General features: G+C 25.5%; 7 protein-coding genes and 1 long non-coding RNA gene across 61 annotated transcripts; 3 read left to right on the top strand and 5 right to left on the bottom strand.

Moving 5' to 3' along the window:
- Positions 1-15,826: 15,826 nt before the first annotated feature.
- Positions 15,827-24,239, bottom strand: LOC126906310 (GDP-mannose 4,6 dehydratase). 2 transcript variants are annotated; one of them, XM_050686847.1, is made up of 8 exons: positions 24,058-24,239; positions 23,919-23,997; positions 23,614-23,856; positions 23,214-23,406; positions 22,442-22,674; positions 22,161-22,376; positions 17,155-17,223; positions 15,827-16,827 (listed from the first exon to the last, which is right to left on the bottom strand). In XM_050686847.1, the coding sequence occupies exons 2-8, from the start codon at positions 23,979-23,981 to the stop codon at positions 16,765-16,767; spliced, it is 1,080 nt and encodes a 359-aa protein (XP_050542804.1). In that variant the 5' UTR covers positions 23,982-23,997; positions 24,058-24,239; the 3' UTR covers positions 15,827-16,764. The 2 variants fall into 2 exon arrangements, with proteins under 2 accessions (XP_050542804.1, XP_050542805.1); XM_050686848.1 differs by having other exon boundaries at positions 15,828-16,827; positions 23,919-23,983.
- Positions 24,240-24,491: 252 nt separating this feature from the next.
- LOC126906301 (uncharacterized) lies at positions 24,492-31,611 on the top strand. Of its 2 annotated transcripts, none has more exons than XM_050686829.1 (8): positions 24,492-24,717; positions 24,787-24,960; positions 26,814-27,142; positions 27,206-27,502; positions 28,257-28,830; positions 28,966-29,134; positions 29,207-29,405; positions 30,587-31,611. In XM_050686829.1, exons 2-8 carry the CDS (start codon positions 24,847-24,849, stop codon positions 30,762-30,764), a joined length of 1,860 nt encoding a protein of 619 aa, XP_050542786.1. In that variant the 5' UTR covers positions 24,492-24,717; positions 24,787-24,846; the 3' UTR covers positions 30,765-31,611. The 2 variants fall into 2 exon arrangements, with proteins under 2 accessions (XP_050542786.1, XP_050542787.1); XM_050686830.1 differs by having other exon boundaries at positions 24,808-24,960.
- A 150-nt stretch (positions 31,612-31,761) lies between these two features.
- LOC126906317 (ubiquitin-conjugating enzyme E2 G2) lies at positions 31,762-33,690 on the bottom strand. The gene is made up of 5 exons (XM_050686865.1): positions 33,491-33,690; positions 33,347-33,428; positions 33,150-33,268; positions 32,274-32,414; positions 31,762-31,981 (listed from the first exon to the last, which is right to left on the bottom strand). The coding sequence occupies exons 1-5, from the start codon at positions 33,531-33,533 to the stop codon at positions 31,857-31,859; spliced, it is 510 nt and encodes a 169-aa protein (XP_050542822.1). The 5' UTR covers positions 33,534-33,690; the 3' UTR covers positions 31,762-31,856.
- Positions 33,691-33,756: 66 nt separating this feature from the next.
- On the top strand, positions 33,757-38,812 carry LOC126906306 (coiled-coil domain-containing protein 102A). Of its 2 annotated transcripts, none has more exons than XM_050686838.1 (8): positions 33,757-33,894; positions 34,034-34,219; positions 36,225-36,399; positions 36,466-36,854; positions 37,014-37,220; positions 37,684-37,880; positions 38,078-38,156; positions 38,231-38,812. In XM_050686838.1, the coding sequence occupies exons 2-8, from the start codon at positions 34,043-34,045 to the stop codon at positions 38,267-38,269; spliced, it is 1,263 nt and encodes a 420-aa protein (XP_050542795.1). In that variant the 5' UTR covers positions 33,757-33,894; positions 34,034-34,042; the 3' UTR covers positions 38,270-38,812. The 2 variants fall into 2 exon arrangements, with proteins under 2 accessions (XP_050542795.1, XP_050542794.1); XM_050686837.1 differs by having other exon boundaries at positions 33,758-33,973; positions 38,231-38,810.
- A 174-nt stretch (positions 38,813-38,986) lies between these two features.
- On the bottom strand, positions 38,987-49,245 carry LOC126906287 (probable cyclin-dependent serine/threonine-protein kinase DDB_G0292550). Of its 50 annotated transcripts, none has more exons than XM_050686762.1 (6): positions 49,024-49,245; positions 47,728-47,862; positions 47,325-47,562; positions 42,655-44,490; positions 42,427-42,498; positions 38,987-42,198 (listed from the first exon to the last, which is right to left on the bottom strand). In XM_050686762.1, exons 1-6 carry the CDS (start codon positions 49,114-49,116, stop codon positions 39,296-39,298), a joined length of 5,277 nt encoding a protein of 1,758 aa, XP_050542719.1. In that variant the 5' UTR covers positions 49,117-49,245; the 3' UTR covers positions 38,987-39,295. The 50 variants fall into 50 exon arrangements, with proteins under 50 accessions (XP_050542719.1, XP_050542740.1, XP_050542731.1 ...); XM_050686783.1 differs by having other exon boundaries at positions 38,988-41,889; XM_050686774.1 differs by having other exon boundaries at positions 38,989-42,198; positions 42,808-44,490.
- A 2,329-nt stretch (positions 49,246-51,574) lies between these two features.
- On the top strand, positions 51,575-53,370 carry LOC126906319 (uncharacterized). Its single transcript, XM_050686867.1, has 3 exons — positions 51,575-51,860; positions 52,905-53,037; positions 53,099-53,370. Exons 1-3 carry the CDS (start codon positions 51,698-51,700, stop codon positions 53,253-53,255), a joined length of 453 nt encoding a protein of 150 aa, XP_050542824.1. The 5' UTR covers positions 51,575-51,697; the 3' UTR covers positions 53,256-53,370.
- Positions 53,256-54,590, bottom strand: LOC126906316 (metallo-beta-lactamase domain-containing protein 1). Its single transcript, XM_050686864.1, has 2 exons — positions 54,408-54,590; positions 53,256-54,346 (listed from the first exon to the last, which is right to left on the bottom strand). The coding sequence occupies exon 2, from the start codon at positions 54,322-54,324 to the stop codon at positions 53,728-53,730; it is 597 nt and encodes a 198-aa protein (XP_050542821.1). The 5' UTR covers positions 54,325-54,346; positions 54,408-54,590; the 3' UTR covers positions 53,256-53,727.
- Positions 54,591-55,507: 917 nt separating this feature from the next.
- On the bottom strand, positions 55,508-59,888 carry LOC126906323 (uncharacterized). 2 transcript variants are annotated; one of them, XR_007704216.1, is made up of 4 exons: positions 59,396-59,888; positions 58,822-59,020; positions 58,554-58,640; positions 55,508-55,918 (listed from the first exon to the last, which is right to left on the bottom strand). It is a non-coding gene; the product is annotated as an uncharacterized LOC126906323 (long non-coding RNA). The 2 variants fall into 2 exon arrangements; XR_007704217.1 differs by lacking the exon at positions 59,396-59,888 and having other exon boundaries at positions 58,822-59,140.
- Between the last annotated feature and the right edge of the window lie 3,184 nt (positions 59,889-63,072).

The following is a 63,072-nucleotide window of genomic DNA, read 5'->3' on the forward strand; positions in this document are numbered from 1 at the left end:
AATTTAATTAAAAAAAAGTAAAATCAACTAATGTAACAAGAATGTATTGCGCTATTTAATTTATTTAATGTTTAAATATATAAGCATATTGATGATTTAGCATACAAAAGAGTTTGGTGCAACTTTGAGAAATTTTCAGGAACTTCATTTCAAATGTTTTTTCGCCATTTAATTTAAAAGTTATTGTAATTGTCCAAGAAAGCACATTGTTTTATACATTTATTCAATACCTTTACTCATTTTCACCAAAAAATTTTTTGTGCTATGTCATTGATATATTTGTTATTCGGTGGTGATGGGATGTTTTTGTAGGCAAAATTAACTATACTATGAATATATAAGCAAGTTTAATACATATGTTGTTATTTAAAAAAAACAAGTTGACATCTCTGTAAAATATAAATGATGAACCTAAAAATTACTTTATAAGAGAAAAATAGAAAATCCAAAAAAAATTTTTCAAAAAACTTATTGTTTTAAAAGAAATTGAGTGACTAGCGTTAAAAGAATCACTCTGTACACTTAGTACCCTTAGTAGCTTCGATACGTATCTAAGAAGATATTGGTTTTACTATACTATATATTGTTTTATTTGATACGCCTTTACTCTCGCTTCTACTTGACCAAATCTAAAGATTTGCATCGAAGCGTTTTTTTTCGATAGTGATTATAATCACTGCCAGATATCATTATAATTGGATCAACTATGCCACGTCACCACTGTGCTGCGACCCCACTGTACTGGGTTTTTTTTATATATTTTGAATACGCAACAAAATGTTTTACAATAGTGATTTCAATCACTGTAAGATATAAATTAATACTAATCTAAAAAATATTTTAACTTCACTTTACTGGATCCTTACTATACTTTAATTTATTTGTACTTTTTTACTTGTATATTAACGAATAAAAATGAATTGTATTGATTAAGTTTTATTACCATCTAAACACAAAAGTGCATTAGAGCAATATTACAAAAAAATAAGATGTTGTATTATTAGGAAATTGTAAAGATTTATCCACTAATTTTTTTTAAAGCTGCATTTAGTAACTCTATATTTTAAATTCCTAAATGTGACATTATTGATATTTTTAAAAATCGGGAGTGAAACAAGTGGGATGCTTAGTAACAATTTTATAAATGACTGTTGATAATTAAGCGCTGTGTTAATAAGACGAGATATTTCTTTCCCTTTTAAAAAATAAATGTTTAAAAAAATTGTGATTTTTCCATTTAGAGAAATTATAGAGTGTACAGTATCCAGTTTAAAAGTATAATCAGCCTATACAATTTTAAAAATGACTTGGTAGTTGATAATAAAATTTGAAATTTAGTGACAGATCATTTACTGTATAGAAAACTGCAATATTAAAGTTAGTTTGTCTCATTAACAAAAAGATAATCTGAAGTCAATCTGTTGTGAACCACTTTTCTATAAAATTTGAATTAATTGTAATAATTTTTCAAGGTTTTTCTTTTCAATAGGAAAATAAATTTATAAAATTGAATATGTTATGTTCAAACTCGGTATCTGGTAGCATAAAAACCGCGGTTCGTTATGCATTGCGGTGCGTACGTGTTATGTTTATGTTTGTGTACGTCTACAGCTCAAATATTAAAACAAAATAACGGAGAACCGTCATCGGCGATCTAACTGAAAGGCGGCCATATTGTTTTCGTTTTTACGTGTTTATTTAGGAATTATGAATTATTCGTTTGTCTTATTTGTTTATCCTCCTTTTCAAACTCTCCTACTCTGCTACACCATAACACCCCACGCACTGCTCAACCTCTACCACTGAGCTTCATGTCCCCTGTGTGTTCTTTCTTTCTGCGCTTCCGTCCGTATGTTTATCTCAACTATACAACCACCACCACTCTTACAAATTCATCACTTCCTATGTCTTATACAAATAATTTGTCGACACATTTGTCTTGTTCCCGACAACGGAGCGTTTCAATAGCCTCATCGGTGTATCGCTCATACGGCCAATAATACTCAAAGTAGCTTTAACTTATCTTTATTGTACTCTAGGTTCGTTTATTAGACACGATGATTACAGTTTCATGAAGCATTTTAAATCTAATTAAAACATAGCATAGACATTTTCTGAAGTTTATTACAGGGATCATTGGGGCCCCTTTCTCCATTGACTTAAAAACAGTGGTAGAAGGATATAGAGGGACAAGCTTACCCATTACTCTACATTTTGAAATTTACCTCCCTTCCCATAAAAAATTCCTAAACACCCAATTGTACGTTCAAAACGAAATTTCGGAGATATTTAAAGGTATTACAATTGAAAACCAAACAAGGATAAACTAATAATAAAATAGGATTATAACTAAATCAATAAAATCAAAATTTATGTTTTGAAAACTCTAGGGCTTGTAATTGTGAGAGTAGTGACGTGATTTCTGCTAAGGATTTATACGTAGTTTTAACAGTAATTTTAATATAACACACTTTTTTTCTTCGAAATTTGTACATCTACTTTACGCTTTCTGTAGTCTAGACCTTATACAAAATTTATAACTATATGATCGCCTTTACGTAAAAAACGCTAAGGTTTTTTTTATAGTTTTGAGAATAATCAGTTTTTTGTGTTAATTTATGTGTATTTTGTATTTTATTTTTACTTGAACTTAAATTAACAAAAAAAAATCATAAAATATTTAAAATCGAGACTAATAAATCGAGAAAAGTTCTCTATTTTCTAATATTAGGTGTTAAGTAAAATGTAAGTTCTTCCTCATTATTGTTAATGTTTCGTTTACGAATTGCTATCAAATACTTCTTATGGACAATTAAATTTAATAATTTGACTAAAACTTTAAGTTTTGAACAAAAATTTATAAAAACTGTATAGAAACAATATGTTTCGCATTCATTACAACATAATATATTAACAGAGTCTAATAAAGGGGAGTGGCGGTCCTCTGAGTTAGAAAAAATGCTTTGCTATGTTTATCGGCCAAAAAATTTTTATTTTGTTTTTCAATTCAACTATTTGAAACGAATTTAATTATTTGGGTAATGGATTGTAAAAATGTAAAGTTTTAGATAAAAGTTATCTATAACTAGTTTTTGGTGGTTGAAAAAAATAATATTGCTAATGATTATTTGTATTTATCTCATATAATATAAAATATCCATAAGAAAAAAATCGCACAGAGATGATAATGGGAACAATTACCCTATTTGTATGCCATCGTGATCATGTAAAGTATTTTAAATATATTAAATCGGCAAAATTTTAAATACGCATCTGAAAATATGTTGTATTAAATTCTAATTGAAAGTCTTATATGTTCATGTTTTATTCTTAGAAAGTCTATACAATCTGTTTTATAAAATCAATATTTTCATTATAATTAATTGGAAATAATAAAATGATGGGTATTTATTATGTCTATGAAAGAAAAAAAATATTTTTTAATTTTTAAATGGTCGTGCAAAAAGTATTGTATCTTTATATAAATAAAAAAAAAAACAAACATTTTTACTTATTTATAATTAAGAGTAATGGTACCTAATAAATGTGAATGTAAGTAATAACACATTTTTATGTTGGATAAACATTTAATAGTTCAGCGACCTGAAGAAATGTTGTGAAATCATCCTACTCTTAAAATAATGAAAAATATAACATTATGACAATTTAACCTTTTAATATGTCATTTTTATCCCTCTCTACAACAAAATTTGTATGGTAACTGTAACGACATTTTCCCTTTAAAACGCGTATTCAGAATTTATATTAACATTTTATTTTAAAAACAAAATTAAATTTATAGATATTTTTTTTTTGCATAAAACAGTTGGGTAGAGGGGGCTAGGGACTTAGTTTCTCAAAAATTTAGCAAACTTGTAAAATTACAAATAAAATTATGCATTGTTATATAAAAAATATTTTTTGGAAGTAGTAGAATTCAATTTAGCCACACTTGAAATTAAGTTGATTTAATACTATTCAAAGTTAAACAGTTGGAAGGACCTATAACTTTTCAAAAAATATATAGAGTGTTCAGTAATAAAGGAATCGGGTTTCTATTGTTCTCGTTGTTCGCAACGATTGATCCGTTTCCTTACTTTTTCAACACTCTGTATATTAGTGTAAATACAACTGATGAAATAATAATCAAGTTTACTTTAAAACAAATAATTATAAATATTTTCAATTGAAAGATTTGAGTATGTATAATCCAATTTGAATATAATGCGTATTACTATTGTATTAATCATACTGTAAAATGACATTACTAATGTCTATTATTATTATTTTTTCCCTCATATTACTGACTATTATCGGATAATAAAATATGCTGTCATAGCAATAATAAACAATATTGTTTAGGTAAATTAATTTAGACAACTGTAAACACGTTAATAATATTGGTTGTTATTGTTTTTGATCATTAATGCATAGTTAGAAAACTAGTTAAATGATTATGGAAAAAAAATATTATGATTTAATTTAATTTACGAATACAAATTAAACTGAAGGTTAATCTAAAAAAATTATTATCAAATGAGTAAAGTTTGCTGGTTAAATTAGCACTTATTCGTAGTCGAATCATGTCCAGGTATTCTTTATAATAAATTTATACTTTTACTCAAATTGATGTAATTTTAGCAGTCTTAAAAACAATTCTAATTAATATTCAACTTTAAATTGTTATGATGTAATTTCGATAGGTACCTATTAAATTACTATTACAAAATCGTTTTAATATTTTAAAAATAAAATCAAACCAATATTTAATAAAAGAGAAACTATAAAATACTAACCAAAATAAAGAACGATAAAAACAATGACCAACAATTATTTTTATCCAGATAACATACTTTATAGCTAATGTTTCAGTTAATTATTTTCACAATGTTTTTCAATAAATACAATAAATTAATACATTCATGAAAAATGAATCGGATATTAATTCTTTCATGATTCAAGTTCGAATAAATATTATAATAGTAATTAAAAATTGGGAGTAGTAATGCAAAATACACTACTTGCATGAATTTTATTTTTCAGAAATATTAAATTTATTCCCTGAAAAATTTATTTAACAGTAAAACAATAACTTATAATACAGTATATTATTATCAAGTCTATAAAATTCTAATAAGTGATTATTTTATGGGAATAATAATAATATTTTTTTGATATTTTATATATTATCATGTTAAAAATATGATTTATTAACTTTAAATTAGTATTTCGAGATGCTCCTGCATAAACAGTCAATTCAAATTTATAGCTAAGAAAATTTCTTACAAAGATGGCTTTTGCTGTAATTTTTTTATTAAATTAGAAAGAACAGAAAACTATTCAAATTATACCACGCCACTGTTCACAATATTTTTAAATAAAAGTGATAAACTAAAAAAAAAACAGATTAGAGATTTTAGATTGGATGTTAACAGTATTATTCTATTGTATAATATACAATAGAATCATACTGTTAAAAAATGATAGTTATTCGCATGAAATTGTTGCTATGAGATTAACAATTTATCATTTATCTTACTATTTGGTTAATGCATTGAGTAAAATTTTTCCTGTAATAAGATAATTGTACTGTAAAAATAACAATTTTTATTACACAACCTAGGTCATTAATGAAATTTAATCAGCAATTATCACCAAAACAAAACTTAATCGGTAAAATTAGTTGTATGTTGTTTAAAATATGATACAGTGCGTTTGTGCACTTTATTTAATAGAACCGATTGCAGCGTACATGTAAAGTTTTATCATTTTTCATGATTAAACTATATTAAAGCGATTTCGTAGATGTTTGACAAAAAATAAGTAATAATTATAGTTGTTATTGGTTACAATATTTTACACAAGGATCATCACTTCGTGCTATGTTACTCAATGTACAACTATGTTGTACATAATAATTGATAATTTCTTAAAAAGCTTTGGGTTCATTGGACTCCAGTGTTTGGTTTAGGTAAAGAACCGAGTGTTTCAGTGAGTAAATGTTTAGCTTGCAAGAAGAATTGTGTACGTGTATGAGTGTATATACGGTTGTTAGCAGCGCAATCGAAGGGTTTGGATACGAGGGAAGCGGCACGGTGGTGGCAGAGAGTACTAGAACCGAAGCCGACCAGTACCAGTAATTATTTGTCGCTCGAAAAGTAAATAAAAATGTTTGTTTATAAAACAAATATTAAACAGAATGTAAACATAACAGACGGAGTCGCGCCTACGTTAGCTGATGGATGGGGCCATAGACCCTAAACAAACAAAAAAGTATTTCTAACATTATATTCATGCAGCAGAAACGCTCAGAACGTATAGAAATCCTCGGGCTTTCTAATAAAAACTCCCGAAAACTTATCTGATGTTATTGTTATTATTATTATTATTATTAATATCGTTAAGCATTTGTATTGAAGGCTTATGCATTGTTTTTCTTAAAGTGTTTTTTTAATGGACCACGCTTCAATCTAACTACTAAATATTGATTTAAAATCTATTTTAAACAATTTTTTATTCAGTTTGAATTGTTTCGCTATTAAAGAAAATATATATTGTTTTAATTATGTATTAAATGGCGTTGATATATTAAATCAATAATAATTAAAAATATTTTTTATTAAAATATGTATATATGACAAAAAATTTTAGATACTATTTTTGAAACTAAGAACACAAAACTATTATTACATTACTGTTTATATAATGAAAAAAATAAAAATATACTTATAAAAGGGGGATTTATGGGGTCATAAAAGTAAGATTGTTTCATTAAGGCAATATATAAAAAATACTTATATAACACCTATAATATAGTAAACTCATTATTATTAGCAATTATATTATGAAATGACACCTCTGCGGTATTCTTCATGATAAAAATCCCACAAATGGCAAGTGGTTAGTGGTGGCAGGGCGGATTTGTACCAAATTGAATTTATTCTAGCTCAAAACCACCTCTACTAAAATATAACTAATTTTTTTACTAAGTATTGAAAAAATATGTATTTACATTGAAATATATCCGTTATCATTTCTAGTGGGCATTATAATAATTATTCTGACTGTATTTAATTTTTTATTTTTAAAAATATAAATATATAAATGTTGGATCCTCGACAGAAGTTTTTTTTTACGTGTCTGTTCCACAATCATATGTATCTAAATTTCTAAAAATTATTATTTTTTAATGTCTCAATGTTCTTGGTAACATTTATAAATAAAAATATCTTAAAACATGAATATACCAATTTCAAATAATGAAATATAAAATTATAAACATATCGTTTATATCGAAAAACTGATTTGTCACAAAAATGAGTTTTTATATTTTCTTTAGAGAAAGGAGTTATCTGTGGTTTACTAAAACAAAATCAATGATATCAATTAGGTAAAATTAAAACTATATTAAAAATATTATTAATTTAAAAAAACTAAAAAATATTAAACTCAAAAGCCACAAAAAAATTAATGAAATACATTTTTAGTTTTTTTAAATTAATAATATTTTTAATATAGTTTTAATTTTACTTAATTAACTAGCCACAAGTGATCAATTTTTATTATAGATATCAATTAGGTTCATTTTTGTACTTCAAAAATATTGATGTCCATAAGATATTATTGAAAATTTTAATTTGTATTTTTTCTCCTGAAAAAGTACTAATATATTACCTTTTGAAAAAAATGTCATATAAATATATTGATATTCTATAGTTATATTTATTCCATCCAAAAAATAAATTTAGCATGGCCTATAAGATTATAAAAAGGACAAGCTCGATATACTTATTTAGTACCTATCTCACAAAAAAATACGTATAAATTTAATGAATAAAATATTACATATTTATTAAGTAAAACGTTGATTTTAATGTATTAAACGAATAAAAACATTAAAATTAAATCATAAAACATGTGTCAACATATCAAAATGGAATGGTTTTGGTGTACAATAAATTGACGTTATCTTGATCATACATTTTGTTGTAATAACTAAACAACAGTCTGTAAAGCAATATTATTATTTATTTAAGTTATTTTGCTGTCCCATCTAGTGTACATAAAAACTTAACTGACAAGTACATTAAAAGTTAAAATTTATTTACAATGAGTTGTTATACATTTTTGTAAAACAATAACCAGTTTAATAATATGTATGTAAATATTAAATTTCTTAAAAGTTGTAATGTTCTATTGTTCTAATTTGATATAAAAAAACTTTTAAAATATATTCTTATAAGTATACTTCATTGTGAAAGATTCATTTTTTTAATATTAATATTTTTTTGGCGCCTTTTCTATGTTTTTCTTATGAAAATGACCTATATTTTTCAAATTACATTTTTAATGTATCGATTTCCAATTATACTATTAAACAGGTCATTTTAGACATAGTGAGAAACCATATTTTATAAATTAAGCACACGAATTTGCCGAGCAGGATGCTGTGCAGGGCCAAATTAAGACGTGACAAGTCATAGGGCCGAAAATTTCAAGAGGGATTCTTTAATAAAAATCATTGCACAAATAATAAAATGGTGATTGAAAAAAATATCATTATTTGCTTAATTTTCTCTAAAATAGCTCATGAAATTTGAAATATGATCCTTACATTTATGATTACTGAATCGCCCTCCCCCTAGTGCCCTTAACAAGGGTCTAGTAATTCGAACATTACTGTTATATCCTTATTAAATTTGACGTTGAAATATGCTAGATTCTTTTTCTTATCACATATAATTTATTTTTAATAAAGCTTCACGCAGGTTTGACTTTCAAAGACGTAGTTGTAATGAATATTATGATATTAATTATTTAAAAACTTAATATATTGTGTATGTTGTACCATCGCGTGAATCTGACAACTTGACAGATTGTCAAGGCCTCGCACTTCTTTACACTTAATAATTTTATAAAAAATAAAAAACATAAAACATTGAAAAACATAAAAAACAAATCGACAAACACATTTTTTAAAAAATGTCAGGATTTTCAGAACGTTGTCTTAAAGGAAAAATCTTTTGGCATTACTGTGCAGGAATTATGGAACAAAAGAGGAAGATTAATTTTACATTATGTTTGAATGTGACATCACATTAAAGTCTAAACATTTTTGAAAATCTTATCCTGAAAAAGAAGTTATCAAAAATCTAAAACCCAAATAGATATTTAATTTCGTCAGAGTGATAGAAATGTTTGAATATATAGGAGCGGCAGGAGGACGTCCTGTATATAGTCTTAGGTATTCAACAATAGCAATAACACTTTGGTGAAAAAACTTATGTGAAGAAACCGAATTAATATAATTCGGTCGGTATGCACAATGGACTTATAGGTCTGAGTGAATGGACAGTTCTTGCCCACCTTTACAACAACTAAAATTAACCAAAACCGAAATTTCAGAATGAATGTTAATTATTGATATTGTACGGTTTTGCTAATTTTTTATTGTTAATTTTCATAAATAATCAAATAAAATAAATGAACATTTAAATAGATTAAATTTTAGACAATGATCTAATTAAGAAAATGATAGATCGATACCAATTTTGGAATCAATATTTTAGAATCAGTATTTTAGAAATTATAAACATTCTTATACCTGGATAAAAGGTGAAGCACGAAAGAGTGATACATAATGATAAAAGTAACATCATCCTCACATACCTTTAATCTACATTTAAATATATCAATACATACCTTCCGAAATTAAAATAAAAAAAATTACTTAATTTCGATGCTGTAAAGATACAGTTTTAAGTAATACTAAAGGTACTTATTTATTAGGAATGTTAAATAGTTGAACTAGTTACTCTACAATTTATCTTATTTATCTTATATTTACTCTTGATTTATTCCGTGGTAGCTACATTATAGTTTATATTAATCAAATCAATTAATAACAAATTAAAATTAATTTTGAGAATTCTTGTTTGGCCTTTTTACTTTTGATTATTTTATAACCATTCAGTGTGTCAATTTTTTTTATTGGAAACATACATATTTCAATATACGAAATGTTATCTAAGAAAATCACTGGTTGATAAAAATTTGCTGTTGAGTTGTTTCATTTCAGGAATTGTTAACATGGTATGAATAATTCCATCTTCATTCAAAATAATTTGTAGTTTAATTTTAGAGTCGAGATGCCGACTTAAATATTTAGTTGTTAAAGACATTTCAACTCAAAGAAATATTTTGTCCTGTTAAATATTTCCTTTTAGTCGGGATTGTAAAAGTTAAATTACTTGGAGGCTTCAGTCGCAGGTTCTGTTATAGTTAGTAAAAACTATCGATATATATTTCTAATAAAAAGAGATAATAATTATCTCACTTTATAATTATTACATTAAAATGTTTTTAAAAGTTGAAAAAGAATTAAAATATCGAATGAAATGTTTTTTTTAATTTTTGTTGGTGATTTCACATTAATTTTTATATATAAAAAAAAATAAATAACTTGCAAATAACCATTTTAATTTTCTAGAGACTAAAGTTAAATTATGATTGATAAGAATTTTAATGCATTATCATACATGTTATTAACGGATCAAATGCAGCAATAATATTTAAAAATTTAACAAGTATTTTAATTTGTAATTTTCATCTATTAATTTCATACATTTTATATCTATATCAGTATATTAAAGATAAAATGGATCCAAGGTTAGACGAGCTCAAAAACGTTTAAGCGTATCTGAAATTTTTTCAACATTTTTCATCAGAAATTTTTTGTCATTACCTTTGTCATATAAGTATTTCCTCTATCGTAACTCACTGATATTAATATCAGTTATTATAAATTATAATTGTAATTAGTGATTGAAACAGATACAATTTTTTTAATTGACTTCAATTCATCAATTATTATATTTCATTTTTTATGATATTAATGTTACTATTAACATTAATGGTCCTTCCATTTTACTATAACCAATAATAAATGTATACAATTTTATAACTATTTATAGCTAACAGTTTTAGTTAGTTATAAACTAGTTATAGCTTTAAAATTAGAAGTTCAACTTAAAATTGATTTTAATTTAGATTTTTCTTACAATTTTTTTTCGATAAATACTTATAAATATAGATTTATAATAATTGTTGAAATAATGATAAAACATTTTATAGGTTTTTTATAAAACATATTTTTTTAAGAAAAATTCTAATTTTCCTACTTTTTTCTGAAGACTTTTAAGATCTTTTACTGACACTATTAACAAAAATAATATTTTTTGGAATTATATAATTAGTAATATTTACCAAAAAAATAAAAAAAAAACCCAGCACAGGGGGGTCGCGGCACAGTGGTGACGTGGCATAGATGGATTAAGTATAATGATATCTGACAGTGATTAAAATCACTATCATAAAAAACGCTTCCATGCAAATCTTTAGGTAGTGTTTAATATTAAAAAATTAGTGGATTATTCCAAAAGCTACATGATCTGCTAGTTCATTATTAATATCCTAATTAAGATAAAGTATGTCGAATGAAAAAGGGATTATTAAAAAATATTATTTCTCATAAAAAAATAATGTTGATCCATACATTTTTCAATATGTCATAGCATTATAAAGTTAAAAATGTAAAAAATAAAATCGAAAATTTTCACATAAAAATAGCATTCGGTAGCCATTTTCATCGTGAAGATAAAATAAAGTCCCAAATTTTTTTTTTGCATAATAAAATAAATTACATTAGCCTTAATTTAAAATATATATAAAAGTGTCAGACTTTCCGGAACACTTTCAAAATTTAAGTTGAAAAAGTAAATTTTTTGTGAAAAAGTTGTCATTTTAAATCCCCCCCTGTAAGCAGGTAAAAAGTCAGATTTATAAAAAAAATATACCAAATGATAGGTAAAGACATCATGCATCTATAAAAAAAAGAATTATATTGATCCATACATCTTTCGAGAAGTTATAGCATTATAAAGTTAAAAATATAAAAAAGAATTTTTTTACAAAAATCGTATTTTTTTTATTAAGTTTAATGTCTGTTTTCACCATGAAGATAAAATGAAGTCCGAATTTTTTTTTTACCATTATAAAGTATATTTTATTAACTTTAATTTAAGATATATATAAAAGTGTCAGACCTTCCGGAACACTTTCAAAAGTTAAGTTGAAAAAGTTCTACTTTCTATATGCATTTTTATGTTTTGAATCCCCCCTGTATTAAGGGAAATGATCCGATTTAAAAAAAAAGTATGTCGAATGAAAGATCTATATAAATAATACTTCCCATAAAAAAATTGTAATGATCCATACATTTTTCAAAAAGTTATAGCATAATAAAGTTAAAAATGTAAAATACAAAATCGAAAATTTTCACACAAANAAAAAAAAAAAAGTAAATACATCTTAGTAAAACCAATACCTTCTCAGCTTCGCATCGAAGCTAAAAAGTCAAATAGCAAAAAAAAAGTTGAGATAAGGTTAGAGTAACATTTTGTTCCGTAAATACGCTACAGTTATAAACCGTTACAGAATTTTGTCATTGCATTATAAAGATTAATATAATTAATTTATATAATCTAAATATTATATTTTACTGAATAATTTTTCAATATACTGTTTAGTAGTGACACTATAAAATTAAACTTGATTTTTTTTACCAAATTTATCAAAATAGACGTGCATCTTACTCAAAATATTGCAGGTCTTGATTTTCTGGTAATTTATCAGACTCACGTTTTGTTATTATTTATAAAACAAATTATCATTTTTGATTTTTTATAAATAAATGTATTTTAAGAAATGCATTATGTACATTTTGATCACCAGTTTATTGATAACAATATAAATAAATAGTTATTGATCAAAATATTGCATATTTATACGCCAGGACGTATAAAGATATTTGAAAAAGTTAATAGATCTATCTATATGATATTGTAGATACTTTATAGAACAACTTTATTTAATACAAAGTCATTTCAACTTTTAAAAATAAGTAAAATTAAAACTATATTTTTTTATTATATATTTTAAAAATAGTTTAAAATAATGTTAAAAATAAACTCGGTTACCTATATAATAGAAAAATTGTATTTATTAATCTATTAGGAACATAAAAGTTATAATCTGTTTATAACATCTTTATTTTATCGTAATTTGTAATATAATATATACCTACACTTATTTAAGAATAAAAACCAGCACATTAAGGTCGTGACACAGTGGACATGTTACATAATTAGCACAAGTATATATCTAACAGGGATAATAATCACTGTCATATAAAACACTTCGATGCAAATCTGTAGATATTGTTTAATTTTTAGAAGTTATTGGAGTATCCCAAAAGCAACATAAATTACTATTTCTTTGATTATATACTGATTACTAGTATTTCATCCATGTTTAAAAGAGTTACGATAGTTTTAAATTAAAAAACCCAGCGCAGAGGGGTCGCAGCATAGTGGTGACGTGGCATCGTTGGTACAAGTATAATGATATCTGACAGTGATTAAAATCACTATCATAAAAAACGCTTCCATGCAAATCTTTAGATAGTGTTTAATTTTAAAAATTGATGGATTATTCCAAAAGCTACACGATCTGCTATTTTCTTATTTATATCTTGATTAAGATAAAGTATGTCGAATAAAAAAGGGATATAAATATTATTTCTCACAAAAAAATTGTGTTGATCCATACACTTTTCAAAAATTTATAGCATTATAAAGTAAAAAGATAAAAAAGATTTTTTTTACAAAAATCGTATTTTTTTTTTAAGCTTTGATGTCTGTTTTCACCGTGAAGACAAAAGAAAGTCCGAACTTTTTTTTTCTATGATAAAGTATATTACATTATCTTTAATTTAAGATATATATAAAAGTGTCAGATTTTCCGGAACACTTTCAAAAGTTAAGTTGAAAAGGTTATTTTTTTGTGAAAACGTTTTGAATCCTCCCTTGTGGGTAGGTAAAGGGTCAGATTTATAAAAAAAATACACCAAATGATAAGTAAATCATAATGCGTCTATTAAAAATAATATATTGATTTGGTTATTTTTATAAAAGTTATGGCAGTTTTAAGTAAAAAAAATTTAAAAAAAATTCGAAAATGAGCAATTTTTAAATTTATAAGTTTTTTGGAGATTTCCCCCATTTACGGGGTACGCCAGAATCTTTGAGGGTAATGTCTTCGACTGGATACGATTTGTGATCTTTTGACTTATTGTTGAAAGAAATCGGTTCAGTGAAAGCTGAGAAAAAGTGGTAACAGACACAAAAAAAACACATCTTAGTAAAACCAATACCTTCTCAGTTCTCTCATCAAAGCTAAAAAAATAGTCAAAATCTACCGATTTTAAAAATTGTTATTTTTTGGAGATTTTTTCTTTTTACGTAGAACGATGAATTAAAAAAAAATTTTAGGGTAATGTCTTTAATTAAATATAATTTGTAATATTTTGATGATTTGGTAAGTAAAAGTTCAGTGAAAACTGAGACAACAGAATAAAAATAAAAATAATAATAATGATGATAATAAATAACAACATTTTGATTTATATTGTGTATTTAAATATTAATATTTTAGATTCGCATCAAAGCTCAGAAAGTATTAATTTTACTCAGATTTTGAATGGACTTTATTTTGTCTTCACGGTGAAAATGGCTACCAAATGCTATTTTTGTGTGGAAATTCTCGATTTTATATTTTACATTTTTAACTTTATTATGCTATAACTTTTTGCTATAACAAAAAGTTATACCAAAATAAAGGGGGGTCCAAATCTGAACAATGCATATAGAAAGTAGAACTTCTTTAACTTCATAATTTTTTTATTATGGATGCTTCATGTCTTTACCTATCATTTAGTATATATTTTTATAAATTTAACCCTTTACCTACCCACAGGGGAGGATTCAAAATAACAACTTTTTCACAAAAAATTAACTTTTTCAACTTAAGTTTTGAAAGTGTTCCGGGAACTCTGACACTTTTATATATATCTTAAATTAAAGATAATGTTGTAACGTACTATATTATGGAAAAACAATTTTTCGGACATTACTTTGTCTACACGGTGAAAATAGTTACCAAATGCTATTTTTGTGTGAAAATTCTCCATTTTATTTTTTACATTTTTAAATATATAATGCTATAACTTATTGAAAAGTGTATGGATCATCACAATTTTTTTGAGAGAAATAATATTTATATCCCTTTTTTATTCGACGTACTTTATCTTAATCAGGATATAAATAAGAAAATAGCAGATCATGTAGCTTTTGGAATAATCCATCAATTTTTAAAATTAAACACTATCTAAAGATTTGCATGGAAACGTTTTTTATGATAGTGATTTTAATCACTGCAGATATCATTATACTTGTACTAACTATGCCACGTCACCACTGTGCCGCGACCCCTTTGAGCTGGTTTTTTAATGACTAACTTCTTATTCATGGTGCACCGCCCAAATTAGTAGTTTCAATTTATTTTTTTTATTGTTTCTTGCCTTAGTTTTATTTTATTTTAATAAATTAAGTATTTTCAAATTTTAAAAGTATAATTTTTTTTTATTTATTACTACCAATTATTAAAAAGGGTTTGTTTATCAATATATAAAGAAATATTCAATTATAAATTATAATGATTAACAAAATATTTATTTAAAACATATAAAAAGGTATCTAGGTACATAATTATTTTAATCATAAAATAGTAGTAAATACTTAAAAATAATCGTCCAACAAAAAATTATCATCAATATATTTATTAATTCATCTAATATAAATATACTAGTACATAATGTATTATTTTATAGTATTATGTTACAAAATTCATATTTTATTTTTGTTATAAGAATTTTATAATATAAATAGTTGTATTTAATATTGTTAATTACTGTGTCTGAAACAAGAAAAACTGAACTTGTAAAAAGTAAAAATAAATATAGTTACTGTATGTTTAGAAAGTTTTGAGTTTAACTCAAAATATATAAAGATTTATAATAAGTTAATTTATAAAATTAAAGACTATATTAAAAAAAAATTAATATGCATAAAATTTAATCATTGTATACCTATTTCTTTATAAAAATTAGCATAACCAATATTGTGAATTTTTATCCTTTACAATATTCTAGTTATTGAAGAAAGCTTCCTATGATATTTATTCCCTTAAATATGTATGGAGATAATTTCAAACAGAATGAATGTTTATTGTATTTGGTAATTTGGTTGGATTGTCAAAAATAATATCACTGTTATTTTCTTACAAAATTACATATGAAGCTTCTTAGCTTCTTCTACATAGTAACATATTTTAGAAATAATATAATAGAAAATATTGTAAAATATGACTAGAAGAACAGTGAAACAGGAGTCAAACATAAAAAAAAATGAATTTAGATTACTTTTTATTTTGATAAAAAGTATATTATTTTAATCTAAAACACTGGAAAGTTTGTAATTACTTTACATTTATAAAAATAGTTTAGCTTAAAATTATACAATAATAATATGAGTGATAAAAATATCTTTAATAATACTTATAATCCGTATAAATAAAAAATGTTTGAAAGCCATATTTATAGTTGATTCTTTAAATAAGTTTTGCTTTAGCTATTCCAAAATATAGTTTATTCGTATGAATTAATTATAATTATGGCTAATAGTAAGTTATTTTAAATAAATAAAATTGGTAAAATGTTAAATGAGTTTCAATACAGCCAAGCAAAAAAATTAATAGTTTGATATATAATTGAACAAAAATATAAATTAAATTAAAACTATGGAAAGACTAGGCAGATGGATTTTGTTTCATGAGCTCTAAATCAGCTTCCATCATATCGTAAACAAGTTGCTATTCAAAAAATGAAAATTAATTAGATTTAGATTATAGTATTTTAATAATCTAAAATAATTGTTCATAATTGATTGGAAAGTTAAGGACAATAATTAAAAGATACAAAGAATAGTTTTTAAAAACAAAAATACATATAGTGTTCAATAAGTAAGGAAACGGGTCTTCATTGTTCTCATTGTTTATAACAATTAACCTGTTTCCTTATTTACTGAACACTATGTATAATAAATAATTGATGCACGATAATTTTATTTCATTTGAAATAAATTTACAATAAATTTTGTATAAACCTTTTAGTGTTACTAACCAAAAAAGTACACTTACATCAAAATTCACTTTTGGCTCCCATCCGAGAATGTTCTTGGCTTTAGACGCGTCGCCTAATAAAAGTTCCTACAATTAAAAAACATAAAAGTTTATCAATAATAAATCTCATTAAGTATTTTATATTTTTTTAAATCAATACACGTAAAACATCATTATAGTACTTGTTTCTATAATGATCACATTTGTTATTTTACGCCCACCGGATGTCTTTTTTTTTTATATAGTTTTTATAATAACAACCAGGAGCTCCCATTGCAGAATTTGTAAACAATAGTAATGCTCTTTTATATATCGGCGAATAATAAACATGTATACATTACACTCATTTGTTATGCTGTTGAAAACCGAACGATTATGTTATTTGAATAAACACAAATATCCTATACCATACGCTATTAAATAGACAATAAATGAGATAATCACCTTTGCAAACAATTAATTTTTTTTCGTTTAATTATATATATTGAATAATATGTATCCAAGAAATAAAACTGTGAACACTGCACAATGAAAACAAAAACATAAAGTAGACAGAAGATTAAAATCAATTATAATTGATTTTAATCTTCTTAATAATTACTAGGCTCCGCCCCAGACCAGGGGCCCTTCGAGCCTTACGCGCCGAAGGCGCGTAAGTCTCTTCGGGCCGTCATCATAAGTAGGCCACTGATTCCGGTAGAAGTACCCGGCTACGCCGGGCACGATAAGTGTTTTTCAGAAAAAATATTACTTCAGAATCAGTGAAAACTATAGAAAACTATATCTAAAAATGTTATTATTAAAATCAGGAAAATTCAAAAAGAGAATATAGTAAAATGTATTGGGTATAAGGTTGAAGCCTCTTAATGAGGTATTCCCTTTAGGCCTATTCAAAAATTATTTTAGGAGGAAATTTAATATTTTTTACTTTGTTAAACATGTTATAGAAATTTTTTTGCTAAAATTAAAGTACTGATGAAAAAAAAGGACATTAAGTCCTTATATATTAGAAGTTGCCTAAAAAAATATTGATAGCGCTTGTTCAAGGAGGGGACAATCTCTCTTAAATACACCCCTGTTATACACAAAAATTATTAATAATCTAATTACAATAATTGTTTTTATATTATAGAATAATTAAAAAAAAATTTAGCAGGTTATTATAAGTGGCACACTGTAAATTTAAATTAAAATTAATATTAAAAATAAAAATAAAAATTTAATTTTGATAAATATATTAGTAACTGCGATTTAACGATGAACATTATAGTTATCATAGATGAACCCCAATTCAAAAGATAAACTCATAGTCTCATACATCATATATGAGAAAAAAGAAAATTATTCCTTGATAAAAATAGGGCAAATGCAAAATAGTGTCTTAATAATAATACATAATACACCATATAATTAAGGTTCATAATACGTATCAGCAGAAATGAATCACTGCGCATAATACAACCATGCGCGTGGACTTAAAAAAAAAAAAAAAAGCTCGTAAAACGGTGAAAAATGAACGGATTGAATTGATTTTTTTATCATATCTCAGGAATGTCATTGAGCGGGTCTGATGAAAATTTCAAACCTCGCGGGCGAGCGGCAAAAATTTTCCGACCTTCGCCAATAATTTTCCCGGAGTCTGGTGACCGAGTACTTTCGTTGAAAAATTTTTTTTTGAAAATCCGAGCACGCTAAGTAATTTTCCCAGAAAAGCGTTTTTTTCCTTGTTCTATTATATAATAAGATTAAGGATAATTTATTTATTTACTTATTAATAAATTTACGCCCCAAAGGGCAAGAGTACAGATAATATAACAACCAACACATTAAGCAAGCAAGAAGTAAAACCAATAAAAATGATCATTGGGTATATAATTAGTATTAAATACAAAAAAAAAAAAGAAATATAAGTATTATATATAATGAGAAAATTTTCTAACTCATTGGTTTTTATTACATTAATTCATTTTGGAGATAAATATTGTGGGTATGATGGCAGGGGCGAATTTGTAGAAGGGTGTGTGTGATTTCTCCCAAACGTTTACTAAAGTCAGATTTTGTAGATAAAGAGGAATGTTATTCATTTTTATTTTTATTGTTAATATGGTGGAGTTAAAGAGGAGGAAAATATGGTTGTTGGTCATGTTTTAAAAAAAAGTAGTACTTTTTAGGCACCCTAAAAAAAATTGTGAATATATGTTAAATATACGTTAAATTAATTTAATGATGAGTGCTTAATTTATACAATCGTTTTAATAGGAGGTTTTTATTTTTTAAGTTAGTACTTTTCTAGCGTTAAAAAATGTTGGTTTTTTATAAGTTCTGTTAACATAGTTGCTATTGAAATAACTTTTTTTAGCAATTTTGCGTTTTTACAGGGATTATATTTTTTAAGAAATCCAATCCCTTTTACTGGTAAAAATGATCATAAAAATCAAGCATATTAGAAATGTTAATATGTCTGTTTTTATCATACATTCATTCTTTCATATTTTAATTCTTAAAACCCATTCAAGACTAGTTATAAATTAATCCAGGGTAGATTTAAATCCAACATTGAATTAAATGTGTAAAATAAAATTGTTTGATACCAATGTAGATGTAGGTAGGAAGTCGGACTGGCCTAAAGGGTAAAAATGTATGTTTTAACACACGTGGTCTCGGGTTCATCCCCAGGGTGCCAACGAAATTTTTCTTTTGATTTTTCATTGAAGTTGTCTGGTCACTGGTGCAAGTTGGCCATAATACCCATCCCGTCCATCATTGGACAAGCCAAGAACCATCTCTGACTTCCTAACACGTGAAAGAGGGTTACCACCTTCTGTAGCATATTAAGTTCGGGAAATAAAAAAAATAAAACTGATTATTCATTTATGTTACAAATAAACTTGTAGCTGACGTAACTATTTGTATAGTTATTAATTTAATGAAATACGGAAAATAAATGTTAAGTTAATAATTTTATGTAAATCGAATTTTGGTAAAATAAATAACAGGGCTAAATCTATATTTTAAGAATCCTCTTTTTAGAAAAATACATAAAAAAAGGTAGCACAGTGGATCGTGGCACAGTATGAGCGTGACATAGTTGAGACAAGTATAGATGATATCTGACAGTGATTAAAATCACTATCATAAGAAACGCTTTGATGCAAATCTGTAGATAGTGTTTAATTTTAAGAAATTGGTGGATATTCCAAGAGCAAAATTAACTCCTATTGTTTGTTCAAATTCGACTTCTATTTGCACGTAGAAGATAAGTCGTCGAGACATTTTTTTTTTAATTTATAGTACATAACATAAGTTTTAATTTAACGCATGTTTAAAGGACGCAGTATTTCCGGAACATTTTCAAAAGTTAAGTTGAAAAAATTGAGTTTTGTAAAAAAGTTGTTATTTTTAATCCCTCCCTATGAGCAAGTTTATTGTTAGATTTTCAAAAAAATGAAAGGGAAATATCTAAGATTCAATATAAAAAAATTGTTTTTATCAATAAGTTATGAGAATTTTTAGAAAAAGTGATAAAAATGTCGAAATTTACCGATTTTAAAAATTGTTATTTTTTGGGAGACTTTCATTATTTTCGAAGAACGAGGAAAATTTTTTAAATTTTCGAGGGTAATGTCTTAAACTAGATACGATTTGTAAACTTTTGACGTATCGTTGAGAAAAATCGGTCCAGCGAGAGCTGAGAAAAGGTAGTGACAGACACACAAAAAAAATAAAAAAATTACACATCATGATAAAATTAATACCTTCTCATTTTCGAATCGAAGCTAAAATATGAGACCCTATAATAACAAAAAAATTAAGTTCATGATATAATGACTTATGACAAATTGGAAACTGTTTTTTAACACAGCAAAAACAAATTTTCTTCTATTTACGTCTATCATAAAAAAAAAAAATTCATATAAAATGAATAAATTTTTGAATGGTAGGCAAGATCACCCATTATAGGGGTATTAAGAGGTATTATAAGTATTAATTAATAAATATTAATTGGTAATTTAAAAAAAAAAGACTAAGAAATTACACATTTTTTTAGAAAAGCTTCATTTTAGCAACTATGTTAATTTTCCGTTAATTTTCACATGCCCCTAGTTCCCTCAATGGGCATCCTAAGTAGGGTTAACTTTTAAACTACAAGGTAGTTCCACAAATATGTTAATATTTCATATACTAACTTTTGAAAAAATAAAATGACACGAAAAATAAATTATTTAATTACCGTTTCTAATTTGTATTTATTCCATCGTTTTAATTTAATAGTTAATAAGAACACAGATTTTCCAATAAATGGTTAAAAAATAAATTTTTCTTGATTATAAAATTCCTATTTCATAAGTAAAGTTTTTTATTTTTATTATATTAGCTAGATTATTGATGTCAAAGACTGTACAACAAACAATATTTAAGACAAGTGGGTATTTAGTATACATACACAAGGTACATTGAATAATAATGAGGTTTAAAAATATTTAGTCGTTAAAATCAATTTTTTTTCTTTTTGTAGTAGACACAACAATAGCTTAAGAGGGGAGTGTCCACCTACTACATCATCTCTTTGAATCTGCCACTGAATAAAAGTAATTTAGAATAAAACAAAATATTATAGTTCCTGTTTTGATACAGGAAGTTAATTTACACACCACTAAATGAAATGGCCTATAGGGGCATTCTTCCACCACTTTCAAATCTATGCCTGATTACATGAAAACAATTTTTGGCAAAAATAGAAAGTTTAATCCTTGGTAAAAATCTGTCTAAAAACCAAAATTGGCAAACTAGGTTTATGGGTAGTGACTGTAGTTCCTGGACACAACTTGTAAAATTTGAAAAATTTAAGTATTTAGCGAGTTTACTAAAGAGATACAATTAAAATAATACAAATTATTCTTATTATCTAAAAAAATATATAAATTTAACTTATTTTATTATATATGAAAAACTATAAATTAATATTAATTATTCAAGTATTTCAAAGAATATATTTACTTTTAACAAATAATAATAATACTTACTACTTCAGTTGGTCGAAAATATTTGGAGTTAACTCTTACACGAATAATACTTGTACATTCTTCTTTACCAATTTCATTCAATCCTTCTCCTTCCCAAATAATATTTTTTCCGATATGCTGAAAAGCTTTTTCAACAAATTCTCTAATACTATGCATTTTACCTGTAGCTATAACAAAATCTTGAGGAACTTCTTGTTGAAGCATTAACCACATTGCCTAAAAATAAAGTTATATAAAGAATTAAAATGAAAAAACCTATGTATAAATTGAGATAAATTTACTTCAACATAATCTTTGGCATGTCCCCAATCTCGTTTTGAATCTAAATTTCCAAGTTGAATACAGTCTAATAAACCAAGAGCTATTTTGGCTACTGATCTGGTTATTTTTCTTGTTACAAAGTTTTCTCCCCTTCTGGGACTTTCGTGGTTAAACAAAATTCCATTGCAAGCGTACATATTATAAGCTTCTCTATAATTTGTAACAATCCAATATCCATATAATTTTGCACAAGCTATAATTTTTATTACAATATGAAAAAAATGTTTAAATAAATTATAACTCTATAATAATTCTCAGTTTCATATTAAAGCTAAAAGAAATAAATAATAAAACCAAGAGTGAAAATATAATATATTTTTTTTTTAAATACATATTTATAATAAGTGTAAAAAAACATAACATTTATTGACTTCATATTAATTTACCAGAATTTATATTAGTTACATATAATGTAAAACTAAAGAATATAGTTGTCTAATCAGGTTTAAAGTTATGGGTAATAATTTTTTATTTGTAGAAATATTATTCATTGTTTGTCAGCAGACAAATAAAACAAAATAAAAGATTTTTCAAAGAAAATATAAAAATATTGATGAACTTGTAAGAAATTAAAAAGCATATTAAGCATAATGTAGATAATCAGTTTTTTTTTATTGTGGTTGAATATTTAAAAAACTAAACTATTTATGTAAAATCTAAATAAGTCTTCTAAGACAGTATAATAATAATTTTTTTTTTAATACTTATAAAAATTTAAAAAGCAAAATTTACCATATGGGGATCTTGGATAAAATGGGGTAGTTTCTTTCTGAGGTATTTCAACCACTTTTCCATACAACTCAGATGTAGATGCTTGATAAAATCGCACATTTGATTCTAGTTGACATGTACGTATAGCATCTAACAACCTAAGAGTACCAACAGCATCTACTTCAGCTGTATACTCACTTAAGTCAAATGAAATCTACAAAAAAATTAACTATTATACATTAAAAAGGAATTCAAAATATTAATAATCATGTTTTTTTTTTTAGACTGATTAATAGATTCAACTAAAGATATTTTAGGTTGAATACAGAATAGATAAAAATGGTTATAAGTAATTTATAAGTGTAAAAAAATTAATTTCAATAATAAAAAATAAAAATTAGTATCAATATTTATAATTTACCTTAACATGACTTTGGGCTGCTAAATTATAAATTTCTCTAGGTTTTACAGATCCAATAATTTTTACTAAACAACTACTGTCAGTCATGTCACCATAATGCAATTTCATTTTTCCTTCTCTATGTGATTTTGGATCTAGATATAAATGTTCGATACGGCTTGTATTGAATGTACTAGATCTTCTTATTATCCCATGTACTTCATATCCTTTATTTAGCAAAAACTCAGCTAAATATGAACCATCCTAAATTAATAAATAACATAATTATATTACAAATAATTATTGAAACATTTAACATGTTTTACCTGCCCTGTTATACCAGTTATTAATGCAACTTTTTTATTAAAATCTTCTTTGCTTACAGCCATTCCTAAACAATTTCTACTATAATTTATTTCATTGAGTTATATTACATTACTTATACAATTTATTAAAATAAATTACTAGTTTAAAAAGGAACACAAGTCCTATAATTTTTATAAACTTAGACAAGGATAACGTATGATATATTTAATTGCAGTCAAAATTTTAAAATATTAGATTAGAAGTAAATTTTTATCACAATATTAAAAAATGCAATTATTTAAATAGACAAAACAAGTTGAATTTACAGAAAGAATAATCAACATCATACATTTATGATTATTATTATTTTAAAATAAATTATTAAATTTTATAATAGAACTATTAAATTTTTATCTTAAATAAAATAAAGATCTTAGTCAATCAATCAGTAAAGACTTAAAATTTTATTTTTATTGATATTATATAGATTTGAAAATAAAGTCTACAATGATGATAAATATTATCAGTAACAGGATATGATATTACCACAGAATAGATAAGATATTATTTTATGTTTATTTGTTTGATGTTCGTATAACGTGATAAGAAAGAATTAAATTTTTGGAATTGTGAAAATTCTTTTTGGTGTGTCTGATCATATAATGCATATTTTTAAAGTAGTTTTCCATTCTATGAAGTAAGTGCAGTTATAAACTTTAATTCTCGCTTTGGTTTTACTATTTGTCAAAGATTCCTTTTGGTCACAACCTACATATATTTAACGAATAGGTTTATTCAAACGTATTATGTAGTTGTTTGGTATGTGGTGTGTTTAGTAAATACATTTGAATAATATTTAACATCTCAATTATATTAAAATATTTTTAGTTTTTTATTATGAAATCATAGACTGATTAGTATAAATTTGATTTTGTTGATGAATATGGGATGGACTTGCCTACATTTGAAATACTATTGAATGAAGATGATAAAAGCCTTCATGCAGATGTTTTATTTTCAAACTATTCTGATAGTTTCAATGTAAATTCATCACAACATAGAGTAAGTAATTATGCATATTCATTCTTAACTATTTTTCAAAACGGATCTTAATTCTTTAACATTATCAAAATTACCTACAATGAAATAAAAAAATAATTTTATTGTTTTTAAGAATAAATTTTTAATTAAATTGAAAACATATCCTTTAAATTATAAAACTATTGTTTTTTAAGCAACATAATACTACTATTAATTGTAAAATCCTAATAATAGTCTAATAATGTTCTATAATAAGAATTAATCACATGTGGCTAATATTATTTAAAATTAAAAATATATATAAAACATTAATTAAATAAAAAAAATCTTAGTTTTAGATTAATATTTAAAATATATTTTTAGTTTTAAAAATTCATGTTCTATCAGCTATTTAAAATACTAAAAAAAATCAAGTAAATTGTGATTACTAAAATACTAATTTATCTGTTAAAATTATTGTATTTGGTACATATTTTATATATTATTTTATATATTTTATATATGTACAAGTGTACAGGGTGATTGATTAAAAATAAAACACTCGTTTTCTCTGAAACTATTAAATGTTTACAATTTTTGTGTAGAAGACTATTGTTGGATTCAAAAAAAATCTATAATAATACGTAGTTAAATAATTTTTTTTTATCCCTTCTGGAATAAAAAATCTTAAATTTGATTTTCTTAAATAGCAACTCTTATTTTTAACTTGATTATATGCAGAAAAAACATTACAAACAATTTTGTTCAGTTATAACAGTTCTTATAATTTTTTATCTGATCAACCGATTGTGTATTGAAATTTTTCAAAGCTTTGGATTTAAAGTATAACTTCATCATTTAATTGATTTTTATAATACCAGACACAACAATCATTATTTCAATGGGCCATACATTATTAAAGTTATTTATCTTAGCTAGTGTAATGATAGATAAACAAGAAATGTCAATTAATTATTTATGTGACAGCTTAAAGAAATAGTGATTACTAATGTATTAAACAGCTAATTATCTTAAGATTTTAGAGGATTCATCTTGTTTTGACTATTATCATTTATATTAGGTCATTCAAAACAAGTAAAAATAAATGAACTTTTATCTAAACATTTTTAAGTTACTTGTCTCATCACTATTTTTACTCTTTTTAAACTATGTTGGTTGATACTTAAGTTTACTAAATTATTTGCTGATTATATGAAAATGGTGTGTCTCTGGGGCTGTTATTAAATAAATAGAAGAATGATTTATTGAAAAAAAATTATATAAGAACAATATTTTTAAAAAAAAATTTTTGTATCATAAGAAACCAAAAATGAATTTATTAAATAGGAATCCTTTACTATTTAAGAAAATTAAAATTTAGGTTTTTTAAACTGAAAGGATGAAAAAAAAAATTAAACTCATATTATTTTAGAGTTTTTTATACCAAAATAATAAAAAATTTACAATAATAAAAAATGTTCTATAGTTTAAAAAAAAAAATTTATCTCTTATCCAACATCAATCACGATGTATTATATTAGAATAGTAACCTATAAATATAGGTTCTATATTATATTTTATAGGCTATTATATTATAAATATAATAGTCTATGAATTAATAAATAACTTAAGTTTATATGTATTTTGTTTTTTTCAATTACATCTGCAAATTATTATAAGCTTATTGATTAAGAAATATATATATATACAATTTTTTTGTATAATTATGCTTTTAAAGTTAATAGTTTGTATTTAGGAATAATTAAATTAAAATTCTACAATTAACTTTTTTAATAATGTCAATTTATATTGTAATAAATATAAAATAAAATATAAAAGTGACCTAAAATTTTTAAACTAAATAAAAAGTTTTTATAATATTTATTTTTTTTTAGAATAAAGGCACAAAAAATGAATTATTGTTAAGTCAAAAGCTTTCTATGGTTGATGATTTGCAATTATCATTACATAAACATCTAAAAAAAGATTCATATATTCAAAAGTCAGGGCATGAAATTGAACCTCCAATACAATTTCAAGATTTACCGTGCAGATCTATTAACATTTATTCTCCACCTAGTAATTTCAAAGATGATCAAAACAAATATGTTAAATCACCTGTTTATACTAATGAATGTGTTATTCAAGTTGAAAAATATGCAGACAATTTTATTAAATCATTAATAAATGACATTTTGAATTTGGCCGCACCTACTGACTCAAGGTACAAAGTTATCTTGATTTATACCACTATTTGAATACTATATGATTTTTTATTTATTTTTAGGTTTTCAAAACAGTCTAGACTGCATCCCAATTTGGGTGTATATTGGAAAACAAACAATGCTCTTACAAATGAATCAAGCAACTCCCTTTTGTCAACATTATCATCTTCCCATAATTCCTTATTGAATATAATGCCATCTGATGATTCAAATTTTATTTCTTCAGCTATTTCACATGATGTATTAAACAGTGATACATATAAATTACCAATTGACAGCTCGACATTTAATATTGCATTTCGTAGACCACTGCGAAAAAAACGAAAATTACGCCGCCATTCTATATCTCCTAATAAAAAGTAAGCTCAACAATAATTTATTTAAAATTAAATTTACAAATAATGTTTAAACAAAATTTATTATGTAAATTACCATTTCATATTTTATTTTTTTTGGTAAATAGAAAAATAAAGAGTAAAGTGTAGTTTCTGAAAAATGATTTTTTATTATTGTAGACTTTTGAGTTAAATATTTTTAATAATTTTAGTTTTAAATTAATATTATAAATATATTTTTAACTTCAAGTAATATTATCCACAAGTAAGCTTTATAATTAAATAATTAATTCATAGCAACATGTAATATAGAGAACACTTTTTTCCTACTACTTGGTTACTTTAATAAATCTTAATCCTTGTGTACTGATGCATAATAGATTACTTTTGTAGCCATTTTATATGTATATATGCCACTTAAATTGTTGTAGACTTATATTTGCTATGCAGTAAGATTTAAAAGTTTAAAAAACTAACTCTAAGTGTTATGGAATTTTAAAATAATTAAAAGAAATCAAAAAAATGTCTAAAGATTAGTGATTTTTACTGGAAATTTTTAATATATCTATCTTTTATAAATATAAACTAAATTTAAAAAATTATAATATAATAAAATCTCAAGTTTAACTTGGATAATTATAAAATTTAATGAAAAAGTGTATAAATTTCACATGTCAGTAATTTTCATTATTAAGCTAAAATAAATTCCCATATCTTTGGTAAAATCTCTTTTTTCAACAAATAGTTTTAAATAATTACTTATACTTCTTGTTTATAGACAAAGCGAACATTTTATGAATGTACAAGAACCAATTCATATGACTTTAAAGGACGTAAGAAGTATTCTTCATAATTTTTATAGAGATTCTAAAGAATGTAATCAACCTACTCAAATTCCGAGTTTTATAAAACATGATGATATTCAAAATGATCACAATAAAAAAAATTGTGTTGAAAATATTTCATCATTAAAATGTAAAATAAGAAAACAAACATTTTTAGTTAACATGAAGTACAAAAAATCTAAAGAAAGTTCATCAGAAAAAATAAGTAGTACTAATCATGCAACAAGAAAAATATTTTGCTCTTCTCCATTTGTTTCATCTTCAAAATCAAACTTTACATTTAGTTTAAAACAAACATTTTGCAATATATTTCGGTCACGTAAAAATAATTCAGTTGAATCAGATCATGGATCTACTTTAACAGACACAGTAGTACTTTTAGATGTTACAAAAGGGTCAAAAGTTGAAAAACGTGCTTTACCTCCCGTACCCAAAGATGGAGTTGGTGATTCATTTGTACGTGAATCTAATATGGACTTTGCATCTAGTATAGAAAAAGCCAAAGATGTAAGTTTATTAAAATATAGTTTTTTTAAATTAATAATCTTGATTAAAAAAAAAAAATAGATTTTCAAAAAAAAAAAATGTTAAAATATATAGTATAATATAATTACTAATTATTTAAATTATATTTATTTTTAGTATGGTTGGTATTGGGGTCCAATATCTGGTGAAGCTGCAGAAAAAATATTGTCTACTGAACCAGATGGTTCTTTTATAGTACGAGATAGTAGTGACGATCATTATATATTTTCATTGACATTTAAATTGAATGGTTTTGTTCGACATGTCAGAATTGAACATGATCATGGTACTTATAGACTTTGTGTATTTCTCAATCATTACTTTTAGAATGTATTAATCAATTTAAATAAAATTCCAGGTAATTTTAGCTTTGGTAGTTGTACTAAATTTAAAAGTCATACAATCATAGAGTTTGTTGAAAACGCTATTGAACATTCACGCAGTGGAAGGTATTTATTTTTCTTACATAGACGACCTGTATTGGGACCAATGAGAGTTCAATTACTCCATCCTGTTTCACGATTTAAACAAATTCAAAGTTTACAACATATGTGCAGGTAAATAATATTTTTGCTTTAATGAAATGTCATACTTTGATTTTACAATGCCATATATTTTGTCTGTTGTATTCAAAAAAATCATACCTCCTACTTAAATGTTTATTTTTATTTTCTTTGACAAGTTTTCAAAAAATATCAGTAGACAATATAAATTTCAATTTGAATAATTTTGATATAGTTAGACCAAAAGTAAAAAAAAGTCTATATGAACCTAGTATTTGAGTAAAAACTATCAACAAATGGCTTATCTATTTTGTCAAAGACTACTACTGACATTTTATTTTTTTAATTATATAATTAAAACATTTTTTTTTTTACAACTTTTATTTAATATTTTTCTGCTTAAATACTCTTTTTTAAAGAATTTAACTCGGAGAAGCTTAAAAAAACATTAATTATTTTTTTCATTATCAATTTTAAATCTTGACATGGTTACTAAGAGACTTAATATTGAAAACAAATGGTAATAGAAACTACAATAATAGGAACTTAATCTATAAAACTGTGTTTGTAAAACCAATACTCTTTATATGAATAAACTTTAAAATAAAAAAGTTTAAAAATATTGACTCTAACTCACCAATATTTTAATATATAAATAAAAAAAAATAATAAATTTTATGTAATACACTGGTTAAAATCTTAACCTAAAAATCTATAAATTAAAATTCAAATGCCTCATTAGAAAGAACCAATTGAAAATTGAAATTATCATTAAAATAAAACCAAAACCTTACTCCAATCAAAAAAAAAATTTTTGGTTTTTATCCAAATTTAAAATTATATGATTCTTAATAAAAGTTGTTCTTGATTTTATATTTGTAAGTAAACGCCAAAATTTAGAAAAATAAAAAATTTGATTATCAAATGTTTTAATATTATACATGGGAATAAAAATATCAATATATCTCTTTAATCTTTTAATAACAGATACTTTAAATCAAAATACTTCTAGCCTTGGGAACAGCCTGTTACTAAAATTTATTTTGTTACTTTATTATTTATTTACTATTTACAGAATTACAATAAAGTGCCTTGATATTGTAATGAATATATAATTAATAATTAATAAATCAATGTATATATATACTAATATGTAATAATTACCATCGTTTTAATACTTATTACAATAATTAAATTTTTTTAAGTAATTATAAATGTATTTTTTATTTATATAGATTTGTATTGTTAAAAACAGTCAGACGGGATCTTATATATAAACTACCTTTACCTCGACGACTCATCGACTACTTAAATACTCCACATTATTATTGTGAACAACTTAGCTGCAGTGAAAATAGTAGTTTAATAAATCCTTCACCAGCTGTGCATTTAATATCATTTACACCTCCTTAAGCCTCTTGATAATTTTAATGGTGTATAATACTTTGTAGATAATTATTTAAATTAATCGAAGACAACATGTATAACTAAAAGTAGGACATAATTTTAAAAGCAACGATCAGCAGAAAATTATAGTAAAATCTTATCACTATAACTAAAATTATTTTTACTTTAATAATACATTATGAATATATTTTCAAATAGAACAATACTTTTCACATATTTTTTAAAATTATTTTATTTGTTACTTCATAAAATTCTTCCTTTTAACATTTTTCCATTAGTACTATAATACTGAATATTTTTTCTACTAAAATTATAATTATTTAATTTTAATTGAGGTCTGTCAGTTTTTAACCCTCTACTTTATTTGCCACTAAAAATATTATTAATATTTTCTATTAAATATGTATAAACATTTGCAATATCATATTCACCACCCAATACTTAAACAGACATGTTTTCTATTTCAAGTAAAGTATATAAAATTAAAATCATAGATTTATAGTTTATATCAACATATATAAAAAAAAATAAAAATTTTCAAAAAGAAAAGTACTAAGAATAAATATTAACATTAAATCATTAAAGTAGCATAAATCTATCAATTTTATCTCTATAGTATTTTAGTTTTTCTTTATAAATACTTGTTTTTTGTTTTTTTTTTGTTACCTATTTTTAAGTAAATAATTGTGATTTTAGATTTAATCTACTCAAAAAAAATATACAACTAGTTTATTTTAATGTAGTAAATAAACAGTCAATTTATTTTAGGACAAGGTAATAAGTAAACTAATGTTAATTTTTTATGTATTTAGTATAGTGTTCTTATTTAAAATAAAAATCAATATTATTTATACATATATATTTTCATTAATCATCCACAATAAATATAATTTGATATATTGTGAATATTTAACTATAATATTTTATTCATAGTATATTCCAAAAAATCTTAAATTTTCATCATATTAGGATTTAAAATTTATCATAAAATATTTGAAACAGATAACATAAGACACAAAGTTTATTATTTTATAAATAAAACTTATACATATATACATATACAATATAATAATGATTACATATTGCTTATAATTAAACTTATGAATTAGTTGGAATTCCCAAAGTTTTTCTAACCAATTTTTCAGCAATCTTGTTGAATTCCTCTCGATTTTCACGCCACATTTTAGCTGCATCAACATTTGCACCACTTTCATCATTTGGTTCTACATACAAATGTATAATATATTAAGTCACAATCTGTTTAAATTTTCATTAAGTTTCTGTAAAACATTTTGTTGCTTAAGAAGCAAACCTTTTATTCATTATTTCTCCTGCTTTATATAATATTCAAATTTATGATAAAGTGAACACAAAAATAAATGCAAACAATGGTAACACAAAATCATGCAACATCAATAGAACAGAAATTTGTTTAGTGGTGTTGCTTCTTAAACATTAATTTGTTAAATGTTACAAACTTTAAAGTTAATTGCAGTATAACAATAATAATATTACCCGCTAGCATGCTTATAACAGACAGAAGAATTTTTTCAACACTTTGAACTGGACTCCATCTTTCAGAACTTGACTCATAACCCATGGGATCATCTCCAGGTGCATGGAGTATTGAAATACATACTCGCCCATCAGAGTAAACTAAAAGTAACATATAAATTTAGTTAAATAATACGTTATTAAAATTACCATCATTATCAAACAAAAATTTAATCATACAAGTGTCCAAAATTTATTACTGTGTCAATAATTGGTGCCTTTACCATTTTTTTTCTACACAATCAGTTACAAAATGAAACTTAAATTAAACTAAGATATGGAACATCATGACTTTTATCTTAATTTTTTTTATAAAATAATAATTCATTTAGTTAAACTGGATATTACGTAATAACATTAGTATAATAGTATTTAGGAAACAAACTAAAGTACATTAAAAAAAAAAACAAAGTTCACTGTTTTTGAAATAAAAAAAATAGGATTTTATAGCATCAGATTAAAATCAAATGCTTGTCCTCAAATCTACTTCTGTGTCAATTTAATTATTCTGTATCATATATAAAGGTTAAATGGATGCTATATTAAAATAATCATTAAAATTTTACTTAATTAATTGAAATATTTTACTTTAAAAGTCTTGGATAATCTAGGGTGACAAAATTTTGTTTAGAGAATTAAATGTAATGTTTCTATTATAAAAATATACAGGACTTTTCTAAATTTTTGTAGAGGCTTATTTTCAAAACTGGTAGTCAAGTCATCAAGCGTCCTAACGCTTATGCAAATAATGAATATTTTTTAAATGAAATGAACATAATAATAAACAATGGTATTTACAATAAAAATATGAAAGATAGACCAAAAGAACATATTTACTGTTAGGATGAAACATTTCACAAGTGAATGTCATCTTTGGGGGACTTAATGGATAGTCAGATGGAAAAACTAGTTTTGCTGGAAAAACACCGCCTTCAAAACATGTGCCTTCGGGTCCACTATAATTAATAATTTAGTAAAAATTAAGAACTTTTTGAAATACAAATATATGACAGTAATTCTTTTTTGGTAATTACGTAATAAGAGCTTCCCATTCAAAATAGTTCTCTTCACTTATTGGTCCAGCAATTATACCTTCCGGTGGATTTAATGTTAACTCTAAAATATATATATATATATATCCATTAAATGGCTTTTAATGAATTTATTAATTTTCTTACGTTTATATTCAGCCATAAGACGTCTTAAAGCAGATCCAGCCATTTTTATCGCTTATAATTAAAAAACTATAAACTAGTGAATACGTTTTAAATGTTTACTCTTTAGCCAGTTGGCTATTCATCGATTTTCAATTGATAAATTATTTAAATGAATTATCTAAAATTAAAGCTTAAATTGGTGACGGGTCTTAACTTTTATGTTAATATTGATATTTGATAACAATATTATTGTACTGATAATGATAGTATGATGTGTATTTCAAAAAAGTGATAAAATAATAGGAGAAATCTTAGTTTTAATCGATCATATAATTATAATAGAGTATTAAATTCAATTTTATATTTTATATTTAGTACTTTTCATTTTAATTTTAATTAGTCTTCAATAATTGAAGGAACTATTAGTAAGTTTTCATGTTAAAAATAAAGAATATTTTTCATGCAGCATTGTTAAATTAAAGAGTTAATAAAATACATAAAATGGTAAATATCTTTATTCATTTATTGATATTAAATTTATTTAAATTTTTATTTGAATTATAGGCTGTACAAATGGCTACTGGAGAAAGTGCCAATGTTGTAGCTGCTTCTACAACATCTGATTGGGACACAAGAGAATCAATTCGACAACGTGAGCTTGATGAAGCAAGAGCAAGAGCAACACAAATGGAAAAAACTATGCGATGGTGGTCCGATTGTACTGCTAATTGGCGAGAAAAGTGGAGCAAAGTAAACAATATAATATATTATAAAATAACGCTTATTCAATTTATAAAAAAAAATAAAACTTTCCTAAATTATAATAAATTTTCCTATTTAAGAGCTCAATACAAGTCAGGATCTAAAGTAGTATATCATAATTTTTTAAATTATTCATATACTAAATTTTTCTAAAAATGGATTTCTTATAATACCAATTCTAATGCTATACCTAGCTGTGTTTATCTAAGTGACAAGGTTACAAATATTGGTGAAGAAATAGCTGAACTATTTTTGTATTACTTTTCCTCGTTATATAATTGTATTCATATCCCATATATACCACCTATGTCCAATTTTTTAAGCATTAATAACTTTAATCTTCCTTCTTTTGTAATATTTTATTAAACAAAGTATCAGATAGCTTACAGTTATTAAAAAAATCTAAATCTCCTGATCCTGAAAATATCTTCAATTACTTTCTATCTATTATTTTTGATTTTATAGCTTATCTTTTAATCTTATTATTTTATTAAGTCTCTATAAGAGGGAATATTTTCATCTATTTGGAAAACAAGCTTTAATGCATACATATTTAAGCAAGATGATCTAATTTTAGAAATTATCAACCTATATCTGAACTTGTATAGTTAGGTAAGTTAAAATAAAAAATAGTTTTAAATCACATAGTAAACTCAGCCAACAATGCTTTGGATGACAGTCAACATGACTTTAGACTTCTTACATGTTACTTACCATTATATCAATACATATATAAATAGTTAACCTTTTTATTGATAATTATACTAAGTAGATGTAATATATATGGATATTAAAAAAGCTTCTGGTCATGTTACCATAATTTACTAATAACTGCTTTAGATCGTCTTGGTTTTGGTTTTCTACTTTTACCTTGGTTCAGATTATACTAAACAAATAGATCACAATATATCAATGTTCATGGCTTCAGATCAAATACAACACTTGTTTCCTCAGGTGCTCCTCAAGGTGGTGGTGATCTGTCCCCTATACTAATTCTATTTTCATTAATTATATTTCTATACTCTTAATAAATGTCAATTTTTATTATTTGCTTTACTTTTTTTTATGCTTATGACTTAAAAATTTTTTAGTTGAATGGCGTCTAATTTTGCAAATTAAATTAAACATCTTGAACACTTGGTGTAAAAAATAGGGTATGAATTTTTGGATATTAAAAAGTTTTACTCAATGTGCTTTTATAGGTGATAAAATCATATGTAATTAGATAACACTTAAATCGATTCAGTATCTACTATTAATGACTTGGATATAGTCTTAACTCATGATCTTAATTATCGAGTTTATATTAAAAGTATGGTTAAAATATCTTTAAGAGTACTTGGTTTAGTAATACAGCATATATCATAGTTTAAGAACAGGAGGTCCTTTAAATTTTATATTGCGTTTTAGTTAAGTCTATACAAGAATATGATACCCTATCTGAAGTTCATATACTTGATAAGATATAGATTTTATAGAGTGCGTTCAAAATTGTTTTATTTAAATTTGTAGCTTACAAACTTAACATTGCTATAGATGACTAAGATTACCAATTAGATAAATTTTAAACTTTTTCACATTAACTTCAGGACACCAAATTGCCGATATTTTTTTTATATATAAATTAATTAATGGTATTATAGACACCCAATATTTGTTAAGATATATTCATTTAATATAATGATCTAATTGGAAATTAAAATTATGTAGTATCCCCAAGACATTGGGTGAAAGTGCACCTTTGGTTTAAAATATTGAATAATGATTAATATCATTAATTCATTATTGATGGTCTAGTATAGAAGAAGGTTGAATTTTTTTGTAAAAATTAGTTAAGGCATAGAATAAATGTAAGAATTTAAAAAAAATTAAAAAAAAATAGAGCTTCTGAGAAAATTCTTAAAACTGCACTTATCTTCTTTGTATACTAGACAATTATTGTTATTTTTAAAGATAATGATATCAATTAATTTGAATACAAAATTAATATTAGGTACGAAATGAAAGGAATAAAGCACGAGAAGAAGCTAAAATTCTTAAAGATAACTTAGAACTTGTTTTAAAAGAAAATAACAACATCAAAAGAGAAAAACAAAATTTAGAACAGCAAAATGAATGTTTACGTAAAGAACTGGAAAAAGTTAATCTAATTTTATTAAAACATGCTGGTAAGAAATTATTAAAAAAAAAAAATTTCAATTATTAAAAAAAAAAATTTCAATTATTAAAAATAGGCCAATGGGACTCACAAATTGTTGAAGCATTAGATAATGGTATATCTGAACCAGAAACATGTTGTAGTTCAATATCTAGACCTCAACCATCAATTGTAAGCGACTCTGGTATTGAAGAATATGTTTTACAAGAAGCTGTTCCTAAGCATGCTGTTGAAATGTTTCATCAATCTTTTTCACCAATAGATACTCCTAATCTCTCTAAGAATCTGACTGATGAAGAAGTTGACAAATTAGAAAAAAAGTTAGAAAATCTTTTAGAGACTACTCAGAATGATTTTGATAATTTACATAGACAACTGATGGCTACTGACAACAAAGATAAAAATTGTAAATGTCAAGAAAATAGTAGTACAACAAACCAACGTTTAGAAGAATTAAGAACACAAGTATGAGTCTTATTTTTAGACATAATGTCTTATTAAAAAAAAAGTATTAGTAAATTTATACATAAATGTTTAATAATAACATAAAATATTTATAGGTTTGATTTTACTACTAATATAACATATTAATTATATCTACTATACTTTTAATATATTTTATAGCTAGAACACTTGCAAAATGAAAATGAAATTGAGTGGAGTAAAAGAGAACAATTGGAAAGCGAAATGATGGCTATTGAAAGAATGAATAAGAAGTTAAAAGTTGAATTGCAGGATACATTAGAAAAACTTCAGAAACAAAATAAACCTGAGACTTCAAATGAAATGAAATTTAGACTTCTACAGCAAGATTTATCAGATAAAAATATTGTAAGTTCTCATTCTTTTCTAAAATAGTTTTTGAATAAACATTTATAAGGCTCCTAAAGAAATTCAAATATCAAGTATTTTTAAATCTTTTTATAAAAATATTAAAGCATGTTTAACTTATTGGTATAAAATGGGACACAACTCAAAAAAATGAATATTACATAAGAGACATAAAAGTTAATAATCATTTGCTATTTAATAGAATTCATTTTTATCAAAAGTATTTCACAGAAATTATTATATCCAAAATAATGAAATATTTATGACATAATATTTAATGTTTTTTACTCATATTGATACAAAATTTTTACTATATTTAAATTATAAAAATATTGTAAAATTTTATTATATTTTTGTCTTTATCTTCCCAACAAGTAATAATATATTTGTGTAAAATTTTTGATAATATATAAATTGTTTTACTGATCTGTCAATAGAATTGAATGTAATTATTTATTTACAGGAATTAGCTAATTTAAAACATATTGTTTTAAAACAAAAAAAAATATTTGTTGATCAAAACAATGAACTAAGTCATTTAATGAAGAGAGGAGAACAATATGAAGGAGAAGTAAAACGTTTAAGGAATCGAGTTAAAGAATTAAAAAGAGAATTGGCCACAACTGAAGAAGAATATGATATTGCAGTAAATAAAATTAAGTAAGATTTTAAATTTACAAAATCTTCTTAGACTTTTAATACATTTAAAAATCATTTATAAATTTTTGTTAATATGTAAGAAATAATATTATAATCAAAATTAACTAAATATATAATTAATATACAAAATAAAATCATTTATATCAATAATTTTATTACCATTTATTTGTTAATTTCATATATTTATGTTATTTAAGGAAGTTGGAAGATCACAATAATAATTTACAAGAACATTTAGAAAGATTTCAAGCTGAAATGATACCTCCTAAAGATTCGGTAAGAAAGAATTTTTAGTTCCATAAACATATTGTTGGATTATTAACTATAAATTTATTTAATTTAATTTTCAGGAAAAATATCGAGATGTGTTGACTCAGATTAAAACATAGTTGTATTATTATTTTTAATTATCATAATTTAAGAAAAACATTATAAGGCAAATATACATAGCTTTAAAGTCAGTTGGCAACATTAATTCAAAATGTGATACAAATAATTAAAATCAGTTGATTTTTATGGTATTTTGAATAACCATGATTCTACATATAATAATATTATGTAGATTGTTAAGAGGCAATTAGGTATATTTGCTAACTAATTACTTTTCTTGAGTAAAATTATAACAACTTTCTAGTGCTTTTATTTAAAGAGGATATTTTTGTCATTTTTTATTCAGAAAATTTTACTTTTCATCAAGTTAAAAATCAAGAGACTAAAAGATATATAAACTTATAGTTAAAAAAACATAATATAATGAATTATTTCCTTTCTTTTACAATCTTATGTATAAATATAATGTTAATTTAATGAATAAACAAGAATTTGAACAGTAAAAAATGTTTAAAAGAGTCAGAAAATGTTATACACAATTTTTTTCTATTGATTATTTTTTTTTATGATAAAATAATTTTTGCCTAGAACGACATACAAAAGTCAAAAGTCTGATTATTAATTTTTAATTTAAATTTAAAAAATTTTATATTTAAAATTAAATATTAAAATTCTAAGTTAAGAAATAAATAAAGTACTATTCAATTATCTCATTAAAAATTTACCTTTTTTAAGTGTATTTAATGATGTTTATACATGTATTTATGTATGTATTTTATAAAATTATTAGTTATGATATTTATAATTCTTACATTTTATGTAAGTTTTGCTCAATTACTTAAATTTGGTTTTAATTATAAGATTATAACTTTTATGTATATTTTTAGTGATTCATACATTTTTTTGTACCTAATGTTAAATTATTACATGAATACTAAATAATTAATAAAATTATTTATGGGCCAAATTTAAGAAAAATAGTGTTCTTATTTATATATTTTAATATGCTAAAATAAAAAAATTACATTAAGTTTTGATGTGTTATATAACTTTATTATTTTTCAACTATGTATCCCTCTACTATTTTATCTTACAAGTATTTTATTTTGGCAAGGGAATGGTAGGGCATTTGGTTTGCAAATTTTTGCACCTGTTTTTGCTCCATCAATGTAATTGCATGAAAAAGAAAAGTAGCCACAAGTTGATGATTTTGTATAATATTGTATATTTTTGTCACTTGATTGATAAAAACCAGTTTCACCATTAGTATCAGTTTGAAAATGTTTGTAAGTCTTGTTTAATGGTGTAATGTATGATTCATTGCCAAGTAAAGCCCTTAATTTAGTTTTATCTACAATTGTTAAACCACCTGATCCTGGCGTATAATGTATAGTTTGTGATTGCGCTTGTCCTCCTGGAAAAGCCTTTGCCTCAGTTTGATCTCCAGCTACTGAGGTAACTCTAGCTCGTAAACCAATTGGTACTTTGGTACCATTAGTTCCTGGTATGATTTCGCCCGAGCTTAAAACTTGACTATTTTTCATAGTTTTATCTGTATCACGAATTATTTTAATATCATGTTTGTCTCCTAAATTTAAAAATGAATTTTGCGCCTGAGTAGGTATATTTTCTTTTGCATTTAATTCTGTTTTAGAGTAAATTTGATCTTCCTTCTCATCCTCATAATATTCATTATCATAGTTATACTCAGAATCAACATCAAAATTCTGTGATGATTCTGATGACGAATAAATAGGGGATGAGGTAGATGTTGAATAAATGATACTATTTTGAGTAGTATTCATTACATTGTCCAAAATTTTTATTTTTTGAGTTGAAGTTTGATTTTCTTCTAACATTTGGAAAGATTTATGAAGTTGGATATCATCTCGACTATTATTACCAATTTTTTCCAACTTATTAATTGTATTCTTGGAGTTGCCTATAGTTAATTTTGGTAAATTTTGATAATTTTTTCCTGAACTAGCTTGAGCTGCACCATTATAAGAAATTCCATGTTTATACGATCCAAAGAGTTGACTTTGAGATTGACCAGTATAAGTTCCACCTTGAGCTAATGCTGTACCACCACCTTTAAATAATGACTTCTGGTCAGTATTATTATTTAAATCATGTGGCAAGAAACCTATTTGAGCTTGACTCGATGTACTACCAGGACCTGACGATTGAGCATCAGCTATGCCACCTTTTACTCCAACTTCAAGTTGTGTATTTGTAGTATAATTAATTCCTGAACTTTGAGCTTCGCCTAGAGCTGTTCCTGTCTCGTAGTTGTAATGCATTTGTGATTGTACTTTGCTCTTACCTCCTTTTCCTTCAGCTGAGCTTGTTGTACCATTCGAATTTCCCATTATTACACTTTGAGCTCCTTTGTCGCTATCACTAGTTTGAGCTTGAGCTGAAAATATTCCTGTGCCAGAATATGATCCTGATACCTGTGTTTGAGTTATTCCACTAGTAGATTTTCCTTGAGCTGATGCCAAAGCACTTGTTTCTTTACCATCTATGTTTAAACTAGTTAATGATTGAGAATCTCCTCCTTCAGTATCAATTGGCGTCATTAAATTACCTATGGATACATCAGACCCAATTTTCCCTCCAGTAATAGCGTAATTAGTTGTATGAGTTAACTTATTAGGAAGTTCTGAATCAAGTTGTTGAATATTTATGGGAATAGGACTACTTACCTGAAACTGCGGGCCAGTAGACGTATTTTTATCGTTAAAGCTTTGGTCTGATCTTGAGTAATTTGGTGATGCATATGCCAACTGACTTATACTCGGTGCATTGTTTCCAATAGAACTTTGACCCAATTTAGAATAACTGGATTGTGTGTTTGTAGGATGTTCATCAAAAGGATTATTATTGTTGATAGAAGTTTGACTTGCACCTGGATAACTGAATTGTGAAGATGTAGGTTGTTGATTATGAGGTACGTTATCACCTACAGAGCTTTGACCCAAATCTGAAAAACTAGATTGTGTATTTGTTGGTTGTTGACCAAAAAGTCCATTATTATTGATGGGGCTTTGGCTATAACCTAGGTAACTGGATTGTGCATTTGTTGGTTGTTGACCAAAAAGTCCGTTATTATTGTTGATAGGAGTTTGACCTGTACCTGGGTAATTGGGCTGTGTAGTATTTGTTGATTGTTGACCAAAAAGTCCATTATTATTGTTGATAGGAGTTTGACCTGTACCTGGATAACTGAATTGTGTAGATGTAGGTTGTTGATTATGAGGTACGTTATCACCTACAGAGCTTTGACCCAAATCTGAAAAACTAGATTGTGTATTTGTTGGTTGTTGACCAAAAAGTCCATTATTATTGATGGGGCTTTGACTATAACCTGGGTAACTGGATTGTGCATTTGTTGGTTGTTGACCAAAAAGTCCGTTATTATTGTTGATAGGAGTTTGACCTGTACCTGGGTAATTGGGCTGTGTAGTATTTGTTGATTGTTGACCAAAAAGTCCATTATTATTGTTGATAGGAGTTTGACCTGTACCTGGATAACTGAATTGTGTAGATGTAAGTTGTTGATTATGAGGTACGTTATCACTTACAGAGCTTTGACCCAAATCTGAAAAACTAGATTGTGTATTTGTTGGTTGTTGACCAAAAAGTCCATTATTATTGATGGGGCTTTGGCTATAACCTAGGTAACTGGATTGTGCATTTGTTGGTTGTTGACCAAAAAGTCCGTTATTATTGTTGATAGGAGTTTGACCTGTACCTGGGTAATTGGGCTGTGTAGTATTTGTTGATTGTTGACCAAAAAGTCCATTATTATTGTTGATAGGAGTTTGACCTGTACCTGGATAACTGAATTGTGTAGATGTAAGTTGTTGATTATGAGGTACGTTATCACTTACAGAGCTTTGACCCAAATCTGAAAAACTAGATTGTGTATTTGTTGGTTGTTGACCAAAAAGTCCATTATTATTGATGGGGCTTTGGCTATAACCTGGGTAACTGGATTGTGCATTTGTTGGTTGTTGACCAAAAAATCCATTATTATTGTTGATAGGAGTTTGACCTGTACCTGGATAACTGAATTGTGTAGATGTAGGTTGTTGATTATGAGGTACGTTATCACCTACAGAGCTTTGACCCAAATCTGAAAAACTAGATTGTGTATTTGTTGGTTGTTGACCAAAAAGTCCATTATTATTGATGGGGCTTTGGCTATAACCTGGGTAACTGGATTGTGCATTTGTTGGTTGTTGACCAAAAAGTCCGTTATTATTGTTGATAGGAGTTTGACCTATACCTGGGTAATTGGGCTGTGTAGTATTTGTTGATTGTTGACCAAAAAGTCCATTATTATTGATGGGGCTTTGGCTATAACCTGGGTAACTGGATTGTGTATTTGTTGATTGTTGACCAAAAAGTCCATTATTATTGTTGATAGGAGTTTGACCTGTACCTGGATAACTGAATTGTGTAGATGTAAGTTGTTGATTATGAGGTACGTTATCACTTACAGAGCTTTGACCCAAATCTGAAAAACTAGATTGTGTATTTGTTGATTGTTGACCAAAAAGTCCATTATTATTGTTGATAGGAGTTTGACCTGTACCTGGATAACTGAATTGTGTAGATGTAAGTTGTTGATTATGAGGTACGTTATCACTTACAGAGCTTTGACCCAAATCTGAAAAACTAGATTGTGTATTTGTTGATTGTTGACCAAAAAGTCCATTATTATTGTTGATAGGAGTTTGACCTGTACCTGGATAACTGAATTGTGTAGATGTAAGTTGTTGATTATGAGGTACGTTATCACTTACAGAGCTTTGACCCAAATCTGAAAAACTAGATTGTGTATTTGTTGATTGTTGACCAAAAAGTCCATTATTATTGTTGATAGGAGTTTGACCTGTACCTGGATAACTGAATTGTGTAGATGTAAGTTGTTGATTATGAGGTACGTTATCACTTACAGAGCTTTGACCCAAATCTGAAAAACTAGATTGTGTATTTGTTGGTTGTTGACCAAAAAGTCCATTATTATTAATAGGGCTTTGATCCAACCCTGAATAACTAAGTTGTGTATTTATTGGCTGTTGATTACTAGGTTCATTATTTCTAATAGGAACTTGCACCAAACCTAGATAACTAGGTTGTATTGGATGCTGTCTAATATATTCATTTGATGGGTTATATCCAATCAAATTTTGAATCGAATCTGCATAATTTGGTTGAATGTACATAAATTTTTGTCTGCGAAAACCATTATTTTCTGTCAAGATTTGGCCCGATTCTGGGTAAAAATTTTGAGTCAACATAGAATTATCATGTTGCTTTGTCCCTTGGTAATTGAGAGGAAATTGATGATAGCTAAGTCCTGCCTGATCCCGAATATTGGATATAGCGTTTAAGCATGTTTGATAAATATAACTACATAATGTTGGTAAGTTAAATTGATTAAGATTCTGATTTAATAATGGATGACGTATATTAGAATATGCTGAATAGAAAAATGGTTTTTGAGCGTAATTTATGTCATCAGATAGCGTTTTCTGGTTTTGTTGATTAGTTATTACTTTGCTGTGACTTTGTGTGGGATTTGTGTATGGTGGGTTGGTGTTTAGAAAATATCTAGATTGTGGCAAATTTAAAGGATTATTATTTGAAACTAATTGTTGCTTAAAATTATAAGGACTATTTGGGTTAAGAGTTTTATCTTTAGAGTTAGATTGTTCATAATTTATTAAAGGTTTTTGATTAATATTCATTTGGTTAGGAGAACTATGTTCATTAGAATAATTATTTAATAACTGTAATCGGTTTTCATTAAAATAATCAAATGGTTGTTTGTTATAAGTTGGATTTAAATTATTTTTATATGTTGAAAAATCATTATTATTTGGCGCTGCATTATCGTTAGGAATATTTCCATAGGAAAAATCTGCGTTATTTTCTACAGGTTTAGGTAGTGATACTTCTTGTATATTTTTTCCGGCATTCAAGTAATATGACGGTAAACGGTTTTCATTATTTGTCATGAGATGTTTTTTAAAATTATTCTGATTTTCTTGAGTTAATTGAATTGGTTTATTATTATTACTAGGGACATTGGGAGGAAAGTTCAAAATATTTTCTTTATATTTACGTCCATTAAAGTCAGTTAAACTGTGAGGTGAAGTATAATGTTTAATTGAATTATGATTTTTTTCTATGTTTTGTTCTTTACAATCATCACAATCAGTTACACTTGACTGACTTTGAGCTTGTCCCATAAAGTTTACACCACCTTAAAAAACAAAGGAAAAAGTTAAAGAATAAATAGTCTTGACAAAAACTATAAATAACTTTAATTATTATCAAAATGTTTAATCGAATTGTAATAATATTTTACTCTTCAAAACAATATAATTAATTTCAATATTGTTTTTGTTTGCAACAAAACTTATTACTTAATGAATACAATGGATAAAATTTTAGCTTTGTAGAAGTTCGATTTTTATATTCTCATAAATTATTAAATGACTATAGTATCACATTTTAATACATGTAGAAAATAATACATATACTTAATAAATCATATCACCAAATCAGTGTTCCCCGTGGATAAGATGAATAAAAAAATAATACCCTTACACAAGTTTCAACCACTCTTTTAATCATTCCATAAAACGTCCTCGTAAAAGATTCTATCACATTGACCAATCAAATATAACAAAAAATATTTCAAGAATCTCACCAGAGGTCGCTAAACCAGATTTGTGGGCTATAAAAAGTCCAATTTTCCACAAAAAACACTCTCACTCTGTTCTGTCTCGGTAGAGACTCGCTCTTTGACGACGACGCCTTCTATCGCGACAAGGGCTACAACTACGATTATACGTGTCTCTGGAGTTCTTAATCAAGATACAAAAATGGAATGTGTGTGAGTGTATGGTTCGCTCTTGGTAACAATTCTATATCAAATCTACACAACTTCTATATTCCATTCCTAATTGCTGGGATTTACAAAAAATATTATACATCTTATTTTCGGTCGAATACTTTTGGTGATACAAATATTCTAACACATATAAAATATTGGTATTTATTTATTTTTTTTATATATACACTTTATATATACACACTTCGAAATATACATGATTAGATTGCATTGTGTTCTATTACTTATTAAAGCGCCACAATCTGGTTGAACAGAGTACTAGCACAATAATATCGTAGTCAAGATTCCATCTAATTATAAATGTTTTCTAAAGTGTCTCTCCACTTGTCGACTAGCCAGTCTGATTTCAGCACAGTGCGGCCCATCGGAGTATAGGACACTAGTATAATCTATTGCGCAAAGAACCGAAATTGAGCTCGCATCTACCCTAGATCATTCTATGGACGACTGAAAAGACGTAGGCCACTTGGAAATAGTTTATTGCACAGGACAGTTATATTGTTTAGAATTTCTTTATTGGTTTTATAAATTGTTACAATTAAAAATGCGTTAGTATAAAATATTACTTACAAGGCCAAAAAGTACATCATATAAATATACAAAAAGGGTTTACATAATATACCAAAGAATAAATTGGATTTTATCTAAAGTATATTTAATATAGAGTTGTACTAGAAAAATAGTTAAACGCGAGTTAATATAGATCGCGTAACTTCAAATGCGCTTACCAACGCATATACATAGTTATTGACAATAGTAACGTCAACTACATGATTCAACTCAACAGAATATCTGCCTCATCAGGATAATTAGAAGGGTAAGTGAAAATATAAAAAATCTATAATAAACCCTTCACCGAAGGATTTTTAGAAATAAACAATTAGAGTGTCGTAGGTTGTCGAAAACAAACAAGTAGATTAATTGTATAAAGAAATACAATATTTGTGATTCACACAAATTCATGTATATATACATAAATGTATACATTTTTTACAGGGGCTAGTTATCTTTCGTCGATATTTCATCTTACTCATGTACAGAGTGATTTTTTTATCATAACCCACTCAATTACTTACAGAATAAATATATTTAAACAGTTTTTTTTTTTTTGGTTATCTTTAGTTACACATTATTCTTGAATTATTAACTATGTAATACTTTTTTAGTTCATCCCTTATGCCTTGTAAGGGTGTCAATTTTGTTTTTTTAAAAGGCAACATATATTTTTAATTTGATAAAATGTTTGAGTTTTTAATAGTAAATGGCATTTGAATTTTTTAATATAACTTTATTCGTTTATTAGGTATAAACATTTAAAGTTTTAAATTTTTGAGATAATATACATGTATAATACACAAGGTATTACAATTACAGGTAGCTAATTGGTTTTTTATGACATCAATATTCACAGGTACACAGCATTATTATTATCAATGGTAGTAAGGCACATTGTTGTGAGTTCATAAATACACTAACTGACTATATAAAAAGTATATCTATTGATAGTCATAATTGATAATAAACAATCCGTGACTGTGACAGCGATGTCATAAAAACCATTTAGCTACTTGTATTTGAAATACCTTGTGTATTATACATGTATATTAACACAAAAATTTGAATAAAGATAAAGAAGAAAAATAAATAAGAATTTGAAGAAAATACTAAAGATAACCAAAAAAAAAATGTTTAAATATATTTATTCTGTAAGTAATTGAACGGGTTATGATAAAAAAATCACCTTGTATATTAGACGCGTTTATAAAGACACACCCCGAAATCCCTTTCTATTTCATTCTATTATAGTCACTGCCCAATACCGCTAGCCACTCTTACTTTCTTTATACTAAAACAACCACCACAGCCAACACTATCCTTTCTATCCCTTCAATTTCCTTTACTTCCCATTATCCCCACCACCCTCCTTCCTTTTTGTTTATTACATGAAGTAAAAGAACACAATGTAAATTTAATATTTTTTTTATTGTACATTCAACAAAATAAATAAATTGATATTAGCATTTGTTGTCTCAACAAATGTTTCAATTTCAAATAAGTCTCAGACAAATGTTCTCAACAAAATGAACACCGGTACCTATGCACGAAGGCACTACTCATTTCTGACTGAACTAGGTAAACTACCTGAAATATAACTGCAATATTTTTCTAAATACACTTACTAACAGTAGCTTTTGACATATCAGGCTGCGACACTGCTTCAGCTATTCCATTTTTTACGCTTTGATTATTAGAATACTGCGGGCCGAAACTCACAAATTGCGTTTGAGTTTGTCCCTGATACCTTTTTTTGTCACTTGCTCGTTTTGATCTGAATTTTTTTTTATCGTTCAAGTCCACAAATGTTATTTTATAGTTTTCGCAAAATTTTATCATGTCCTCATCAATTATGTTTATGATCTAAAAAGTAAGAGAATTTGCGAACTAAAATTAAAAATTAATAATAATAATTCGTTGAAATATAATCTCTTAAAATTATTTGTGTATTATATTTTTTACAAATATTTTTTTTATTGATATCTTATTATTGTTTAAATTTAAAATTGATTATAATAGGTATATTACTTCTTTTCTTGATAGAGTTTTCTTATTCCCAAAATTGTATTTTAAATTTAAAGCAACAAATTGTTCTTCCTTTCCGTAATTATTAAAACGTATTTGGCATTCTTTTTTTTCTTCGTCTTTATAAGCTATCAACTTCTGAAATTAAATTATTTCCATAATTATTGGATTAAATTTAATTGCGGTATAAATTCTTTAAAAACATTAACAATGTATGATTTTAATTGTCTATATGGAGAATGTGAGCCAAGTAAATTTTTCATTGATAAAGTGGAAATTTTTTCAATTTTTGTGGGTAATATCCTTAACTTGATAATAGTTGTGATCTTTTAATGTATCGTTAAAAATAGTTGGTTAAGTGAGGGTTGAGAAAATAAATGAGAGCCACAAAAATAAAAATCACATAGTAAAATAATTTAATAAAAGAATTTTTTTCAAAGGAGGGGAGACTACAGTGATGGGGTGCTTGGTAATCATTGAAGTCATTGAATTTAAATTAGATAAAAATCAAATAAGTTAAACATTTTTTTCTAACTCAAAAACTTTTGTAAGGTATTTCAAAATAAAATAAAATACAAAATCGAAAAATTTAACACATAAATAGCAAAATTTTGAATATGGTAGCCATTTTCACCATGATAACAAAATAAAGTTTGAAATTTTTTTTTTCATATTAAAGTACATTACATTAGCTTTAATGAAATATATATATTTATATATAAGTGTCAGTATTTCCGGAACACTTTCAAAAGTTAATTTTTGGTGAAAAAGTTGTCATTTTAAATCTCCTTGTGGACCTACCCACATAGTATTATGAGTTTGAGTACATTATAACCGCAATATTCAAATTCCATCAATCAACTGTCTTAAGCTTCCTTTTTAATGATTTCTTTTACGCGAGGCCCTGAATAAGTATGCCGGTTCCATGTAAATCTATGTGGCTTGTAGTCTTTTAATTTTTTATATATCTATGAAGAAGGTTGTATAGTTTGGCCACTGTATGTATTCGTAAAATATATTATCTCTAGTAATAGACTGTATAAAAATTCTGTGTTAACTTCGTCAGATAATTTAACTGTTTATTTAACGAATTAAAAAATGTTTATTTTTGTTTTTATTTCTTAAGATCAATTAATTGTTACTTCATCCTTTAAACGTGAAAAGTAAATGTTAAGAACAGAAATTCGTTTTATTTAAGACAGTTTTTATATTTTAGTCAGAAATTATAAAATTTTTTTTGATTTAGAAATAATATTACAAATATGAATAATACATTAAGTTCCTTAATGCTAAAATTACCTTTTCATTTGAATGATGTACATGCTTGGGATTAAATTCTTGGGTTTGAATAACTAAGGTCACAATTATCCACAAAAAAGTAAAATAAATCATACTTATTTAATAGACTTGATTACGAAATAAAAATAATCTAGATTAACATACTCGTCAAATACCCACCACCGACGCTGAATGATTAAGCTGTCGAATGTCAAGTGAGCGAGCGTGTAAAATATTTTTGCCATATTGCGCCATAAGACGAGTTCTTTAAAAATGAAAAAACATCTGTTTATTTTGGCTTAAGGCGTGTTTTAACCTTTAAACTTAATCAGTTAGGTTTTTGAAATTTTCTAATTATTGATTTTAGATAAATCTGTTTAAAGCTATGCTATTAAAATATTTAATAAAAATTGTAGTATTATTCTATTTACTGGATGGAATTGGAAGATGACTAAATTTCCTAAAATTAAAGAAACGTATGCTAGGCCTCCAAAATTTGAGTATAGTTTATGACCCTTTTTGCTCATGGAAGTTTATATGTTAATGGAGCGAAACGATATGATTGTAATATTGTTTAATAAATAATACTTATTAACAGAGCTTTTTTTAGTGAATATTAACTGAATGTCACTTTTTACTAAATTAATGATTTCTTTTTTCTTATTATTAGAAGTTATATTACAACTTCTTTATTACAACATGTATATTGACATACATCAATAAATTTAAACTTTGCTTAGTTTTAGTTTTAGTTATTATCGAGGTGGACATAATGCTTATGCACTCAGACCTGTTGGTCCATTGTGCGCACCTCATACCGAATTGTCTTGATTCCTAAGTGTTATCACCAAAGTGTTAATACATTACCAACGATAAAGTCACCTCTAAAGATGACCAAGGAGTCCTGTCTTTCTGGCGAAATTAAGTATCTCTCTGGGTTTTAGGTTTTTAATATCTTCTTTTTTACGAAAAGGTTTATTCAAGTAGTTTGATTTTAGTGTGGACAAGGCTTCACATTCGCACATGATGTCAAATGAGTCTTCCTAAAGTTTGCTTAACTTACAGCATAAAAAAAACCCGCAAAATATTATGGAAAATAAATAATTCCAAATCTTCATGTATATGGTAACTATTTAAATAGTTCATTAAATTCAAAGATATAAAATATTAACATTTATTAGTTGTTTTACTAAAAATAAATAACCAACTTTGTTGTAAACATTCATTTGTGTTTTTTTATATCAAATTTACTTCAATTAAATTACGTATCTTTTTGTTTCATACTAGATTATGATGACACAGAATCAAAAACATAAAATCTGTAATAAATAATTAAAATATAGGTAATGTTGCCCATATCCATAACATTTTTTTGAATCGTCTGAATACGGACTCGTAATGAGTAAATTATGAGAGTCTATTTGGACACAGTTATTAACATAAAAAATGCCATCAGCTATTATTCTCTCATAAATCTGCCACTGAACTTTTAAATTCATTATTTATTATAATGTAACCAGGATTTATTTTTTGAGGGTTAAGTTGGGCTTTATCATCAAAGACGTAGTCAGAATTTTGATGCATAAGATATAAATAATATTACAGTTGATTGTTCAACTTATTTTGCCAAAAATCGTTGTTAACTATATCATTTTCGAGGAAATAATTGGTTACATTTCAATATAAATTTTTGCAGATTATTTATAAATAAAAAGTAGGGAAGTTTAAAATGAGATTTAATGGGAACAATAAAGCACTAATATATTGTTCAGAACCATTAAATGGATAACATTAGATGAATCATTTATTTCTGCATGGTAATATAGTTAATACTTTTTATTTATAGGCAGTAACCGAAGCGATTATAAAACAAATTATATATGTAACATACATACACAAGTTAAATCTTGCGAAAATAAAGATATTATCATTTTAAAGATTTATAAGCGGGTCATTTACTAACTTATTAATTAGTGAAAATATTTACTATGATACATTAGTCTTTATGTGTTTTAATTTTATATTTTCATAACATTAACATGTTTTGACACGATTCATTTAAAAGTTTTTTTCGTTTCATTATCATTTGGTCTAAATTTAATTTTAATTAATCATCTCAATTAGTTGTATTATACTACCACTTCTTTAATTTCTTTGCTTCTTGTGCATTTCAATTTTTTATGTATTATTCTAAGTATTTATATCCCTTTATGTAAACCTTGAGTAATTTTAAAGATTGACTTATCTTTTAATAAAAATTGTTGTAAAATATTCGGAATTGCATTTTGCTTAAAGTTTAGTTAATTTATTAATGGTTATTATATATGAGAAAATAATTTTTATGCTTTTGAATAACACCATTTGAAGGTGCCCACCATTATGTTATCAAATTATATTTTGATTAAAAAATAAATGTTGTTAAAAACTTGAAGTAAGGAATGTATATAAATACTATTGTCTTAATATATAGTACCTATTTATCAACTGTCTATTGTCCTATTATTATCGCCAGTCAAAGGGCACTATAAGGTTATCAAAGTAGTGGTTGTGCACGTTGTACGGATTTTACAAAATGTAAAATACGATTAAAACTATTTCTTATATTAGGTTACGGTTATCTATTACGTCCTTTATAATTACACAGTCAATGTGCACAGCGTTATTGTTGTTTTTACATTACTAACAAACATTAAAAATGGCAAAAGCATATTGTTGTTTCTTGTTCCTGTTGACAGTGGCCGTTATATTTGTCTCTTCTCTTGAGAGTCACTTAAACATTGCCAAAAGTGATGATGACAATACTAACATAGTAATAGTTGATGAAGATTTTGTTACTGAAGTTAAAGAATCTAACTTAAGTGAGTAACTTATTATCTTTAGATAATAATTAATATAATTTCACATAATAAATTATCCATAGCACTCTTGTTAGAAAAAAATAAAAATTTCACTGTAACCATGTAAATGTGTTTAATATCACCTTGTAACTTTTTTAGCAAACGGATTCTTTATTTTTTTGATGATTGTAGCGAAAATATCACTTTTAATCAGTGATTAAGACGTTGATGTGTATTTATTAAAACGTATTAAAGAAAGGGCTAAAAGAGTTATCTCTTAAAACGTCATTTTTTAGAAATAACATTAACAATCTTCTATTATAAATACTGTAAATTAGTTGCACACTTTTTACTAATATAATATAATGATAATAAAATGAGGAGCGAAGTTATATTTAATCATCCCTAAACTATATAAATGCGCACATTAACACTACATATCTTTGCTTTTATATATAAATGCTTATTTTTTAATGGGAGGAGGTTGACATGATATCGTCCTACCCGAGGTGAAGTATCAAATACGCCATTGATAATAATCAATTAAAAATACGACCCTACGATTTGTTAGGGGAATATATATAGTAGGTGGTGCAACATTTTTTTATAATTCTGACTCTTTTTGTGAATATTGACATGCATTTAATTGTTTTGTTAATTATTAGTCACTGAATATTGTCCTTGCTCTTTCTAACAAGTTTACTGACAATATTTCTGCAACCTAGTCTAATTCATTTATTTATGCAAATAATATTTGTATTTACAACTAATCAAATTTTATAGTCAAGGCACAATATTTGTTAATATATGATTGTTAAATAAACAATCTATTGTTTAAAATCATTATGCTGAAACATACTATTATTTAAATTAAATGAGGAAGTTCAAAGGTTGCATGTACTATGTAAAATTTTACTTAATTTTATTTGACTTAATATCATAATATGACATTAAGTACATAATATTTTACAAGAATAATATGTAATATATGACCAAATATTTTTGTATTTAATTATAAAGAATTTAGTTGTTAAAAAAAGTTATAATAATTTTTATCATTTTTAGAAAGTAAATGTTATGATGTCAACACTAAAACATTCCATAAAATAGACTCAGTATGGTACCCAGAAAATAAATGTGAAAAACACATGTGTATCCGACTAAGGGACACAAAAACACCAACAATTAAGATAATGGAGTAAGTTTTAGTAATTTTATAACTAAAAAAGTAATATAATCAACTATAAAATTTAAAATAGATGTGAAACATGTGCTCAATGTGATTCATTTAACCAAGAATGTAAATTGTTAAAACCGAGCAAGCAGTACCCCAAATGTTGTCCCAAGTGTATGCCAAAAGATTCTTTAATAACAAAAAAGAATAAATTGTATAAACCTAAACAGATTATCAAGTGATTGAATAAAGTTCAGTGTTAGCTAAAGATTACAGAATATAATTAAAATAAATGGAAATTAACTGTTAATATTTTACAAGAAATGAATTAATTAAAAAAAAAAGAAAACAACTTAATTCATGTCACTTTATTTTTATTAAAATAATACATTTTTTTATTAGAAATGTATATTAATTAAGTTATGCATATAAAATTGGTATAATAATCAACTATATCACTCTTCGTAATACTTATTACTTCTACTGATAAGATCTCCGACATAAGAAGACTTTAAAATTTTAATTCTACAATTAGAAGTCATTTGTATTATAATGTTTTATGTTAAATGTTTCTTATTAGTTTTACATATTTTTAAGTTATTACTATGATAGATGTTAATTTTAATAATTAATATTTTTCTTTGTAGATATTTTATTCAAATTGAATAATTTTATAAAAACTTACTATGGCCAAATATTTTTTGCATTTAAAAACTATTTATAGTTTTTTGTAGAAAACATAGGCCCATGACCTGGTATAATCCAATCAACTTGTTTCAGTATTAACTCTCTATTTTTTTTTTGTAATTCTGGATTTTCACTTCCTGCATTGAGCCATATTGATTCATCTTCAATATCTTCTTCTTTTTCAAATAAATCACCAACTATACCAATTGTACCATCTATAGTATGTACAATAACAGAAACATCTGTGGCAGTATGTCCTGGAGTAGTTACTATTTTTATTTTATTATCAATATTATAAATACCTTCAGTATTAAAAAATTTACTATCACTATAATATAATTGTTCATAACTTACACATCGACCAACAATATGTTGTGCTTTTAAAAATAAGTTGTTGTTACCAACATGATCTGAATGACCATGTGTACTAACCACATAATTTATATCTTCACAACTTAGACCATATTGAGCTAAAGCTTTTAATAAATTATTTGTATCCCATGGAGTCATTGTATCAACAATGATATTTTTAGGGCCTTTTATAAGAGTGCAGGTGCAATTGGCTAAATTACCATCAATTGTAGTTTTACAATAACCAACAAAAAGAATGTGAACTTCATACATTTTGAATTAAAATAAACTCTTACTATAAAAAATTATATACAATTTAAAAGTGTAAACATTTTGTATAAAAAATAAATACATACAAGTAAAAATTGATATAGCAATTCAAGATGTAGTTAATTTAATTTAATTTATTTAAACGCGAATCATATCTAACACTCTAGATACACATGTAATATTATGAAATAATTGCTATTGAAAATGATAAAAAACGGTAGCACAGTGGGGTCGCAACACAATGGTGCATGGCATAGTTGGTACAAGTATAGATGATACCTGACAGTGATTAAAATTACTATCATAAGAAACGCTTCCATGCAAATCTGTAGATAGCATTTAATTTTAAAAAATTGGTAGATTATTTCAAAAGCAACAATAACCTTATTCCCTTAATTTTATCGCTATTATTATTTGATTTATAATTATAATATATGAATAAATAATAATAATAATTAAATTTAATGTGAAATTGATATTCAAAAATTTAATATTGTAATTTTTACGGAGATATTATAAAAATAATAAAGTAGTTGTATATTTCATTATTTTTAACGCAAATTAAAAATTAAAGGGCTTGATGCAATACTTTTCAATAAAAAATGTACTTTTCTAAATCAACTTTTCTCGATGTTTTCAAATATGCAATTAAATTTCTTCTATCACTTCTATGTTTTAATATAATTACTTATTATTAAAAAATAAGTATTTACAAATAAAAAAAAATAATTGAGAACAAAAAAAAATTGTTTTAAATTAATACTGATTTTCATTATTAATATGTTAAAAATAAGGAAAATTTAACCTATATTTTAAATCGTTTAAAGTTGATTTTTGGAAAGTTTATAATTAAAAAAAATGTATTACTATCACTTTTAGCTCAATTTGCAAGTTTAAAATTTACATCATTAAATAGGAAATTTTATGAGAATTAAAAAAATTGTGTCGTTAGGATTAATGTGCAGTCAAGAAATTTTATAATAACTATTTATAGTATATTTATTAGAAAATCTTAATATTTTTTTGCATTTTTATTGTAATAAATAACTTAAATATAAATAATAGTATTATTTCCTAGTAACTTTTGGTGTTAAAAAGATTCTACAATTGAAATATTCAGAACTTAATTAATTTTAATGATATACTTTAACTACAAAAAAACAATCAAAACAAAGTTGTTAAAAATATTTACTCAATTGAGTGTATTATAAAATTTGATTATAATTGTAAAAATCCATTGTTAATTCAGGAGAAACTAACAATCACTTTAGAAATGATTTATATAGCAACATGTTACCAAAAAGTTTGGAATATTATAGTCTAGTAGTACCACATATAGATAAAGTAAAAAATTTATTAAATTACAAAGTAAAATAATTTAATATGAATAAGAAATTTCTTCTTGCGAGTGATGACTACAGTGATGGGATCCTTCATCTTTATTGAAGTTATTGAGTTTAAATGAGTTGAAAATTTATTCAAACTTAAAAAGAATTAAGAAAAAAATCTTTTGCCATACACGGGATGGAACTTCTACTCCAAGCGCGTAAGATACAAGTGTGTTACCGATTTGGCAACTGTACGTCGCTTCTGTTGACTGAAAAAAATGTTTAAATTTTAGTTATTTTTTTCGACTTAAAAGAAGCAAAAAAATTTATCTAAGTTTAACTATCTATGCTATATCAATTTGATTTATATAATATTTATGAAATTCAGTGTACTCCCCTTGTGAGGTATTTTAAAATACAATAAAATACTAAAAACAGAATTTTAACACAAAAATAGCATATTTTTAAAAAGAGTATTCATTTTCACAATGATGACAAATCCAGAGGTCAAATTTTTTTTTCAAGTTAAAGTTTTGACCCTCCTTTTATAAAGGGATATAATCCGATCTAAAAACAAATGTGTCAGATGAAAGGGGTATATAAAAATTATTTATAAAAAAACAATAATATTGATCCATACATTCTAAATAAAGTATATTACATATGTTTAATTTAAGGTATAAATACAAGTGTCGGTCTTTTCGGAACATTTTCAAAACTTAAGTTGAAAAAGTTCTACTTTCTATACGCATTTTTAAAGGTTCGAACCTCTCCTGTTTAAAGAGAAATAGTCCGATTTAAAAAAAAAGTATGTCGAATGAAAGAGGTATATATATAGTATTTATCATTAATAAATAAAATTGATTCGTGAATTTTTTAAAAAGTTTTTAAAAATATCATCTTTACGATTGTTCTTTCTCTTCTTTTCGTTGTTGTAAAACTATATATTGTGACAATATATATACATTTATCTTGTGCGGCCGTAGTGTGGATTACGTATCAAAATGTAAAATATAATACCAAGAATTTTTGCATACGATAGTCATTTTCACGAAGGAGGCAGTTCAGAATTAAAATTTTTTTTTTCAAATTAAATAATATTACATAACCTTTAATTTAAGGTATATATAAAAGTGTCAGCTTTTCCGGAACATTTTCAAAAGTTAATTATTAGTGAAAAAGTTGCAATTTTGAAACTCTTCCTGAGAGTTGGCAATAGGTCAAATATTCGCAGAAATATAGCAAATGATAGGTAAATATCTAAGGGGTCTAAAAAAAAAATAATTATATTGATTCGTTCATTTTTAAAAAAAGTTATGACAGTATTAAGTAAAAAAAACCCACCACAGGTGTGTCGTGGCACAATGGTGACACGGCATAGTTGGGTTAAGTATAATGATATCTGACTGATTAAAATCACTATCATAAAAAACGATTCGATGCAAATTTTTAGATAAAGTTTAATTTTAAAAAAATGGTGAAATATTCCAAAAGCTATATGATCTGCTATTTTCTTATTAATATCCTGAATGAAAAAGGGATTATTAATAAATATTATTTATTATAAAAAAATTGTGTGGATCCATACACTTTTCAATAAGTTATAGCATTATAAAGTTAAAAATGTAAAAAATAAAATCCAAAATTTTCACACAAAAATAGTTTTTGGTAACTATTTTCATCGTGAAGACAAAATAAAGTCGGAAATTTATTTTTTCGATGATAATGTATATTGCATTAGCTTTTATTTAATATTTATATAAAAGTGTCAGACTTTTCAGAACACTTTCAAAAGTTAAGTTAAAAAAGTTAATTTTTGCAAAAAAGTTGTCATTTTAAATCCCCCCGTGGGCAGATAAAGAGTCAGATTTATAAAAAAAATATACCAAATAAAAGGCAAAGGCATCATGCATCTATGAAAAAAAAATTATATTGATTTGGTTTTTTTTTAAAAAGTTGAAAAAATGTCCAAAATTAGTGATTTTTAAGTTTGTAATTTTTTTGGAGATTTCCCCCATTTACGGGGAACGAGGGAAATTTTTTCAATTTTTGAGGGTAATATCTTCGACTAGATATAATTTGTGATCTTGTGACGTATTGTTCATCAAAATCGTTCCAGCAAGAGCTGTGATTGAGCGTTCACATACAAAAAAATAACCAACACAGTATAATTAATACTTTTTCAGCTTCGCATCGAAGCTAAAAAATATATAATTATGTTAGAAAAACCTTAATACTTTCGATAAATTAATAATTAATCTTGGTTAATTATTGAACATTAATGTACAATACTTTAAAATATTCACGTAAAAATTTTTAAACAAAAATATTTTAGATAGTACAAAATATATTTGTATAGTAAAAATTGTACTTAGCTAAGGAATTATATCATCAAACATTATGTCGAAACTTTAGTTGTTCCAATGATACCTTTATCTAAATACTTTTTTTCCAAAAAACATTTTATTGAACATTTTATTTATTTATTATTAGTTCCATGTTTGGAACAAATGTTTGATTTAAATAAAAGATTATCGAGAGCAATTTTATTTATTTATTGAGATTCTGATCATATAATGATGATGACGAAAAAAAAATGTAAATTAATCATTATTATAAAGAGATAGAATTTAAATGGCTTAAAGATGGTTAAATAACATGATGTCTCCGCCTGGGCTGTTCTAAAAAAATTCAAAATAAAAATGAGGAATAGAACTCCACCGTACTGCTTAAAATAGGGGCAACTAATAATCAACAAAAAAGGTTTCTAATCAATTTAAAATTGCCAAAAGACAAATAAGCTTACCCAGCTCAATGAATACAACTAAATAATTAAATACAAACAGCTAAACCTATCATTATCGAACCGAATAATCAATAAATATAATACTTCATACTACTTACATGCATCTAAGCTCTATATAAATAAAATGAATTACAATTTACAACAGTAATACAATATCTGTAGTTTCACTGCAATAATGCACCAACCTATGTAAACAAAAAAGGAAATAATGAAAACAACTATTTGACTTCAAAATAATAATATGAATAATGTATTTTAAAAACAAAACTTCAAAATAATAATATGAATAATGTATTTTAAAAACAATGCTTTACTAATTCATACAAAAACAACTATTAACTAAAATGAAAATCAACGTAACTTTACCTAATCTGTATAATACTACAACAAGTACATATATATATATATATTTTGAATAAAACGACCAAACAATACAGGCCGCTGATATAGCGTCCTAATAGCTGATGGAGCTCAAGCACTACCAGCTGACCACACCCAACCAGTGCAGCTCTCACGCTTGGCGCGAACATGAACCCCCTTTTGAAAGGTCTTAGAGCCTTTTAAACTAAAACATAAAAAATAACACAGTATGACTAATGAACTTGTCTGAAGCACTATAAATCGTTAACATGGAACATTTATATTGGTAATTTAACAACTAAAATTTATATAACAATGAACTCATAACACCTTTCAGTTTCTAATAACAAATATTGAAAANTCATAACACCTTTCAGTTTCTAATAACAAATATTAAAAAAAAAAAAATTACATGGCTCATATAAATTTCTAAGTTTAAATCACATATATAGGAACTGAAGTAATTTATGACTAACAGTGGAAAATAACTTATTCAAAAAACATATAAAATAATAATGAACTAAATAAGTAAGATTTTCATCGAAAACACATAAAAATACAAATAATGCATGTAACTTACATTAATTATGAATAATATTAATAATACGAACACATAGAATATTGAAAATACAAATAAATTAATTACTATAACACATTAAAAATAAAAATGATAAAAATTACTTCATACAAATACTATGCATATTAGGCCATATCAGAATATTAGGCAACTAATTAATGGGATAACAATATTATAGGGGGTCATGTTCAAAACTCTGCTCCGCCAGAATTTCTCACAGTAACGGCACGGACAATTCCATCTGTTCGTGTATGAACAGCAGACACTCGAACCAACAGCCATTGGTAAGGCGGCGCAGTGTCATTCTTTATTATTGTCAAATCACCAATGATAACATTCCGCTTCATTTTGACCATTTGCCTCGGCGTTGAAGTTGTAATTTTAAATTAAAATCGTTTTAATTAAATAAATTCATTAAACAAATCAATTATTCGTAGAAGTAGCTAAAATCGGAAATAGGGGAGCTAAGACCTCCCCCTGTTTTAATGAGATATTTTAATTGTTTTTATTAATAAAATATATTTATTATAATACATATTATTAAAATTAATTATGTTGTTATACAAAACATAAATTAGTTTAAAAAAATTTACAAATAAAAATGTTTAGTTAAGTATTAAAAATTATTTTAAATGGTATTATTATCTATATATAATATACAATTCTTAAACTATATCAACCACTAGTTTATCATTAAATTTTATTATTAAAAATTGTTAGGTATATTTATGTATGCGTTTTATGATATCATATTTAAAAGAATAAGTTGTTATTTTCACATTTATTTTTTATATCGTAAAATATTAATTTTATACTNGCCAGTATAGTTGCAGCCACCGACTAGCAACCATCACTCTGAAGATGGACTCTGCAATGAGTCCAAAACGTCAGAACTCAACTGCAAACATGCAAGCACTTCAAGTAACAAGACAATCCATGAAAGCTTTAACACATTCATAAGTGAATATATATATATTATATACTTATAAAAGTATTTATTTATTAAATGCCGAATTCATTTAAATATGCATTCTTTAAATTCATTTATAAAATGCGTTTCCAAATTATTTCAAGGCAACTTACAATGCATCAATGATACTTGTTTACTATCTCATTAATTGCAGCGCGACCTTTTTTAGAGATATTTGAGTAACAAAAGCAAAAATCACATCATTTAATACAATTCCCATGAAAAACGCAACAATAAAATACATTATATACATTTATATTAACAACAAAAAATTGAGTTTTAAATTCTACACAGCTATTTTATTGTTTCACTTTTTTTTTTAATTTAAGTTTATTATTAAAGATCAATTCTTTAGTTATAGTAATTTTTTTAATAATAATGTAAGTATATATTTTAATTACTTAATAAATATACAGGGTGGCCCACCACTCACTGACAACTTAAATAACTTTTGATCCAGTTAATATTTTTAGCTGATTTTTTTTTTAAATAACAGTTATACGTTAGGTCTATAGCTATATCTCAATAATTAATTTTTTTACATTTTATTAAAAATATTAATTATTTTTAAATTTTAAATAAAATGTAAAAAAAAAATCTAAGATAGCTATTTTGTAGAGTAGAATTTAAGAAAAATTTTAGTAAAAAAATATTATCTTATTAATATTCAGTAGTAAATATTCTGTAGCGTTTTGAAGTTTGTAAAAATTTGAATTTTCATGTACTATTTTACGGTTATAAACATTGAAATACGTATTGAGAAAAGGACAGAAGAAAACGCTATCTTTTCATGATTACTGTGTATACATATGATGATAGTGTGTATACATTACAAACTTGGCATTAATACCATGATAAGAAATTAGATAAGGCAATTATTACTTATCACTCTCATTCAAAAGTATATTGAAAAGATAGCGTTTTCTTCTGTCCTTTTCTCAATACGTATTTCAATGTTTAATACCGTAAAATAGTACATGAAAATTCAAATTTTCACAAACTTCAAAACGCTACAGAATATTTACTACTGAATATTAATAAGATATTTTTTTACTAAAATTTTTCTTAAATTCTACTCTACAAAATAGCTATCTTAGATTTTTTTTTTACATTTTATTTAAAATTTAAAAATAATTAATATTTTTAATAAAATGTAAAAAAATTAATTATTGAGATATAGCTATAGACCTACCGTATAACTATTATTTAAAAAAAAAATCAACTAAAAATATTAACTGGATCAAAAGTTATTTAAGTTGTCAGTGAGTGGTGGGCCACTCTGTATAGCTTATAAATTTAATACACAATAAGACAATAAATATCATAAAATATGGTAGTAGTTAATGAATGATTCTTGAAGGGAATACACAACCACTAAAGGAAAGTTATTATCTAAAAGACTCGATAAAACATTAAGATAAGAGTTACATTATGGTTAAAATTTTAGCTAATAATTGTGTGGTCTATTTTATGACCCAATTAACAAATAATAAAATTTATGGTTCTATATACTTATTGTTGAAAGCAAGAGTTGAAGGTATTAATTTTTTTGGTATTGAACTTTATAATAATAAGACGACAATTGGGTTATTGTAGTATCCTTTTTTTTTTTTCAACACGGTCGACATAGTGTTGAACGCCCTGGAACTACCGTGAGGTATTGCTTCAGGGCGCCCAACGTTGCATAAAAACTCACACCGCCGTGTTGTGACTCAGTCCGAAATTAATCAAGAGCTGAGGCACAACACGACGTGGCCTCCCGTTAGCCGGATCCCAAAGTGGGATCCGTTGCCCAGTTCGCACCATGTGGAGGCTTTGCTGTGGGTTGGCATAAAATTCACGAGAAAACACAGAAAAACACACAAGTATCGAGAGGACAGGAGATACCTTGGATAGGCTTCTACGGCCCTCCCACCTTCTTGGGGTAGTCCCTGGCCCGTTGGTCCTCTGCCCTACACGAGAAGTACGCATCGGTCCGGTTGGGCCCGCTACAGGCCGTCTGCACGTGCCCCCTCGTGGCCTCTGGAGGCTCCGTCTGCGTCGACGTTTCAACGGTTTGCACCTTCTCTTTTGGGGTGTGGGTCTGCTCGAGGTCGTCAAGGAGTGAACGCTCCTTATCAGATCTCTCACAGCCGATCTAACCTGGTGGTGCAGCGGCACGACGAGAACCATGTTCTCAAGCCGTTGCGCCTGCCTGCACGCCAGGACGAGACCGGCCGTGAGAACCGACCTCGAGCTCGCCCGGTCCAGTTTAGTCCGTGGCGTACCGTCCTCGTTGAAGAGGTCGGCAGCCGCGATCTCCCCGCACTTATTGTAGTATCCTTGCACCTCGTAATAAATCTTTTGAAAATTTGCCTTAAGTTTTTTGTGGAAATTATTCATGTATTTGTATGTTTACAACTTTTCCAAAGAGTGGCGTCTTTAGGGGTAGACCGTGGCCTAGGGTGGCATTTTTTCGAATTAAGAACTATATTTATTAAATATAAATATTAAATTTATTATTGATATATATTTATTTATATGTAAAATAATTCAATAAATTATTTTTAATTATTATATTAATTAATAATATAAAAAAACCCAGCACAGGGGGGTCGCGGCACAGTTGTGACGTGGTATAGTTGGATCTAGTATAATGATATATGACAGTGATTAAAATCACTATCAAAAATAAACGCTTCGATGCAAATCTTTAGATAGTGTTTAATTT

This window comes from Daktulosphaira vitifoliae, unplaced genomic scaffold (assembly GCF_025091365.1).
Source record: "Daktulosphaira vitifoliae isolate Bord-2020 unplaced genomic scaffold, ASM2509136v1 Scaffold_4, whole genome shotgun sequence".
In the NCBI taxonomy this organism is placed as follows: domain Eukaryota; kingdom Metazoa; phylum Arthropoda; class Insecta; order Hemiptera; family Phylloxeridae; genus Daktulosphaira; species Daktulosphaira vitifoliae.

Coding starts and splice junctions, on each gene's coding strand:
- LOC126906319 (XM_050686867.1), top strand. CDS start 51,698: ATGGCAAAAGCATATTGTTGTTTCTTGTTCCTGTTGACAGTGGCCGTT. Junction 51,861..52,904: donor AGTTAAAGAATCTAACTTAA/GTGAGTAACTTA, acceptor TATCATTTTTAG/AAAGTAAATGTTATGATGTC. Junction 53,038..53,098: donor CCAACAATTAAGATAATGGA/GTAAGTTTTAGT, acceptor AATTTAAAATAG/ATGTGAAACATGTGCTCAAT.
- LOC126906306 (XM_050686837.1), top strand. Junction 36,855..37,013: donor TAGAAGAATTAAGAACACAA/GTATGAGTCTTA, acceptor TATATTTTATAG/CTAGAACACTTGCAAAATGA. Junction 38,157..38,230: donor TGATACCTCCTAAAGATTCG/GTAAGAAAGAAT, acceptor TTTAATTTTCAG/GAAAAATATCGAGATGTGTT.
- LOC126906310 (XM_050686847.1), bottom strand. CDS start 23,981: ATGGCTGTAAGCAAAGAAGATTTTAATAAAAAAGTTGCATTAATAACT. Junction 22,377..22,441: donor ATGCCAAAGATTATGTTGAA/GTAAATTTATCT, acceptor CTTTATTTTTAG/GCAATGTGGTTAATGCTTCA. Junction 17,224..22,160: donor ATTTTCGACCAACTGAAGTA/GTAAGTATTATT, acceptor TTTTAATTGTAG/GAACTTTTATTAGGCGACGC.
- LOC126906287 (XM_050686747.1), bottom strand. CDS start 49,116: ATGATTTATTTTACTTTTTTGTGGATAATTGTGACCTTAGTTATTCAA. Junction 47,563..47,727: donor AAACTCTATCAAGAAAAGAA/GTAATATACCTA, acceptor CTTACTTTTTAG/ATCATAAACATAATTGATGA. Junction 44,491..47,324: donor TATGTCAAAAGCTACTGTTA/GTAAGTGTATTT, acceptor TTGTTTTTTAAG/GTGGTGTAAACTTTATGGGA.
- LOC126906316 (XM_050686864.1), bottom strand. CDS start 54,324: ATGTATGAAGTTCACATTCTTTTTGTTGGTTATTGTAAAACTACAATT.
- LOC126906301 (XM_050686829.1), top strand. CDS start 24,847: ATGGACTTGCCTACATTTGAAATACTATTGAATGAAGATGATAAAAGC. Junction 28,831..28,965: donor GTATAGAAAAAGCCAAAGAT/GTAAGTTTATTA, acceptor ATTTATTTTTAG/TATGGTTGGTATTGGGGTCC. Junction 29,135..29,206: donor CAGAATTGAACATGATCATG/GTACTTATAGAC, acceptor ATAAAATTCCAG/GTAATTTTAGCTTTGGTAGT.
- LOC126906317 (XM_050686865.1), bottom strand. CDS start 33,533: ATGGCTGGATCTGCTTTAAGACGTCTTATGGCTGAATATAAAC. Junction 32,415..33,149: donor TGAAATGTTTCATCCTAACA/GTAAATATGTTC, acceptor TGTTACTTTTAG/TTTACTCTGATGGGCGAGTA. Junction 31,982..32,273: donor TGTTATAAGCATGCTAGCGG/GTAATATTATTA, acceptor ATTTGTATGTAG/AACCAAATGATGAAAGTGGT.